Source organism: Apodemus sylvaticus, chromosome 12 (assembly GCF_947179515.1).
Source record: "Apodemus sylvaticus chromosome 12, mApoSyl1.1, whole genome shotgun sequence".
In the NCBI taxonomy this organism is placed as follows: Eukaryota; Metazoa; Chordata; class Mammalia; order Rodentia; family Muridae; genus Apodemus; species Apodemus sylvaticus.
Window position 1 is genome coordinate 73,638,342 of NC_067483.1, and position 54,675 is coordinate 73,693,016.

Here is a 54,675-nt window from a genome sequence, read left to right on the forward strand (position 1 = left end):
GGAGACAGCAGGTGTTGGTGAGGATGTGGAGAAAGAGGAACACTCCTCCACTGCTGGTGGGATTGCAAGATGGTGCAACCACTTTGGAAATCAGTCTGGCGGTTTCTCACAAAACTGGGCATGACACTTCCTGAGGACCCTGCTATTCCACTCCTGGGCATATTCCCAGAGGATTCTTCAGCATGCAATAAGGACACATGCTCCACTATGTTCATAGCATCCCTATTTGTAGTAGCCAGAAGCTGGAAAGAACCCAGGTGTCCTTCAATGGAGGAATGGATACAAAAAATGTGGTATATTTACACAATGGAGTACTATTCAGCCATTAGAAACAATGAATTCATGAAATTCTTAGACAAATGGATGGAGATAGAAAACATCATACTAAGTGAGGTAACACAGTCTCAAAAGATCAATCATGGTATGCACTCACTGATAAGTGGATATTAGCCTAGAAACTTTGAATACCCAAGACATAATCCACATATTAAATGATGTCCAAAAAGAATGGAGGAGTGGCCCCTGGTTCTGATAAGACTCAATGCAAGAGTACAGGGCAATACCAGAACAGGGAAGTGGGAAGGGGTAGATGGAGGAACAGGGGGAGGGAAGAGGGCTTATGGGACTTGCGGGGAGTCGGGACCCAGAAAAGGGGAAATCATTTGAAATGTAAATAAAAAAATATATCAATAAAGAAAAAAATGTAAAAAAAAATACTTAAAAGTCCAAAGGGGTTTTTTTTTTTTGAAAAGAAAAAAAGAACTTGAATTGTATTAATAATATGGTTTGGGGTTATTTTCTCTCAAAGACTAAGCTATTCTGTGAAAATAAATCACTGAGGCCTATGATTATTTGTATGTGTACGTGTGACTCGGAGTAAATGACATAAGTTCTTGTCTCTCATTTTGGCCTTTCATCCTGTTAACTGGTTTCTTTTGACAAAGACAGATCACTACAAAGACTACTTAAAATAAGAAACCATTATTTTTTAAAGGCTTCTTTTCTTAATTATTTGCAATGCAAATAGTCTGTAGGTCTCAGTGTAATATTTCCATTTCATAATGGGAAGAAGTTAATATTATTTTAAAATCTCTTGTAACAGATACTTAATATCTTTACTGTCAGTGGAAAGAATAGTGTATTCTCAAATGCTTTGAAATCACCAGTTTTGTTCTAGTACTGAGACCATAAGGACACACCCATCATACCACTAGAAAGTATAAGTCTTTGAAGAAAATAAAGAAAACAAACAAAACACAACAAGCAAGAGTGCCAAGATCTTCTCCAACCACAATTACTTTTAATCTATGAAATAGTTTCCTTACAAATTAAGTAGTTTTTAGGAGTGACATTTACTATTGATGTGATGTTTGTTAATATGACTGTAGTCAGAAAGGAAGTTGGGCTTGTTATTTTTCCAGAAATTGCACAAAGTACCATCATTAAGAAAAGGAGGAGAAAGATTTGTACCCATCTTTTTGGGGCATGTAAGGTGAGAGTGAGGTCTCACAGTTGGAGAATCTGTGGATGTTGTTGGAAGAACTTGAGATGCTCTCTAGTAAGCGGGTAATCCCTCTTCCTCGAACAGTGCTGTTAGGGCCCGAAATTTTCACCCCAGATGGATAATAACCTAAGTAGTAAAAAGATAATAAAAGTCATGGTGATTTTACATGTGTATTATAACGAGGCGCTTCAGGTAACTGTAGGCTGTGTATGTATGAAGTGGCATTTGTACCACTGTAGGACTCTCACTCAGCCACACTGAGCAAAAGGCAAGTGAGAGGGGAAAGAAAAATGTTTTCTTTTGTTTTAAAGGCAAGAAACACCAAGTGAAGTTCTTTAGTACCACTGGGCATTTAATTTAACTGGCTTTTGCAATTTTTCATCTCCCCAAAAGACATCATATATCACATCGAAACTATCAAACTGTAGTTACTACAAGAAAAACAGGGTTTCTTAGAAATGTCCTGCTCAAAAATCTGAGGAATGAATACTACATTCCATTAGGGACAAAAAAATTACACAAATTCAAAGTGTTTTAACTTGTTTTGAACAAAATACTCAATTCAACAAGCTCCTTATATCCTCATGGCCACCCAGAAATACCCTGGGATCTCTGTAAAGTTTAAGGCATAACCCATTCGTACAAACTAAAGGTACTCACCAGTAGATGTGTTTGATCTCTGTTCCTGATTGTAAGAGTTGAAATGACAGAATCCTGGACTCTCAACTCTTAGCTTCTGTAAAGGAACAGGAAAATACCAGAGAAAGTGCTTACTCTTATCAATTATTAGATGGCCTGCTTTAAATCCAGACTACTTAAAATGCAAACATAAATATTTCCACAGTCTTTATCCATGTTTTCTGTAAGGGAGGAGACAGGTTGAACTCTGGGGACCTCAGAGTCATAGGCTATTTTTTTTAAAAGATTAAAGCATATATATATGTATGTGTATTTGATAAGAGTGAACAGGGCTAACAGAAAAAGGTGCTTGTGCCAAGCTTGATGGCCTGAGTTTGATCCTGGAATCTAAATGGTAGGAGGAGAAAACCAACTCCTACCAGTTCTCTGATCTTTACATGCTTACACGGACACCCTCCCCCATTTCTCTCTCTCTCTCTCTCTCTCTCTCTCTCTCTCTCTCTCACACACACACACACACACACATACACACACACACACACACCAGGGAGGGGGGGCCGCGGGCAGCGTGCGAGAGGAGACAGAAATAGAAAGAATGATTTGGAAGAGAGAGCCCTGAAGATTCAAGAAAGTAAAATCTCAGCAACCATGTCTTTGTTCAGAGAAAGAACAAGATTCAATATACACATTTTAAATAGAAATAAAGAACATTTGTTCATTAACATCAGTAAAAGCAGAGAGTAAAGTAGAAGCAAATGGGTGCATGGGGGTAGGAATATAGAAAATCTTTGTGACTGCTTATGGTTTTTTGGAAAAGTAGAAGCATCAATATTAGCTAAGTGAGGGTCGGGGAAAGGTGACAGAAGTTGGAAGAGAATCGAGTAGAAAAAAACGATGATAGCCAGGCAATGCCAATGAGTTGATGAAGTTCATTATTGTGGTATGGAAATTTCCCTTCCCTTTCTTTCACCCTCCTCCCATATGCACGCGTGTGTGCATGCGTGCGTGTATGTGTGTGTGTGTGTGTAGAGACTTGTACATATCATGCAATTACATCCTATCCCTTATTTAAGTCTGGGACCAAACAGTCTTACTCAGCTGCCTGGGCTGCCCTTAAACTTGCTATGCATCCCAGCCTGGCCCTGAACTTGTCATCTTTTTTCCCTAGTCTCCGGAATGGCTGGGATTATAGTTATTTACTATCACACCTGGCAGCATAATAGTTCATTCTAGATTCACTTCAATTCACAAATTTAAGGAGTAGAGTAGGTGAGGAGTTAGATTTAATCAGGATTAGTCTGTCAATCAAGTATGATGAAGACAAGAGGATTAATGAAGTTTAGATAAAGCAGTAGAAAACAGAGAAAAGCTGAGGGAGTAAAAAGAAACCATGAACAAGAGGTCACAACTGTAGACATACAAATGGTGCCCTGGGGTTGTTCAATGCTCTATACGGGAGCATAAAATAGAGGAGCTGTAGGTCAGTGAACTACACCTCACAGCAGAGGTCATAGAACTGCTGGTATTGGGCAGCTTGAGGAGGATTGTGAAGTCAGAAACGAGGACATTTGAATCTGAGATTAAGAACAGTAGATGATCCTAGGTACAGGATACGATCACAGGAGTGCGGAGTTACATGGTATGAGATGGGAGGAGAGCAAGAAACTGAAACAACAGGGAGGGAGCTGGATGACTTAGTGGAAAGTGAAAATATTTTTTTTTGTATTGGAAAACTACTTGCTCCCTTGCTTCAATGTCACTTGAATGAGGGGTCCCAACTACAGTGCCTACTGATTGCCCAGTTGAGTTACCAGGTACTGTTGCCTGGATGGCATGAATTTCAAAACTTGGGAATTTTAGGAAAAGGTATGAGGAAGTTAAAAAAAATCGAAGACACTACCTTGACAACAAGGTTGGAAATGACAAGAGAGAAATTGCTTAGAATCAAATTAGAAGAAAGAAAGAAATAGATTTTCCCTCAAAGAAGTTAGATGCATCGTAAGTTTTGCGACAAGGGAAGTTCCTTACCTGGTACCGCCCTGCATCCAATACAACCATTTTGGGTGTCACACTGTTGCTGGCCTCATAGTCTTGTAGTGGCACATGAGCTCCAGTGAGCTGGATTCCAAACAGAGTGGCTAGAGAATTACTGATGCAGTACCTTTAAAAACAAAGATAGATCTCACTAGGATAACTTGATTTGGTTCACTCTAAAAGCATTCCCGTTAAATTTTCCAACAAAGAAAATTATGGTATTCTAATTTGAAGAAAAACCTAGAGACTTCAAGAGAAGATATGGGAACAGGCAGCATTCAAACCATGAATGCTATTACTGGTAAGCAATCTAATGGCTAGATAAAATTTCAGGCTTCCTACATAGTATGGGAATGAGGGTAAGGATCCGTAGAATTCGCCAATGTTTGAAGACAGAAGGCAGAAGAAAACCACCACAGTCCTCAGAGCTCAAAAGCATTTGCAGGGAAAGGTGCTGCCAGAGCACCCTGAGACTTGGGCTTGTCCTAGTGGCTTCTGTTGTCAACAACTTGATATAGCCTGCAGTCACCTGAGAAGAAAGCTACATCCAGGAATTGCCTAGTTACAGGTCTGTGGGTATTTATTTGTCTTTGTTGCTAATCAATCCAGAGAGCTACATACACCAGTTGGCAACACCAGCCATAGGCTTTAAGAAACCTAGTTAAACTAAGCCATCGGGTAGCACTCCTCATGGTTCCTGGTACCCTCAGTGATAGACTGTGACCTGTAAGTATAAGCCTTAAGTTGCTTTGGTTATAGTGTTTGTCACAGCACCAGAAAACAAACTGGAGCAAGGCTGTAGGTGCCTCCACTCAGTGACAAGAACATGGTTTGCAATTTTAGGGTACCACCACAAGAAAGTGACATCCTTAACGCTAGCAGAGAACTGTCTCTCCTTTAAGGGGCCCAAGAAGGAAAAACCCCAATACTTCTGAAGAGTCACCCAAATTGTTCAGTAAGCAGTGATGTGGACAGAACAGTAAAAATAACATGAAAAAAAATAAAAACAAACAAACAAACCCAAATCACCTTTGGTTTTTTTGGACTTCAGAGTAAGGAAGGTTAGCAGACACCCTGGCTGACAAACAAGAGCAAGCATCTCAAGCAGAAAGGACTCCCTGCAGAGCACACACAACTCCTCCACATACTTACGCGATTTTCTTGCAAACAGCTAAAGCACAGAAGAGAATATCATTTTCTTCATGCCACTTGCACCTGTATAAGAAAAAGGACTTTAATGTACTAATAAGTGGTCGAGGATAAAGTTTAGAGAAAACCTGCACTAACTGAAGTAGCTAAGCCAAATTAACTGTTTAAGGTTTTTTATATGCTAGATTTCCAACTCAAGTAGCTGAGATATTCTAATAAAAACTGATACTATTACTCAAAAAGTCTTACACCGTTTACATTTATTTATTGTTTGTGCTTATTTGAGTATGCTTGTATGGAGGTCAGAGGGCAACTTTTAGAGTCAGTTCTCTTTCTCTGCCCCATGAGTTTCCAGGGTCAAACTTTGATGGGCAACCCACTCAGGTATCTCGGTGGTCCTCAAAGATTAATTTAATACAGATATTATAGTAAAGTTGTATGTAACCTCCTCCAGTGAAAATTCTTACTGTGAAAACTACACATAATCATACAGTTAAATTTTACCTTAAAATGGGGGTTCTAGAGGCACAGTAAAAACTAAGGTTAACACAGTCACTAAACATGGATTGCACACATCTTGCCAATGATCTAGGCATGAAGGACACAGACCTGAATGAAATCATCTCAGAACACTTTCCTTGCATTGGTGAAGGAGGATCAAAAGACATGTAGGCATACTTAAAGAGAAGTTCTAAAGAGCTATGGCACTGATGTGACGCAGTAGCAACAGTGTGGAAGGGAGTGGCCAGCAAGACAGTAATGGAGACAAGAGGAAACGTTAGAGAGGAAATGACTGAAGTCAGACAAATGATTCAATTCAGAACTAGAAACACAAGAACAATGCACTTGTCAGAACTACAAACATAAGAACAATGCACTTGTGTTTTCTACCAAGTACCATCTACTAAGACTCAGAATGGTATTACTAACAATACAAAGCTTGCCTAAACTTAGCATGAATCTTCATATAAAACCATAACCAAGTTACCTGGCAGCTATAAAAAGTTATCTGTGCCAAGTGACAGTTAACTTAAGACAGACTATCTAAAATCAGTCTAAAACCTCCCCCTGTATGTCTAAAGACTAGTGATACAATAAATGTGATTCATAAAGCTCTAAATTAAAGATTTAAGAACTAAACTAAGTAGATAAAACTTTGTAGATAACCATATAGAATTAGTAAGTGTTAGTTTTGGTTATTAGTTTTGCTCCTTGTCTAGATTTCAAGTCACAAGGACCTACCAGACACATGCTTTCTATTATAGGCCAGATCTGAGATACACTCAAGGGGTGGGAGAAATGCTTCAGAGTTAAGAGCAAAATGCTCTTCCAGAGAACAAGTTCAGCTTCTGGCACTCATGCTAGACAGCTTACAACTGCCTAAAATTCCATCTCTAGGGTCTTCTGAGGCCCTCTGAATATACAAGTACCCAGGTGCACAAACCCATAATTAAAAAATAGCAAGTCAACATTAAATAATATACTCAAGTATTAAATAATATATAAAAACTTAAAATCTCAAACCCCAAACAAAAATTTATATAAATCTATGGTTACCCCATTTAAAGTAGTGCTGTTTAATCTGTTTTTACTCAATCCTTTTCCACTAAAACATAACAAAACTCCTAAAAACTTGAGTCTTCTGTAATTAAAAGTAAGGGAATGTAGGTGCCTATGGAGCACAGAGGGTACTCTCTGGGATTACAGTTACAGGTAGTGTGAGGCGCCCAACATGGGTTCTGGAAACTGAATTCTGGTCCAATGGAAGAGCAGTATACCTCATCTCTAGCCCCTCATACACTGTTATCAATTTACCTACTGTGTATTCTTTCAAGTTTCTGATGTTGCCTCACCCACATATACATAGCATAAAGTTATTTACATTCCTTTTTATTCTATAAGTCCAGATGACTGCTTCTGCCCCTATTTCAGATTACACTCTTCCTTCCAAGGAAAACTACTGTTAGAACTCTCACATCATCCTACAGTTCTCTATGGTCTAGTGAGACTCACTCACTGGCCTCTCTTACGGTCCATGTACACCCTTATTCCAGAATTACTGCTGAGCCTGCTTTCTAATGGAAATGTCTTCTATTCAGTCTATACCACTGCCCACAGAAATTCTGTTTCCAAAAAAAAAAAAAAACCTGACAAAATATTTACCCCATAAAGTATTTCATGGTTTTAAAACCCTTACAATGAAGTACTTTGAAATTAACTTGTCTCTAGTCTGATCAAACATTACTCTTTGAAAGCTTTGTAAGGTTTCTTAGAAGTAGCTTTATGGTGTGGAACAGAGACTGAGGGAAAGGCCATTCAGAGACTGCTCCAGCTAGGGATCCATCCATCCCATCTGACACTACTGTGGATGCCGACAAGTGCTTGCTGAAAGGAGCCTGAGAGGCTCTGTGAGTGCCTGACAAATACAGAGGTGGATGGTCTCAGTCAACCAATGAACTGAGCATGAGGTCCCAATGGAGGAGTTAGAGAAAGGACCCAAGGAGCTGAAGGAGCTTGCAGCCCCACAGAAGGAACAACAATATGAACCAACCAGTACCTCAGAGCTCCCAAGGACTAAACCACCAACCAGAGCACACATGGAGGGACCCATGGCTTCAGCCATATATGTAGCAGAGGATGACCTTGCTGGACATCAATGTGAAGAAAGGCCCTTGGTCCTGTGAAGTTGCCTCAGTGTAGAGGAATGCCAGGACAGGGAAGTGGGAGTGAGTGGGTTAGTGATCAGGGGAAAGGGGATGGCATAGGGGTTCTTGGGAGAAATGAGCAAAGGGGATAGCATTTGAAATGTAAATAAAGGAAATAGCTAGTAAAAAAGAAGCCCCTTTAGGTAAGAGTCTAGAATTTTCACATATCTCACTGCTGTTATTGGAAAGGAGATGGAGGTTAAGAATTATCTCATGCTTGACCACATGTCTCATGTATTATACAAGATCTGCTCAAATTTTTGTTAAAGCTCATTTAATTGAACTAAGGATGAAATTCTAAAGTGATGTCACAATATAAAATCTCACCTCTTAAAACTGCTATTGCCAAGGCCTTAAGCATACATGTATTTCTTGTTCCCAAAGTCTTTTAAAAATCAGTCAACTAGATAGACACAGTAAAGAAGAAATACAACAGACTTCTCTATAACAGACGGCTTAACAGTAGTGTAGGAATAAATGTGGAATGCTGGCTCAAGTCACTGCCTCTGGGACCCACAGAATAGGCACAGAAAGATCTACCTAAATATCTGCCTATCAGAACTTTCTGCAGCATATATGTGCACAGACAAACTAATAAAGGGATGATGCAGGCTAGGATGCTGTATTTCTGTTCAAAGAGCTGTCAATTCTTTAACACCATGCAATGGAATAAGCTGACTGCTCTTAAATTTAGGATTCTGCTTCCAACTTACCAAGCTCCTTTGTTGGTTTCCCCTTCTGCAAAGCTTGACTAGCTGCTGGTAGTTTTCACTAAACAAGATGGGCCATTTACTTGGTTTTGAAGCCTCATTTCTAAATATAAACATAATTAAGGAGAACCAGGCATTCAAAGAAAGCCTGCAGCACGAAAAAGGCCATAGAATTTATATGCCCAAACAATGAGATAAACAATGAGCTGGTGAAGAAACAGCTCGTGGTGGACTGTGAGGCTACTGCATGCAGCATGGTTTTACTCCTCACCAGTCTTCATCATGGACACTGACAATGACTAATTTGTGTAACATAGCAACTGTAGGCTGAAGTGCTAACACATCCAAACCCACAGCTCTGCCCAAGCTTTATCACAGTAATGACAAAGCCTATTAATAAAGGTTCTGCATCGAGTCTTCTTGCTCATCCTCTGTAAGTGATCTCATCTACACACTGTGGGCTCATCAGATGCTTCACCAGGCACCCAGAATATTCAAAACTTGACTCTTCATGCTTTGGCATTCAGTCCCATTCTCTCTCACTAGATTTTAAGCAGTCTACTTTTACCAGTCTAAAATCACCTACTTCTGTCTCTACTGTCACCATCTTAGTCCCAAGTCATTTATTGCCAGCTCACTCAATAATCATAGGCTACACATTTTATCTCCTTTCAATACATCTGTAAAAAAAAAAAAAACCTTAGAGAGCTAACCAGTTTTCTTTCCTACTTGGTAAAATTACTATTTCTAACAAGGATGTCTTCATTTTATCTTCCTTCTGCTTCAGTTTTTATTTCTCATATTACAATTAAATAGTCTTCTTGACCATTCATTTTATAGTTTCTCTTTCCACACACTTCTCAGTTGATTTTTTTAAAGATTTATTTTTATTTTATGTCTATGAGTACACTGTAGCTGTAGGTTGTGAGCCCTCATGTGGTTGCTAGGAATTGAATTTAGAATCTCTGCTCACTCCTGTTAACCTTGCTCCAGCCCAAAGATTTATTTATTATTATAAACAAGTACACTGTAGCTGTCTTCAGAAACACCAGAAGCGGGTGTCAGATCTCATTAAGGATGGTTGTGAGCCACCATGTGGTGTCTGGGATTTGAACTCAGGACCTTTGGGAGTGCAGTCAGTGCTCTCAACCGCTGAGCCATCTCTTTAGCCCCTCTGTTGATTTATTTAGCATTTATTACAACTAAAATGTTAATTTTCTTAAAATTACTTATTGTATGTATCTCTCCTATGTTAGCTCCAGGAAGGTAGGGGTACATTAGTTTTGCTATGTTCAGGAAAGATATGCAGTAAGTTTTGTTTTGTTTTTTTTTTTAATGGGGTTCTGGCTGGTTTGGACTCCCTACATATATTAGGATAGCCTTGTACTTGTAACAATCCTCCTGCCTCTGACTCTGCATGCTGGAGTTAGAGGTATATGTCACTAGGCCTGTGTCAGTATTCGCTGATTAAATAATGGCTGTGCTGCAAGCCACTGATTTTATATGTTAACCCAAAGACAATTTGACATGAAACATTAGAACAGGACAGTTAATAAAATTTAAACATTTGAGCCTCTAAAATAGCATGCCTCTTATTACCTTATTATTTAAGTACTAAACTGCATTAATATAAAACCTACCCATTTTCCCTAGACTTACCTACTCTTTTAGTAGGTATTTAAGAGCAATGTTTAAAATTAGTCCTCTTGACCTATATTAGCAGTTTATAACTAATCCATAGTTTATTAACCCTAAACTCCCTCAAAATCTTACTACTTTGGAAGTGCTCAGTGACAGGTATAGACACATGATTACAGCTTTCTTACTAAGCTGGCTGGAGTAATATGTCATCAGTCTCTCTGAACCAACCCTATAGCACAGGCCTCCAAAAATGTCTTATAGTAAAGCTATTTCAAATATTGTTGTACCTGTATTTACTAACAGAACTTAACATTTATTTCTTCTATTATCAAGACTGTAACTGATGCTGGAATTCATCTTACACAGAAGATAGTTCACAGTTGCCATTAAAGTATATGGAACCATAATTACCATGGTCTAAGCTTATACAATATATTTAACTTTTTGAAAAAAAATTTATTTTGGACAGTATTTAAGAATTTTAGAAAATATTTTGTCTCTGGAAACTTCTTATTGATCTCTTTTGGTCAGGTGAAAAAGGCTAGAAGAGAAATATGCACCAGAGATCAGCTGTTTGGAAAAGAATCCCAGACAACATTGGGAATCTTTTTAAAACAATGTGCTATTTTACCGACATAAGTGGCACAGAGGATAATACTGAAAATATAGATGCCAGATACTTATGGATGTAGTTTTAGAAATACTTTGGCCAGTAATGAAGTAACTGTATTGAGCCTTTTTCCTAACATCACTTACAACATTTTAGAGATCAACAAGAACAACAACAACGACTAAAAACAGTAAACAAGATTCTACACTAACAATATAGAGAACAGAACATGAAAAACCCTATTATAAAGAGAAAGCTTTATATTTCAATGGAGAAATTTATCAGTCTCTCATTTCATGTCTTTATCTCAACTGTGGAATTCAAGAAAGGCTGTAGGGATGAGAAAAAAAGGAAACAGGAGTACCAGAGACTAAATTTAAATAATCTCCACAAAGAGGAAGACCACTCTAGACAAAAGCTGACCTAGAGACTTGGAAGAGCAAAGCCCTTGTCTGTTAAGAAAGCACTTATGTCGGGGAGTCCTTAGACACTGGATGATGGTGATGAGGAGAGCAAGGATAAACATAAGATCCTGTATAAAATGGAAACTCTTGGCTACATTCCACCACCAGTCCTTTGTTAATGAACCTGTATGTTGGTTGCTACACTGACTGAAGAGGGAGCTCTTGAACTGAACTTGCATTCTATCAAAACAACTACCCAAGAGACAAAGAAAATAGCAGGCCTCATCCACAGAAAGATCAACACAAAAAGAAAATAAGAAAACACTTGTAACTTCCAAAAAACCATGGAAATTATAACATAACATTCCACATGGAATTAAGTGTTCTCACACAAGTGTGTGCAGACAAGGAAACATAATCTGAATAATAAAAAGTTCAGAACCATAAACAATTTAAAAATGAGAAAGAGTTGACTAGACTCAGAAATCAAAACAGGAAGAAATCGTAAGTAGATTACAAACTGCCCAAAGAAACAGATTTATCTTGAAAGAGAGACTAAGACAGAAAACTGCCATGAGAATAAATGATTAAAGGTAAAAAGATAAACTAAAGTGAAGGATACTATAGTAGCATATATTACAATTTTCCTTAAAAGAAATTAAGAGTGGAAGAAAAATTTCTACCCGAGAAAAAGCTCTAGAAACAGATGCCAATTTCTGCATACTGAAATGGTTTATGAGACACCTCATAAAATGGACCTTTAATAACAAACCAAGAGGAACTACTACTATGAAGGATGACAATAGTCTTTAAAGTCTCAAGGCTAAAAAAAAAAAACCCCACATAGTTAAAGCTAAGAAAATTATAAGCTTTGCAAAAGGAATATACAACACAATGGAGTTATATTTTCTTAGGAATTCATGGACACAAAGTGTGATTGTGGAAATCTTAATCATGACAAAAAACAAAAAGCAAAACCAAACCAAACCAAAACTAGGAAATATCTTTTAAGTCCCCCTTCTCTCTACTTATTATATATCAAGATTTCCCAAACTTAACGTACAGACACCTTTTAAAAGGAAATAGCTTAATGGACACATAGTAAAACACTAGTCCCAATAGATGCTATGTCAAAAAGACAAAGAGTTAACTGAAGAGTAAAAAAATCTTCAGACAAGGTACCCCATGTGTCTACTCCCAGAACTCAGGACAGTGAGGCAGAATGATCATAGTGAATAAGCACAGTCAGTCACTGTAGCTAAGATGTTCATGCCAAGGCCCAAGTGCCACCAAAGGTTCTCAGCTTAATGGTTCCTGGAAGGGGATAGATTTATATAGGAAGCAAGGTATAGGGTGTGGTGGTGCATACCTTTAATTTCAGCATTTAGAAGCAGAGGCAGGTGGATCTCAAGTTTAAGGCCAGTCTGTTCAACAAAACAAGTAAGAGACAGTATGATTTACATAGTAAGAACTTATGTTAAAAAGGAGGAAGGTAGTGCTATGTCCAGTTTTCTGAGGAACTGCCAAACTGATTTCCAGAGTGGTTTTACCAGCTTGCAATCCCACCAGCAATGGAGGAATGTTCCTCTTTCTCCACATCCTCTCCAGTATTTGTGGTCCCCTGAGTTTTTGATCTTGGCCATTCTGACTGGTGTGAGGTGGAATCTGAGGGTTGTTTTGATTTGCATTTCCCTGATGATTAAGGATGTTGAACATTTCTTTAGATGTTTCTCAGCCATCCGGTATTCCTCAGTTGAGAATTCTTTGTTTAGCTCTGTACCCCATTTTTAATAGTGTTATTTGGTTCTCTGGAGTCTAATTTCTTGAGTTCTTTGTATATATTGGATATTAGGCCTCTATTGGATGTAGGATTAGTAAAGATCTTTTCCCAATCTGTTGGTTGCCATTTTGTCCTATTGACATTGTCCGTTGCCTTACAGAAGCTTTGCAATTTTATGAGGTCGCATTCCTCAATTCTTGATCTTAGAGCATAAGCTATTGGTGTTCTGTTCAGGAAATTTTCCCCTGTGCCCATGTGTTCCAGGTTATTCCCCAATTTCTCTATTAGATTCAGTATATCTGGTTTTATGTGGAGGTCCTTAATCCACTTGGTCTTGAGCTTTGTACAGAGATAAGAATGGATCAATTTGCATCCTTCTACATGTTCACTGCCAGTTGACCCAGCACCATTTGTTAAAAACGCTGTCTTCTTTCCACTGAATGTTTTTAGCTCCTTTGTCAAAGATCAGGTTACTATAGGTGTGAGGGTTCATTTCTGGGTCCTCAATTCTATTCCATTGATCTACCTGCCTGTCACTGTGCCAATACCATGCAGTTTTTTTTTATCACTATTGCTCTGTAGTATAGCTTGAGGTCGGGGATGGTGATTCCTCCAGAAGTTCTTTTATTGTTGAGAACAGTTTTGGCTATCCTGGGTTTTTTGTTATTCTAGATAAATCTGGAAATTGCTCTAACTCAATCACCACCATAATTTTAAAAAGAAAGAGAGAGAGAGAGAGAGAGGAGGAAGGTGAGTGGAAGGCCTTTAGGTAGTTGAGGCTAGTGTGTGTCTGCTAGAACACCAGTCCCCGCCTCTTTAACTTCCTAGTATTGAGTAGCGCAGTTGGCTCTACCACACACACTCCCACTGCAAGGCACTGCAGGAACAGTTGGAAGGGTCCAACTGACCATGGACTTGAGCCTTCAAAATCTAAACATCCCTTGCTTTATATGGGCTGATTATCTTGGGTGGTAATTACAATAACAGAAAACTGATTAGCCAACAATCAGTATAGATCTTGTGGATAGATTCAAATCCTACAACCCCAAAGAGAATAGAATACTCTCATGTGTTCACAGGATAGTTCATAAAAATGATTAGTTATCAAAAAACCATAAACATAAATAATTACCATAGTGCTTTTTATATAACAATCAACATAGTTTGGTCTTAATGCAAAAATCTGTAATTAATGAAAAGAAATAGAATCCAGAAAGGCCTTTAACCTACTCATTTAAAAGGCTTACATTTACTTTATTAGATTTATTAGGGAATGAATTAAACAGTACCTATTTAAAATGACATTTCATTATCTGTAGAATGCACAAACACTGAACGTTTAGAAATAAAAATTTTAAGGCTTCTTTCCTTGTAGACATCTCAAAACATTTAAAAATCTATTTCATTCTATATAGTTCCCCAAAAGTATACAAATTACCAAATACACTGTTAGAATCATGAAGCTTAATTAAACCAGATTTTATGGAAGAAATAAAATTGACAAAGGAACTGCCCCTCATTAATGTACCACTATTATTAGACCTACAAACCCGTGTGAGAAACATGACACAACTCAACATTTTATTTAAATAGTCAGTTCTCCCCAAGTTAATTTCTAAACCTTTGTTGGGTTTCAGTTAAGTGAGTGACACTTTTGAATATGCGATGTTAGAAAAATGCTAATGCTTTAGAAATCCAAAGGCTAATGAAACCAACAAAATAAAGGTGGGACCAACATGGGATATAAACAAGCACTATTGTGAAAGGGTGAAAGAAACAACCCAAGTAACTTTGAGAAAACTCCCGTGACTCTATCCTCAGACTAAAGTCAACCAGAAATGAGTTCTGAACTGCCATGCTTCCACCAACACTGAAACTTCTGTCAGTGCATCCCAAGACTCAGTAAGACATATATACTCAACAGATTTCTCAATCTCAGCACCATCTGCCATCGAAAGGAACAAGAGTCTAGCAACAAACTGCTAATCCAAGGGATGAATGGAGCAATGAAACATGAAGCTGGATTGCACTAGAAAGCAAAAAGCATTCGAGTGACCAGATGCTATAAAAAAGGACAGAGACCATGGCCTGAAAGAACATCTTCAGGCCATGTATGGTATTAAGTGCTTAAAAACAAGCCCTGATGCAGAGTATGTAACTCACTGAATAAAACCAGATCACAAGTCTATACTCAACGTAAGAAAGTAAAAATTGAAGAAAAACCTTTATTATAGAATTCTCACTAAGAAATAATGAAGGGACAATAAAAGATCACTACTTCACAAGTATGGGGGGGACCCTTCCAACTAAATCACTACTAGATGCCAGAACTACTATTTGACAATTTAAGGAATTCCATTACTCTGCAAAAAATACTTTAAGTTACTTTGGTTTAGAGACTGAACCTTGGGCCTTATATTATCTAGGTAGCACTCTACTGCTGAGCTCATGTCAACCTATTAAGAGGTAGGTACATGAAAGTGGCTGACCAAAGGGGACTTCAAAAGTTCTAAGGCAATTGACTAAGTCATCAATCAGGAATGGGACAAACTGACGTTATGTACAAGTGTGACATGGGGAGAAGATGTAGCATTTTTTTTTTTTGTGGATGTGTAACCTTAACTTAGTCAATAAGGAAACATAAGCCAACTCAAACCGAGAAACATTTTATAAGATAATTGGACTTCATTTTACTTCAAAGAAATTTCAAGATCATAAAAGACTAAGGACCCCAGGAGTGGTAGTACTATATGCCTGTAATATCAGCACTTGGGAGGCTTAAATAGTAGGATCATGAATTCCAGGTCAGCCCTAGTAACACACAGGCACACACATGACCAAAATGTTCCAGATCAAAGTACTTGTAAGAGACATAAAGACGTGATCCAGAACTGGACTTGACTGGCAACCTATGAACTTTAGCTTTGATATAATAGTACTCTGTGTCAATGGCAATATTGTCTTTGGTTATATACTACTATAAGAGAAATGTTAATTCTTAGGGAATATTGGCATACTTAGTACAAAGAAGCAGAGGGCTTTTTAATTCACTCTCAAATAGCTTAGAAAAAGTGTGTATATATTTAGAGACAAATCATTATGAAAATGTGTTAATATGTTATAGAAACCAAGAGATAGTTTGTCTTTTAACTTTTCAGTAAATCTCGGCTTATTTCAAAATAAAAAATAAACATTTTTTTTGCAAATTTACTTATGTATCTTTGTATAAATTATACATATGATGAAAACAATTTAATAAAACTAAAGCCAAAATAAATCTAAAAGCATTCTTTCATAAGTAGAGAAATTCTAACTGGCAAAAACTAGTAGGTTATTTGGCAGTATTTTTTGTTTTTAGTATAAAATAACAATGTATTAAAAAAACAGCATCTAAAAATACGTTTTCCTAGGCTGCAGAGCTGGCACAGCAGTAAATAGCACCTATAGAGGCTCTGGGTTTGGTTCCAGCAACAGAGGATCTAACCTTTGTCTGGCCTCCTGGATTATCGGGAACTCATTTGGTGTGTGCACAGGCAAACGCTCATACACATAAAAAGAGTTTTAGACATTTACTAGACTTAACTAAAAAGTACTTCACAAAAGGAAAACAAACCAAACTACAAAACCAAAAACATAGTCAAAGCCTATTTTCTCAGAATGTAGTTCAGAAAAGGTATCAACATTAGCAAATTACAAAATCATTATCAATACCTCGTGTTGCTAGAATAGTCCCACATGGCCACATCTAGGAGGCTTCGAACCCAGGTCTTAGAGGGCTCCTTGAGGAATTTTTGCTGGTAGATCCCCACTACAAGGTCCTCTACAGTGAGAAGTTCTAGATCTTGCCGTATTTCTTCCATTATTGAATAGAAAAATACAATTAGTGACTTGGGCATTCAGAACACATATATCAAAGCAAAAGTACGTATTGCACTTCCCAAAATGATCCCAGTTCCACTCACCTGATGCCCGCTCCATACGCTTCAAACACCAGTTGACTCTGGCTCTATCATCAGACTGAAGAAGGAAAATAATTGTTATTTTTCACCTATTTTGGATTATTTTAATTAACAGTCCTTTCAAATTAAGGTGTCTGTATATAGACACTAACTGAAAGCTACTAAAAATAGCATACATTAAAAAACTGTTTTTACTAACTATACACACACAGTAACATATGTTAATATAGTTTATGAAAAGTCAAATGAGACTTAAGAGTAGGCCAATCCAATTCGTGACCACTGTCCTAGAGAATTTAGATAAAGCAAAGTCTTTCTAAATATCACAAAAGGAGTAAACATATATGACAGAGACAGCTTTGAGTAGAAAGTAATCTTATGTAGCATGTAATCTTCTATGAATACAGAATGGAGTACCCATTCATTGAACAAAAAGGATATTGCAGGTATTTCAAAAGGGATTTGAAAAAAATATTATACTCAGCTTTTGTAGCCTGCAAAATTTAGGAATTTAAAGGCTGTATTAATTTCACAGAAATTAATTCAGAACATTGTAAAACATACAACATCAAATTCTTTTAGTATCTTTTAACATCTTCTGGTGTCTAAAAGAGTAATCTTGAACTTCTTACTGAATATTACCTTGCAGTAAATAGGTGGCCAGTTCCCTGGGTTTGGATGAATAAATTTATAGAGGTTTTGTAACACAGTTGCTTGGTCATGCCCGAATTCAAAGTTTGAAATAGGAATCTTGTGACTAGAATCACCTGAGGGAAATAAAGAGGAGGAAGGTCAACAACAGAGCTGAGGAAGACAAGAGTGATCTGGAAGTGTGGGGATAGATTACAGTGGAGAGCAGTGGGTAATGCAAATGTAAGCTTCATGCCTGATTCTCATTAAATACTTTATACACTTTCAACAAAAAAATCTCATGGTTACTCTAGAAGGGGGGGGGGATACATAAATTAAGAAGAGACCATGGAGACTCTCAGAAATAATCAACAATGGAGTCATCAAACCCACTTTCCTGATGACCAAGTCTACAATGTTTGCATTGTTCCCATGATGCCTTTCAAAAATGTTTTGTTAAATAAGGGTGGAAAACTTCATAGTATAACTTTTTCATTTTCATTTGTGTATACATGTATATGTGTATTTGTGTGTATGGATGTTTGTAGAAATGTGGTGGGGGTACAACAGTACACACATGCATATGCATGTGGATACCTGAGATTGCTATCAGGAATCATACTTGTTCTCACTGAAGCAGGGTCTTTCACTCAAACCCAGAACTTGCTGGTATGGTTAGTCTCTGGGGATTCACTGTGTCTAAGGCGGGAATGACAGGTACCAGACATTTAGGTAAGATCTGTAGATCTAAACTACACCCCTCACATTTATTTGTGCCACAAGCACTTTAACCAGTGAGCAATTAATTTCTCTAGCCTCTTGTACTGGCTGGTTTTGTGTGTGAACTTGACATAGGCTGGAGTTATCACAAAGAAAGGAGCTTCAATTGGGGAAGTGCCTCCATGAGATCCAGCTGTGGGGCATTTTCTCAGTTGGTGATCAAAGGGGGGTGGGCCCCTTATGGGTGATGCCATCCCTGGGCTGGTGGTCCTGGGTTTTATAAGACAGCAAGTTGAGCAAGGCAGGGGAAGCAAGGCAGGGGAAGCAAGGCAGTAAGAAACATCCCTCCATGGCCTCTGCATTAGCTCCTGCTTCCTGACCTGCTTGAGTTCCAGTCCTGACTTCCTGTGGTGATGAACAGCAGTATGGAAAGTGTAAGGTGAATAAACCCTTTCCTCCCCAACTAGCTTCTTGGTCATGATGTTTGTGCAGCAATAGAAACCCTGATTAAGACACTCCTTTTTTTCCTATAAGAAATTGTTTACAATTTGTTATAAGCATATGCGCATGCCATAGCATACATTTGTAGTTCACAGAACAACTTAAGGCAGATGATGATTCCTTACCATGTGGATTCCAGGATTAAACTCAATTGTTCAGGCTTAGCAACAAGTGCCAGTATCTCATGAACTATATTACTGGCCCATCACTGCTTTTTTAAAAAAAGGTGTATGGGCTTGGAGAGGATAAGTGGTTAGTAGCACTGCCTGCTCTTCTAGAGGACCCAGGTTCTAATCCCATCATTAGTGGCTAATGACTATTTCTAACACCAGTTCAGGGGACCCAGCCTCCTCTTTCTGGTCTCAATGGCATGTACATAATGCACAAACATACATCAAGAAATCACTCATCCACATTAAAAATAGCAAATCTTTTAAAGACAGTATGAACTCTCTGCCTTCAGAAAAAAATAGATGTGATTCAGATGAACCCTTCCACAAAACAAAGAACAAAAAAAGAAAACAAAAAAAAAAAACAAACTATGACTCCAAAGATATTAGCAGTATAAACATGTACAGCAGTTAGGACTTACCTGATAAAAGATTAAGAAGTTAGAAGTTCCTAAAAGGCTACTTTTAGATCACTTGTTAATTCTAGAGGCAGCTAAATGGCCAAGCAACATTCTTAGCACTTATGATTGGAATTCCTAAGTCCACTAAGCGCATCCAAAAGTAAAATTAAATAAGTGAACATAGCTCCCTGAAGGCAGGCCTAAGTTACTCTGAAATTCCTTCTTTTCAAACTGTCTTTGTGAAAAAGCAGGTACACAGAGACAGAAAGGAGAATAAAAACCAAAATTCATGGAAAGGTACACAAAAGTTTCTTTGGTGTGAAAGTTACTAGGTTCAACAAATGGAATTCTATTTCAACATACTATAGAGAACAATGCAATGATGAGGAATTAGGAGTCTGGAATTTTGGAAAGATGAAATACAAAGAACTGAAGAAGAAAATATTTAAAACATGTGAATTTTCAGCAGACTCAGTAAAAAAATTATGTTGCTTTTGTCTACTTGTGTCAATAAAATGTTAAGCTTAGTGGTACTTATCTGTAATCTCAGAACTGGGAGGGTGAGGCATGAAGATCAGAAGTTCAAGGCCAAAACTCAAAAAGTTCCTCTTTTGAGGCCAGACTGGTTTAGAGATCCTATATAAAAATATTAGTAAAATGTATTGTTTTCTGACTTCCACTGCTTATGCTACAAATTTTATATATAATCCTTTGGTGGTAATCTGTCTACCTTCTCTCTTTTCATTAAAGAGCCGAGATGGATTACTTGGAAACTTTGAAGCATAATTTTAAATTATCTCAATCTCTGACCATGCATTGAGGTAAACTTAGATGCCCAGTGACTCCAGTTTTCTGCTAGACACAACCATAAACATTCATTGGATAATAGTAGTATGATCACACAAATACACACACATACACAGGGAATGAGGTGGGGGGACTGTCTAACATAATAACCAAGAAACTATGAAAACATATCAATAAACATACTTATGATTACTGAACACAAGACTGTAAAACAACTAGATTGCTTCTGTTCAAAGAAAAAACTATTAAATACCTTGGGCAGAATCAGAAACCAAAATTAAAAAAAATGAAAACATATCCCCACCTATTTCCATCATCTTTCATTATAGAAAGTCACCTTGGCAACCAAATAAGACATCAACAGCATCATAAATGTACAGACCCTAAGACAAAGCATGAGCAAACCAAACTCAACAATTAAGAGACCTATGGTTACCATGTTGGCTTTGCTTTAGAGTGAAAAACCAAGTTTTTTCGTTTGTTTTGTTTTGTTTCGCTTGGTTCTCAGTTGTAGCTTTGGTTATCCTGGAACTCACTCTGTAGACCAAGCTGGTCTTGAAATCAGGGGTCCTTCTGCTTCTGCCTGTGTCTGCATTGGGATTAAAGATGTGAGCCACCACTGCCCAGAATACAAAACAGTTTAACAGTTGGTAAGTCTAAGTTGGTAAGTAGTTAATATACACTGGAGCCTTCGAAAGAACATCCTTATTAAAATATTCATCTGTAATCAAACTGAAAACAGAAGGAATTCTTCACTCTGATAATGTGACACAGAAAAAATAAGGGAAGTCAGGGAAGAAGAAACTACAAGGAATTACTTGTTGGTGAAAGCACTACAAACTAGAGATCACAGACTTCATACTAAGGCAAAACAAAGTAAAAAATCAGAAGACAATTCAAAACACAAGACAACAAAAAGTGAAATAGTGATGCAGGCACTTGGGAGACAAGGGGATGGTCCTAGATAACCTGTTCTAAATAAGAAATTCTAGACTAGTCAAGATCTTAAAAAAAAAAAAAAAGATCGTCAACAATAACCTTATTAAGGAAATTATAGACTTGAAGAAACAAGTAATTCCATGTTCACTGATGGAAAGGCAGTATTATGAATACATCTATTTTCCCCAAAATGACCTAAATACTTACAGATGATCCCAATCTATCAACAAGGTAGGTGTGTGTGTGTGTGTGAAAAACATGGGCCAAAAATAGCTATGATAGTTTACAAGGTCAGGGGAGCTATATACTTAATTAAGAATAGTCAAGCTAACTACCTCAAAAAACCAAATCCAATCAGACCAAGAAAAAACAAACAAGCAGACGTATGATCTAATCTAACAAGCACTACATAGTCGGGAAAATTAGGTTGTTCACTAAATGATGTCAAACAACTGGCTGTCTACAGGAGAAAACAATGAAATGAAATTAAATTGCCATTTCTCAATTCTAGGTGGAGTAAGCATCAGATACAAAAAATAAAATTTGCAAAGTTTAGAGCAGATGACTAACCTTCAGGTGGCAAAGAGCTATTTAGATTCATAGTTGGTAAAAACTGAGTGACTTGCTAACTAAAACCCAACACTTGTGCTAGTTAACACTGTGTGCCCTGGTGCACACAGGGATAGAGATGTAGTTCATGCTAAAAGTACTTGCTTATTAGCATGTGCAAGACCTACGGCTCAGCACTAGTACTGAAACTTAAAGAGAAGCCTCACAGAGAGTGAAAATGCAAGGCTCAAGCTGAGAAAAGGCATTCCACACAATTTAACAAACAGAAAAGTTCTCTAATAAACACATACGATGTAAGAAAAATAAGTAAATGAGCAAAAGATAATGTGCATAAAAATAAGTACAAAATGCTAATACATATTTATAAAAACAAAATTAAATATAAACTAAAATGTACATATACATAGTAAAATTATTCAGAAAATATGATTAACACAAAATTTGTAACACTTCTCTTATAAAGACCTTTGTGGGGGAGGGAAGACTGCCAATGGAACTTGTACTGTTTTCAGCTGACTGAGAGGTACATTGCAGTTAACAGTCTACAATATAAGCCAGTGTTGTATTTTTTGAATGAAGATGCATTTGAAAAGCTGATGGACCTTTCATATAGAAAGCTGCAATATGGACTCAAAGCTTTGCTTCTTTTAAAGCAGAACTTCTCTAAAGAAAACTCATTAACTGTTCATTAACAGTGAAATGAACAAAAGTTGCTCTTCTCATTCAAGTGAGGAAGGAGAGTCAAGACCGTAGTCCCCAGCTCATAGAGAACCTGAAGCACCTCTTTGTGAGGTACCTAAGTGGGAAGGAGCTGTCACTGGAAAGAATACTAAAGCGCCTTTCAATTCTGAGATATTTTACTACTCCAACATGGTAACCTACAATGCCAATGAAGCAGTCTTCATTTCACTTACACTACCTGAAGACCAGGCAGCCATGTCTCTGAACTATTTGTTTAGGAAGGAGGTACATGTGGTCCCTGTGGATCAAGCTCAGGCCATCAGCTTTGGCGGCAAGCACTTTTACGCACTGAGTCATCTCATTAGCTATGCGACATCTATGTGCATGTTTGTTGGCCTCTATTTAAACAGAGCACCTATCAATATATAAATGGCTTGGTAGATTATTCTGTGAAGTCCAGTCTTCTCCGAATCAGCACACTACATTAGCATAGGCACTTTTAGGTACCATGTCAACACAGCTGTCACTCTAACCATCATTTATCTTATTTAATTGGCACATTTCCCAGGGTTATTTAATTGGCAACTTAAGACAGGCTTAAATTGGCAAGCTCCAAACATTTTAAGTTTGTCTGAATGAGAACACTGTGCTGTTTCAATTATCTGGAATAATAAATTAAGAAGTCATTCCCAGCTGTGGATACAGCTCAGAGTAGGACCTGCCGAGGTTGAACCTTAGCATGAGGAAAAAAGAAAATGTTCCTGGCCTTTAGTGATATAGACAAGAGAGGCAGCTTTTAGAAAGGAAGGAGTCTGTTAATTTGCTTAATGTGAAAATATGGCAAAACATGCAATTAAATTAAATGTTTAAAAGTCTGATCATAAAAATAGCAAAGAAATGCTAACAGTGAGACTCTCAATAAATGAGTGGACACACAGCAGGAAGGCAATGCATTCATTCAGATGAAGAACCAACTGAAATCATGTTATCAAGTTAAAATATGAAAATGAAACCAGAAACTAGATTTCACAAAAAATAATGTGATTTTTGTTGAGTTTTAAGTCTTGCTCTGTGGCACAGGCTGGCAATGAAATCTCTATATCTTATGCTAGCCTCAAGTTGTAGAAGTCCTCCTGCCTTAAGTCTTTCAAGTTCTGGAATTACAAGTATAAGCTACTGTACCTGGCTTCATTCATGGGTCTTAAAGACTTATTTTCATTTAGTCTTTGTGTGTGTCTATGAACACTGAGTGCAGGTACCTATAGAGGCCTGAAGAGGCATTGGATCCCCTGAATTAGACAGCTGTGAGCATCTTGATGTGGATACTGGAAACTGAACCCCATCTTCTAGAAAGTACTCTTAACTGCTGAGCCACCTCTCTCTAGCTCCTCCATTTGTTTTTAACTACCATCTACTTATCCTAGCACAATGACCTCAAATAATGTAACTTGTGAGGGAGATTTTAAAATGTTTCTGAGTGATAAGCTTCTTTTCCTATTTCAAAATATATGAGGCATAACAAAAAAATCTCAAACTCCTTAGTCCAGTTTTCAACTTTGGTTCTAGGGCAGATCTATACCTTTTTTTGTTTGTTTTTTAAATATTATGACCAGAAAACGCAAAATATAATGGGATAATACAAAATATTTTTACTAAAAACAGAATTATAGAGTCAGAAACAGCTCAACAGGTAGGTAAAAGCATTAGCCTTATAATCCTGACAACTTGAGTTCAGTTCCTAAAACCCACATTATTAAAAAAAAAAAAAAAAAAAACCTGGGGCCATTTGCATCAGGGAGCAGGGAGCCTCCACAGCCTTCTGTGATAGCCTGCTAGGAGAGAGTGATCTCCCAGCAGTGCTTTCACTTCTGAGCACAGAGGTGAGATCTCCACCTTCTCTCTGGAGGGGACCAGCTAGGAGCACACAGGGCACAAGATCAGTGGAGCAGCTGGGACAGAAGTCTTCCTGCCAACATTTGCACCGGGGAGTCAGAAGACTCAGCAGCCTTCTGTGCATAGCCCGACTGGAGGGAGAGATCTCCCAACAGTGCTTTCACTTCTGAGCTCAGAAGAGTAAGGACATAGGCTTATAGGCCCACAGGAGGAACAAACTCCAGCCAGAGACAACAATACCAACTATCACCAGAGATAACCAGATGGTGAAAGGCCAGCACAAGAACCCTACCAACAGAAACATCAGAACTCAGTTCTCCCACCACAGCAAGTCCCAGATAAACCAAAACACTGGAAAAGCAAGAGTTGGATTTAAAATTGTATCTCATGATGCTGATAGAGGGCTTCAAGAAAGACTTAGATAACTCAAAGAAATACAGGAGAACATCGGTCAACAGGTAAAATTCCTTAAAGAGGAAACACAAAAATCCCTTAAAGAAAGACAGGAGAACATGGATCGAAAGGCAGAAGCCCTTAAAGAAGAAACACAAAAATCCCTTAAAGAATTTCAGGAAAACACAATCAAGTGAAGGAACTGAACAAAACCATCCAGTATCTAAAAGTGGAAGTAGAAACAATAAAGAAATCATAAAGCGAGACATCTCTGGAGATAGAAAACCTTGGAAAGGATTCAGGAGTTAACAACAGAATACAAGAGATAGATGAGATAGAAGAAAGGATTTCCGGTGCCGAAGATACCATAGAAAACATTGACTCAACAGTCAAAGAAAATGAAAATGCATAAAGCTGGTAACCCAAAACATCTAGGAACTCCAGGACACAATGAGAAGACCAAACCTAGGTATAGAAGAGAGCAAGGATTTACATCTTAAAGGCCCAGGAAATATCTTCAACAAAATTGTAGAAGAAAACTTCCCTAACCTAGAGAAAGAAATGTTCATGAACATACAAGCAGCCTTCAGAACTCCAAACAGACTGGACCAGAACAGAAAGTCCTCCTGTCACATAATAATCAAAACACCAAATTCACTAAACAAAGAAAGAATATTAAAACAGTAAGGGAAAAAGGGCAAGTAACTTATAAAGGTAGACCTATCAGAATTACACCAGACTTCTCACCAGAGAAGATGAAAGCTAGAAGATCCCGGGCAGATCTCATACAGACCCTAAGAGAACACAAATGCCAGCCCAGGTTACTATACCCAGCAAACTCTCAATCATCATAGATGGAGAAACCAAGATATTCTATGATAAAACCAAATTTACACAGCATCTCTCCACAAATCCAGCCCTACAAAAGATAATAGGTGAAAAATGCCAACACAAGGAGGGAAACTACACCCTAGAAAAAGCAAGAAAGTAATCTTCCAACAAACCCAAAAGAAGATACCCACACAAATATAAAAATAACATAAAAAATAACAGGAAGCAAGAATCACTATTGCTTAATATCTCTTAACAATGGACTCAATTCCCCAATAAAAAGACATAGACTAGTGAAATATTTCTCATGTAAATCTTTAATTTGATCAGAAAATGTAATTCCCCTTTTAATTTAGTAATGCTTTTTTATGTCTACCATTTTATCTGCATTATTTTTCATGATAATCTTCAATTTTACTATGTCTTTCTATATATTTCTTCTATTTTATCAGGAATGTTTTCAATGTAAATCTGATTTTATCACAAATGTTTCTAATTCCACCTTCAATTAATTTAGAGTTTTTATATCTATCATTTTATATGTAAAAAATTTCCACAAAATAGTCAATTTTAACATGTTTGTCTATATATTTCTTGAATTTTACCAGAAATATTTTCCATGTAAATCTTCAATTTTATCTGAAAATGTTTACAATTCCACCTTCAATTAACTTAGAATTATCTTTATGCCTATCATTTTTCTGTATAATTTCCATGATAATCTTTAATTTTAACATGTTTTTCTATGTATTTCTTCAATTTTATCAGAAATATTTTCCATGTAAATCTTCAAGTTTATCAGAAAATGCTTATAATTCCACTTTTAATGAACTTAGGAATACTTTTTTGCCTACCATTATTATATCTATATAAAAAATTCCATGATAATCTTTTATTCTAATATGCTTTTCTACATTTTTCTACAATTTTATCAGAAATATTTTCCAAGTAAATCTTCAATTCTATCATAAAATGTTCCTATTCCGTATTTCAATTAATTTAGCAATGTTTTACATGTCTACCATTTTACTCTTTAATTTTCCATAAAAATTGTCAATTTTAATGTGTTTATCTGAAATATTTTCCATGTAAATCTTTAATTTTATCACAAAGTGTTTTTCCTTCCCTTTTCAAAAAAAAAAAAAAGATTAAAAAAAAAAAAAAACCCAAACAAAAAAAACGCTGGATGTGGCAGTGGGCATCTGTACTCTTACCACACCTATCTCATGATGGGAGACAGAGGCAACTGAGCAGCTTATGATCCAGCCAGCCTGCTTCACAAGGTGGGGCAACAAACTGAGTCCCCAGAGCTGTCCTCTGACCTACCCATGTGCATGGAGCACATGTGTGCTCATGTGTATGTACACACATTAGAAAAGTTACAATATGCCAGTAGGCTTGACAAACATCTATTTCTAATACTATAGGCTAGCTGACCATATTTTAAAGTTAAACTGTACAAGCAGGAATTAAATGGTTCCTTAAACAATATATTGCCCGATTCTCTCAATTTAATGTAAAACTAATGATTTTCATTTTAGTCAAATAGGAAACTGCTTAAAATCTTGTTTCTAGTAAGAGCTGAGCTCCAATGTTAAGATAAATTTAGTCAGTCAAACTTTTTTGTTACAAAATACTTAAAAACTTGATTTTTTTCACCCAAAACTCAAAACTGTTCCACTCTGAACTTTTTAAAGTACAGATTCTAAAAAAATGTTTTAAAATAGACATTGCTCATTAAGTAGGTCTTAGTCTGGATCACCTGAAACTTCTCATGACTTTCCTAAGAGCCTGACTCCTATACCAACAGCTGACCTTGGAAACCTGTGTTTATTAACATTAGGAAAATAAAATCATATTACCTTGGAAAGAAGAGAGCTCACGCATAAATACAAGTCAGGAAAACGTTGAAAGTTTTGGGATGGAAGTCCAACTCTGGGGCAGTGACTGCCCAGCATGTGTGAGGCCTCAGTTCAGTCCCCAATACCAGGGGTGTGCATGTGGGGGTTAAAGGTTTTAAAGATAATTCATCCTATCATTCCTTGCAGCTTACATTTTCTAAGTTAAAGGACTAAGTCTTAACAGAGCTGTACACTCTCAGTCCCTCTTATCCGAATTCCTTTATACTTACTTGCAGCCTGGCAATGGAATCGAAATCCTCGTGGAATTTCACCTATAACACAAAGTGCTTTGTTGAGAAACAGAAATCTAAAGTTCTCTTGTGCTGCAGTAATGCTTCATATGATGACCAAGTTTCAGTGTGGGTTATTTTTATTACCTTAAAACATAAAATTAAAACTCATATTGACCACCGGGCAGTGGTGGCGCATGCCTGAAATCCCAGCACTTGGGAGGCAGAGGCAGGCGGATTTCTGAGTTCAAGGCCAGCCTGGTCTACATAATGAGTTCCAGGACAGCCAGGGCAACACAGAGAAACCCTGCCTTGCAAAAAACAACAAACAAACAAACAAAAAACCCTCATATTGCCCTTTCCTTGTTTTTGCTCTGTTTTGTCTTGGTGGTAGTTGTTTAAATCAAACATATATGATAATTAACATAATTTTTATGTAATTTCAAGCTACTTTTCACAGCAAGTTGTTCCTTGCAGGACAATTATACTGGGGAAAGAAAATTCATGGCAAAGAACTTCTATAGCTAGGATACAATGGACAGCTGAGGGTGGTGGGAGATGATACTGCAAGCATACATAACATTTTCAGATTGTTGTAATTTTATCCTATCAGTGTTTCACAACACCCCCCCCCCCACACACACACAGTCTAAACACTGTATGGCTTGCCCTAAGCAGCAATGTCCACAAGCATAAGATGATTAACTCTGCTGTCCTCTGAGAATGAACAAATCCAAAATAAGCTCTTTCCTCTCTTGATACATTTCCCCTCTTGACTTTAAAGGTATTACCTGCTCTCTGTCCTTTGGGAAATGACTAGATCCTACTCTTTGTAACTATCTTGCTTTTCAGTTGTTTCTTGAGACAGGGTATCACTGTGTAGGCTAAATCTTCTTGCGCTAGTTAGCCTCTGAAAGAGTGCGCTGAGGTTACAGGTTTGAGTCTCCCCTGTGCCACTGTTTTGCTTTTAGTAGAACTGAATAGTGGAAAGGAGATGACTAAGGATGTTTAGAGTACTGGTCTACCTCCATACCTGTTCAATAGTTACTAATATTTTACAAATGAGCTAGCTGGTTTGGAAAGGTATTTTCAAGGTGATAGGTAGTATCAACTTCAGACTACACAAACTACTGAGGTGAAGGATGGGATAGTGGAAAGAAAAAGGAGGGACAAAACAGAAAAATCCCAGGGTGTTAAGGCCATGTGTAAACCAACAACAGATTGTGCATTTTTAAGGTATTTTATCGTCTGAATTCTAATGTCCACTTAAGAGGAAAAGCTTCAATAACCAAAATAGTTGGAACTTAAATATTATGTCTATGCACTCTTTAAGAACTCACCAGGTCTTAAGAAAACTACTACCATGAAGCCAGTTTTTTTAAAAATCATATACTTTTAAAATCTATCAAATGCTGGCTGCTTACCTGGATGGATAAAGCTGTGGAAATCTGCCATAATACCTTCCTGGAGGGAGTACTTAACACAGCCAATTTCACAAGGGAGGAAGCGCTGTTCACAATGAGGAGGTAGCTCACCATGGCTAAAAATGTTCAGAAAATAAAAAATGCCTCCAAGGAGAGCTGAAAAACAAAACAAACAGAAACCCAAGACTTTTAGAACTGCTTTTGTGCAGGTATGTGATCTGTGTTAGTGAATTATAAAACAGAAAACTCAATTATAACAGGTAAGTTAAAAAAATTGCAATCACATTTATCAAGATTTTAAGTAGTAACCATTCTTTATATAAAGAATAAAATTATTCAGTCTTGCAACAGCTTTTACATGATTCAGCTATAGATTAGCATTAATTTCAGCAAGGACATAAGCTGTGACATATGCAACAAATAGGTTTGGAAAATAAAGTCCAACAGAACAAATGAAGTAGAACTGTAGCTATGGAAATTTAGTTCTCTGCCTTTGTACTTTCTGCCACTATACAGAAGACCACCTATAATACAAGAGAAATATGTGGGACTGGCACTGGTCACTTAAACTCAATGTTAAAACTTTGCATTAAACAAAGGCAGAACACAAGAAAACCAGTCAGAAGGCACAGAAAAGGCCCTTAGCTACATTCTCCTCTAAGGTAGTACAATAATTTATCCTTGCTTCATGCCTGCCCACCTCAGGATATTTTAAAATTCCTTATTCTTAATTGACAATAATAGCACATCCTTATGGCTTACCATAGGGCTTCAATGAATTATTAAATTGTGGAATGATTAAAAATCAAACCAGTTAACATATCCAACAATTCATAACCTTGCATTTTTGTATTCCAACATTTAGTATCTACTCTTACTAGTCTGGGAAATAGGTCAAAAGCCTTATTATCCTTCTTGTCTTCCTCTATAATCAAAGTGTGGGAGCTCAAAGAAGTCTAATGTTTAATAATACATGAAGTGGTAGAAACCAAGAGATTTTTGTTACAAAAAACTTTCCAGTATTATTTCAACAAATGCAAATTAGTTCATCCGGCATTACATTAGTGCTAGAATATTTAAACCTGTGATTTTGAGGTGTAGGATCAAATGAACAGAACACATTTGGGGGTGGGATGCACTTGCATGGGTGTCCCTGAGTGAGGCTATCAGACACCCATCTCTAGTGTCTTTCTCTAGGAGTTGTCCTTGTTTCTTTGGGACGGATCTCTCATGGGGATTTGAGGTTTACTAATTAGGCCAGGCTGGGAGCTACCCTGTCCACCTCCCAGCACAGGGACTATAAACTAGCACTACCACCACTTTTTATATGGGTGCTGGTCCTTACCACTGCATGGCAAACACCATTTCCATCTTCCCACACCATACAGAACTTTCTTCTTCTTTTTTTTTTTTTAAATTGCCCAATATGCCATTCAAATTTGAGCGAAGTATTTTAGGAATACTCTACCTTGATCACTTTTTATAGATAAATTTGACATATCAGGGGGAGAAACACTTGGTTTTGGTACAAGCATGCCTGGCCTCCTCAGTGGTGTAGATACAAGTTTCTGAAAGTAAGAGAATCACCAATCAAACACTTTTAAACACAGCCATTACTAGATACTTTACTTTCTGTACTTAAATTTAACAAGGTAACCTCAAAATAGCCCTAAACTTAATGAACCTCAAAGTAGCCTGTGGACTACATCAGCATTCCCTCAAGGGCAATGAAAACATCATCAGTAAATACCAGCAGACCACAGCAATCTAAGAGAAGATCGGTGTGGCGAATTACAGCAGAAAGTCGTTTGCTCACTCTCCATTGTCTCATTTCCCAGAGTCTCTAACTACCAAACACCAGGCTGGTGTGCAAAAGAATAGTATTTAAAGAAAACAACAAATTCTAAAGCCTATAATGTTGTTTGTGGTTTTCATTTAAAAGTGAAAACCACAAAAGGGTGTGCCTCCAACTATCACAAAAAACACACACTATATACTTAAGTTTTGTGGAGAATTTTTTCTTCACATTTTTATTCTTTTTCTCTCTTTTTGTGTACAAACAGGTGCTTGGCTGCATGTATGTGTGTCACATGTGTGCAGCACCAGTGGAAGCCAGAGGAGGGCATTAGAATCCACGGGAACTGAGTTACAGATGGTTGTGAGTCACCATGTAGGTGCACTGACTTGAAATTGGGTCTTTTGGAAGGAGATATGTTTTATGGAAAATTCTGGTAAGAAAAATCAAAGTTCAGAAGCACAAAACCTCAAAAATCCACCTGACTTAAGTCATCAACTTAAAACGCTAAATCTACCATATTTAAAAATAACTTGCCACTATTTTGAATTTCAATCCAATGTCACCAATTTAAGAATGAAATTTCAGTATGCACAAATAGAGAAAAACAACATAAGGGAGAAGAAAAAGACTTCATTAATGACCTTGTAGTTACCAACTTAATTTACTATCCCACCACTCCGGAATTTGCTTTTTGTTGTTGTTGTTGTTGTTGTTGTTTTTCTCTATTTGTCTGGAGGATCTACACATGTTAAAACCCAGGTCTTCACGTCTTGTTATTTCAGTATTTAAAGCACTGTTAACAGCTTGCTTCTAGGAATCATTTAAATAAAACCCAGCTCCCTTTAAAGGTACGCTGACTTTTTAAAGCCATCTAACTGTGAAGAGTTGCAAGGCGCTCTGGGAGGCCTTCAGTGCAAGCCCTGACCACCAAACCCGCCTTTCCCCCGGGTTTCGGTACTGTGTGGAAGCTTCCCGAAGGTTCCTCGGACTCCACCGCGGCTGGAGTCCAAGGAGGGCAGGCGAGAGGTGGCTGCCCTTACCTGCTTCTCTGAAGGCCCAGAATCCTTTCCCTGGGCTGCTCTCCACTCTCGAGCCATTTCTGAGTATTTCTCCTTCTCATCCTCCCTCAGGAGCTTTGGGAGAAGAGGGAGACAAGAGAGGCAAGCGGTGAGGCGTCCGTTCCACGCCCCGGTTCTGGAAGGTTCTGTCGGTTGGTCCGGCCCTCGGGCCGCGTCCCCTCCACGGGCACCCGCAGCCCAGGTTCCCACCACACCCTCCCCGCTGCCCAACTGCCCCGCAGCCTCACCGCCCAGTCGGCCGAGCAGTAGGGGATGGCGTCTGCCACGCGGGCCACCGGCAGGCCTCGCCGGCGCAGTTCGGGAATCTTCTCCTGTACGAAGAAATAGTAGGCATTGCGGCTGGCCCTGCGGTTGGGCATGGCGTCGTCGGGCCTCGACGCCCTCCAGAGACACAGCAAGCAGCCGGCGCCCTCGCCGGGCTCCCGCCCTTAGTAACCGAGCTCGGAGCCTGCGCACGCTTCAGCCAGGCGCTTGGCCAATCAGGGCGCAGCGCGCAGCCGCATTGGCCCCCGCTGGGGGGGAAAACAGCCTGAAACTGGAAGAATCCACCTCGTGCGTGGGGGGGTGGAGGGGGCGGGGAGGGAGGAGGAGCGAGGCGCAGGTGGGGAGAGCACTGTGATTGGCTGGCTCATTTGCCCAGTAGGCGGGGATTGTCACGTGGTAGGCCTGGTACCTTTTTTTTTCTTTTGTATATTGTTGCGTGATGTCCCTGCTTAGCAGGAAGAGGACTCATGGGTGCTTTCGGTTCCTGGGTGTTTCACAGCCAGAACTAGCAAGCTTGTGCAAAACATTGAGAGGGAAAAGGTGGGGACAGTTGGGTGTTTTCAAGACAACAACGACAACAACAAAACCAACATATTTGAAAACTTCTGTTATTACCATTTGGGGAGCTGAGGATAGACCCAGAGCCTCTAACACGCTAGGCGAGCAAACCCTCTACCACAGAATTATGTTCTCAGCTCCTTCCCCCAATTTTTCAAGTGTAATTTACAGTTAGTCATAAAACACAAGAGGCCGAGATTTTTAAGAACATCCTTGAATAAAGTTTTATAGGCTTTCTCATAAGGTCTGGGTAATTTGGGGGAGGGGTCAGTTTGATTAGTAGGTGGCATTTTTGAAGTTATTGTAAAATGTTTTTCTCATCTACTTAGTTATTGCTGACTCGAGGTTGAGCCCGTGATTTAGTAATACTGAGTTCTCATACTTGTTTAAATTGTGCTTCTTGATCTCGCGTGGGTTTTCTCATTGTACTTCCCAATGAAATTCCTTTGTGTATTCAACTTAATAAGTTTTTGTATACATATTTTTTAAGGCAGTTGAAAATTCATTTAAGAATTTCTATCTTTTCAGATAACTGATAGGTTTTTCTCTCCCTCAGTGACACGGATATAGGCCAGATTAGGCCAGATTAAAGGTAGATAATGGCAGGTTTATTAGGAGGCAGCTCTCGGTGGGTTCATCAGATCTTACAGGTAAAGGTCAGTGAAGTCACACATCCAGGCAAAAACAAGTTTTTTTTTGTTTGTTTGTTTGTTTTTGTTTTTTTAAAATAGGTCTTGGGCATAGGGTGATGCTGGTGCTGTGCTCTTACATGGTAAAAAAACTGAGCCCCTGGGCAGGTACTTATGGGTAGGTTGCTGGAACACAGAGGAGTGAGGTGTTTTCTCTCTGTAGGTGGAGTTGGTGGAAGGAGGATAGATGGGGTTTCCCAGCTTGCAAAGGGGCTGAGCAGGGGTTCCAACCCAACAATAACCTCATTTTTAGTTGTTTGCTAGTAATGTTGCTAATTTTTTTTCTGGTATTGAACCAGTCTAACATGTATAGTATACACTCTCCTTGATCACCAAACATTGCTGACCCCCCCTTTTTTTTTAAGTTATTCTTTCTTAGTAGATAATAGATTATTTTTGTGGTGCTTTCTTTAGGATCAGAGGAAGTTTTGAGTGAGTAGCATCCCCAAGAATGTGCTTTGTTGACGTGGGCAGAGCCATGTCCCAAGATCTACAGGGGAGAAACTGGCAACGTTGTTACCTAGATGGGCCAGGGGCAAGAGAAATGATAAAGCTTTCCTGAAGCGAATGAGAATGAATGTTTATGAATGTTAGATCGCTCAGTGTGAGCAATTACTGTAGCTCTGGCGTGGATGTTTACAGTCTGAGACTGCTCACCTTCACAGACCTCCTAATGGAGACTTCCTAACTCCCCTACTTCGGTACCTGACAGACACATTGAGATTCCAGATTGCCGAGGTTCCAGATTGTTGAGATTCTAGGTATCATCAGCAATTTAGAAAGCTCCCACCTGATCCCAACATCACTGCGTGTCTGTGTATGACTATCTCTTTATTCCGTCTCTGACCTTGGTTAGGGAGGGTTCCAAGACCCAAGCCATATATGATTGGACAGCATTCCTTACTAAATATTGCTATCAGGGTTGTTACTGCCTCATAAATGAATGTCCCATTTCTCTTAGGATTGAATAAGAGATGATAATTTACTGAGTTATTGGTTGTTAGATTTTTTTTTGTTTAAGCTCTGACACCGATAACCGTTGGAGGGCAGCAGGGGTTGGGGAGCTGTACCCTGTTAGTATCTGGCAAGTATTATTTGCAGTTTTCTTCAGCCATTTCTTTTTGAAACCCATCTTACATTTGAGACTGCAAGTATACTGTATAAAATTTGGTGAGGAGATAAGGCTACTGAAACTTGTATAAATATGGATGAGACAACATCTTGACAGGATCTTCTTAGACTTTGCTGCTTGACTCAGCAATTCCACTCTTTCTGGAGGAATGGACTTACACGAAACGAAGGTTTCTAGATGGATTTATAGCAGCTCCGTTCATAAAATGACCCACGCGGAACAACCCAAAGTCATCAACAGTTGAATTGGTAAATTGTGGTATAGAATATGGCAGACCACTGGGGAGTCCGAAGAAGTGAGCTAATCTTGACACTACATGAATTCTGAAATGTGGCTATGTGCAAGAAAGCATATATAAAATATGCATTCTCTGTGAAACAGTGGATGCAACTCTTGAGTCAGGTAAGACCATAATTAGAGACAGCAGATCAGCAGTAGCAGCTCGAGGCCGGAAGGCAGGGAAGGAATGGACAACCTTGGAAATGGCAAACTATTTGTGGTTTGTAGTGGTTACAGGCAGGGTGTGTCGTTTATCAAATTATGTTTTTCAGACATGCATTTTCAAAAGTTATCATTTTATGTGTATTGGTGTATTTCCTGCATGTATGTGTATGCACTACATGTATGACTTCAGAAGGCATTGGATCCCCTGGAACTGGAGTTAAGAAATGGTTGTAAACTGCCATGTAAGTGCTGGGAACTGAACTTAGGACCTTTGGGAAGAATAATTAGAATTGCTAACCCCCAAATCATTTCTCCAGCCCCCCAAAATGCATGCATTTCATTCTGTGTAAAATACGATCTAATAAAATTGATTTCAAAGACTGTCATAAAAGTAAATGTAACACTTGTTTATAATTTTAAAAATACATACAATCTCCTTTTTCTTTGTAATACTATTTAAGCAGTACAAGCCTTTTCTTTCTTTTTTTTTCTTTCAAGAAGATTTATTTATGCAATGTATGTGAGTGTTCTGTTCTCTGTGAAGAGGGAATTGGATTCCATTACAGATGGTTGTGAGCCACCATGTGGTTGCTGGGGACTGAACGCAGGTCCTATGGAAGAATAGCCAGTGCTCTTAACCACTGAGCCATCCCTCCAGCCCTCTTGCCCCATGCCCCAAGCCTTTTCTTAGTATTTGCTAAACTGTCTCATTGATCATTTTAATCACCCAAGTTTTGCTTGGTTGAGAAACTGTACCGTTTTTCTTTTCACCCCTTCCTGCTTTAAATGTATTCGCCCTTTCTACTTCAGCCTGCTTTGCATTTCTTTTTCTAGTTTCTGGAATAAAATATCTTATTCTTTTGGGTGTCTATTTTTGTAGGTTTGCCTCTCCTGTTAACTGCTTTGGTTGGATAGATCAGTGTTCCTGCTTTCCGTTTTTTCTCTGCTGACTTCAAAGTTGTCCGTTTGTTTTTCTTCATTCCGTAGACAGGGTGTTGGGGTTGAGAGGACAACTCTCAGGAGTCAGTTCACCACGTGGGATCTGGAGATCACTATCCAAGCATCTCTACCTGCTGAGCCATCTCGCCAGCCCCTCCTGGGAGACAGCGTTACAGGCCTCTTTCTTGTGCCCAGTTGTTGAATGGAGCTGTTAACAAAGCAGCCTCACATTTGGTGACCCAGTGGACAGCCACCATGATACTTGCACTGCAGAGCGCTTCCCAGGTGACTTGTGGAAACCATACTCCAGCTGCAACTGCGACTGCTACTGAAGCCACAATATCTGCTTCAGGATATCTGCTTCGGGAGGTCTCGCTCCAGTACAGCCGCACCAGCTTACATTAGTAACAGGAACATCAATCAATCTTGACAAGGCATCTCTTCCTGTAGCTGTTCTCACTTAGGATGAGGTTATATGTGACTCAGGAAAAAAAAAAGCTGGCGAGTTGGTGTTTAGGTAAGGTTTGTGATTTGTGCTTAGGTAAAGCTTAGGCGGGGCTAGAAGCACATGTGAGGTTGTAATTGGTAGAATCACAATCTTCACACAGGCATGTTGCACTTGTCACTGGTGATATTAGCAGAATGATTTCCACACTTTTGAAGTTCAATTTGGAGAATTTTCTCCCCAGGGCTGCAGCATTGAGCTCAATACCACATCTGTGAATGGCCTTCGGCTGACGTGTAGTCCATATTATTGGTATAATGGGCTGAACCATCAGACTTAACAATAGCAACCGCAGAAAAGAGGCAGTTAAGGAGCCCAGACAGCCACTGTGAGCTGAGAGCCCTGGTATCCAAGCTCTGAGATACATTATCAGAGAGTTCCAGACAGTGGCTAAGAGCTGCAGTTACAGTAAGCTAATACCAGGAAGAATGTAAGAAATATTGTGGTAAAGTCTATGGAAGATGACAGTGCACTAAAGGTTAAAGAATCAAGGTGTGACCCCCTCCCCTGGCGTCTTGGTCCTCTAAACTCAGAAAAGTGCTCACTATGAACACACCCCACAACAAGCCTTTGCCACTGAAAGCTTGAAGCCATAGCCCTCTGGCTCAAGGCTTAGAGCCATCACTCTAGGCTTTAGAAGCCTAGTTTCTAGTAAACCTCCAGAACTCAGGGCCGGTAACATGAAGAGCCCTGCTCCCTGCTCCTTGTTTAGACAAAGCAAAGAACCAATAGCTAAGCACTTGTGACAGTTTCAGGGTGGTGTGTGTGTGTGTGTGTTTAAACCAATGTTGATAAAGAACCAGCATACAACAAACTGAACACATCTGAGACATAGAGTTTGACGAGTTTTGACATTTGTACACCCGAGAGTCTGTGCCTGCAAACAAGATCAAGAACATGTCAGCCCCATTTTCTCATGGCTGCCTCACACTGCACGAAGCTCCCACAGTTCTCTATTCATTCTTCCTTCTGTCTTTTTCTGTCTCATAGTGTGTACTTTTCTTCCGGTGCTATGCCCGCATGTTCACTTGTATTTTCTACATCTGATGTCAGTCCTACCAGCATATTTCCTCACCAGATTATTCTGTTTTTATCAGCAGGAGTTAACTGAATCTCTTAAAAATATCCTCTATTTCTCTACTCAACCGAGCCTTCTTTACTTTCCTCCAAACAGAACTGAGCTTTAATATATAGAAATTAAAGTAACAACTAATTGTCCTTGTCTATACATTTTGTCACCTGAGTCATTTCTGGGTCTTTCTCAACAGGTGAATCATCATCATCATCACCATCATCACCATCATCACCATCATCATCATCATCATCATTACCATCATCACCATCATCATCATCATCACCACATCATCATCATCATCACCATCATCATCATCATCACCATCATCACCATCATCACCACATCATCATCATCATCATCATTATTTTGAGTTAATGTTCTATGTCTTTGTTTGGTACTATCTGATTGGAGGCTAGTCATTTTACTTTGTTAAATGATGCATATTTTTATAGTCGTGTGCTTTGCTCTAGGACATGGTTTATTTCTTGGAAGCAGCTAAATGCTCCTTTTGCACCTTGCTCCTCTGCTTTGTTATTTGAGGGCAGAGCAAGCGCTAAGACTGATTTTGCCCTCTCCTGACGTGACGCCTTTTCTGAGGACTCCACCTGATGGGCCCTTGCATGAATTTGGAGGCTTTTCCATTTTGGCTGACAAGAACACAGACTATTTCCAGCCCTGTGTGAATTCCAAGGATTGTTCCTTCTAATCCTTTCAAGTTGTTCTTTCCCTGGCACCGTGTAGTTTCCTCCCACACTGACGCTGATCAGTATTCAGCTACAGCTTCAAGGGAGATCCTCACCACAGCTCCAGAGTGCTTTTGGCTCTCTCCTCATTCTGCTTCCTCTTTCCCGGTACGCTGCTGGCAAACTCTTCTTGTTCTGGCCCACCTGGACACTGGGCTCCTTTTTCTCAAGCCAAGGAGACTCTAGGGCCCTGAGTGTCTGCCCTTCTTAACACTGCTGCAACTGTAGCCCGAGAGCTGGTTCTTTCTTCCTTTCCGGCTCCCTGATGGTCAGTGTCTGCAGTCATTACTCCACATACCAGGGTTTTCGTGGCTTCAGACTACTGGATAATCCTGATCTCTGTTACTCCACCTTGATCCAAATGACTTTCTCTTTTTTTTAACACTTAAAAAAAAATAACATTGCACTCTACTACTAAATTTTTAGCTAGGTGGCCAGGACAGATTATTCTGAAGAGTAGTGACATTTAAATGAGAAAAATTAGAAAGGAACAGAGAGAAAAGAATTCCAGACAAAGGGAGTGGGACACACAAAGGCTCAGTTGAAAGCAATCTGGTCATCTCCTCAGTACAGTCGAAAGCTTGCTTGCCAGTGGGATTGTGATTCTATTCAGGTAGAGAATGGTGTTTGTTGAGGTTGGAATAATGAATGGGGATTTAGGTGTGGCCTTTATGAGGGATTCAAACTATAATCTCAATAAAATGGCCATGTAGAAGTTTTATATTATTTTAATTGATAGAATGCATATATTTATTGTATACCCACATGCTATTTTGATTTATGTACACACTATGGAATAGCTAAAATTGAGCTAATATACCTTGTATACTTATTTTTTGTGGTGAGAACTCCTTAAATCTTTCTTTAAAACTGAGTTTGTTTGTTTGTTTGGGGGCAGGGATGGCATGTGCCACGGTGTGTAAGGGAAATCAGAGGACGGCTTATGGAAATCTATTCTCTCCTTTTACTATGTGGGTTCTGAGGGTCAAATGTAGGTCTTTAGGCTTGGCGGCAAAACCTTTACCTGCTGAACCATCTCTAGACCAGAAATCTATTATTATTTAAATGCTTTTAAAAATGTCATGATATGATTGATAGTTTAAGGTCAGTGTTACTGCCAGTTGGACAATAGCTCAAAGCAGTAAGGATGAAGGCATGTGAGGTAACTCCTTAGTTAAAGATGCTAAGAAGCCTGACAACATGATTTCACCTCTCAGAACACAGAGTGGTAGAAAAAGAATTGTCTCTCACAGGTTGTCTTCTCATCTCCACATGTGCACCATGCCCCCGCCCCACAACAAATATTTATAAAAAAACAGATCTGTTAAGAGGTTCCTCCAAGAGTTAAGGGGTAAGAACTGTGGGTATATCTGTGGTAGAGTGCTTGCCAGCATTCTTGGAGTCCTTAGGATCACACAGTAAGGAAAGGGAGTCTACATGAGTACTACAGGAGGTGAGAGGATCACAGCCCAAAGTCTACAACCTATCGAGACCAGGACTCAAAATACAAAACCTGAAAAGGGCTGGAGAATGCAGCTTAATGGTAAAGTTCTTGCCTGGCATGCTCAAAGCCTTAGGATCATAGGATTCAATCCCCAGTACCTGGAGGACTTAAGAAAGCCTAGGTGTAAGTGAACCTAGATGGTGGCCTAGGACAGAAATGACCTGGCCCAGATGGAAAGCGAGGAATGGCTAGCATTGTAGTGCAGGGAAAAACAGAACTTCTCAGTCGCATGTGAACACAAGCGAAATGGAGTCACCGAAAGGTGCATGTGAGTTACCAAGTGTCACGTGGTGCTTTTTCTATGTTCCAGAGGACCTGGGGGGAGAGGGAGAAAACGCTGGTGCCAAGGAGGGTCCACATGCTCGTATCTCTTTCCTTCATTCTTTGATACATTCCTCCACCCAATTCTTAAATCAAGTCCTAAATAAACACAACAACTTTATCTACTTTTCCAACCAGATCAAATTACGCTATTCAGAATAGAGGGTGGCTGACTTTGACTGAGGTAGACTGGAGATTAAGGGTACCATTATGGATATGTTAATGCCTAGTCTATGTTTGAGTGAAGATATTAAGTGGCCCAAGAGTCCATGAAAGTTTGGAGTTCCGGCCTTGAGATAGATTTTAGAAGTAAGTCACATAAAGATGGTATTTAAGTTCATGAAAATGGGTGAGCTAACCCAAGGAGTAAAGGACCCAAGATGAAGTACTTAGGAACACAGCATTTAGAAGCCATAAAAAGAAGACCAAATAAAGGTGACTAAGAAAGAGTACAGAGGAAGTAGAGAGAACGTGAGAACCGAGAGATGGGTAATGCCAGCAGGTGGCAGTTCATTTACTCAATACAGGTTTAAGAAGATCCCCTGAGTGCCTAGTTCTGTTAAAGGCAGAAGGATAGGTTGGATAAAAACAACCTACAGGTTATAATGAGGAAAACAGGCAATAAAGAAACACTTATGTTTCTAATTAGATGTCAGAACATTATATTGGACATGTTTTGTTGGTCACATGGATTTTGCCTCCTTACATTGTTCCATAATATTTCTGTCAATTCCTGCTCATGGTGTCCCATGGCCTACTTTGGATGATTTGTTCCTTTCTGGCCTCTTAAAATTTACTCCCCCATGAAGAAGGCCTCTATCTATTTTTTCTTTCCTTAACTCATCCTGTATTCTGTGGTGAGAAACACAATTTGCCAAAACACAAGGCTGATGTTCCTTTGCTTAGAAGTTCTTGTGAGTTCCTTTGCCTTGAAGTCCGGACCTGGAAACCCAGTTTCCATTGTCTGATCTCAGCATTATTGCCATGTTGCGCATTGGAACACATCCTCTGGGAAGCAAGCCCCACTTTCTCTTCTGTTTGCTACTTATTTTTCTGTACCTCTGGCTTCCTTTTTGCTCTAAGAGATTCAATTCTGGTGATGCTTAAGATTTAGATCAGGGGTTATCTTTCAAGGAAAACATTTCTGAGTCACACAGATGACCCATTCCCCCTGTCTTTATTTCCACATCATACCTGATACATTCTCTAACATGGTCCCTGTCACACCATTGTATTTGCCTCCCTCCTCACACACATGGCTGGGATGCATCTGTAAGTTCTTTGATGGACTGTGACTCATTCATTCATCTTTGAATTCCTCTTAATCTTTACTCACTAAGAATGATTTCATGGCGGGAGAAGAAGGTAAAAGGCAGGTGAGTATACGAGAGCAGGAGCAGATGGTAATGAATATTGACTCTCTTTGTGTGTAAGGCATCTGGAATTGGCAAAGAGGGGCACAGTGCATACACTTGTGTGTGACATCTACACTTCACAATTCCAACAGGAAGGCCAAGGCGGATGCTCTCTAATACTGTCACTGAGAGTTCACCTGCCCTTTGCTCATTTGATCTACTCCCTTTCATGATCTTCAGTGTCCTTTGTGTCCCACCTCATCATCCCTGTGTGTGGGGAACAGAGGGAGCCCCAAGGGAATGTACACTGTTGACACTGGCTTACAGGGACAGCAAAGCTTTCCTCTGGTCCATGTGTGTACATTAAACGGTATGCACAGAAAACATCCCTCATAGCTTTGTCTCCATGGATATCTACAGCCTAAAGACCACTCCCCCATAGAGACTGCTCCTACCAAGTCCAGATCTTGTAGCCCAATCTCCCTTGTCTGATCTCAGCTTACCTTAAGCATTATTGTCCCTCTGCTCATGTGAACACACTCTAGGGGAAGCAAACTCCATTCTCATTTGCTTGAACTGAACTAGACTTCTTGATCCAGCACTAAGCCATAAGCCCTGGCTTCTTGTTTGTAGTTAAGAATGCAGCCTCTGTGCTCAACTGTATATAAGCACACCGAGCGTCCAGTGTGCTAAGGTTTCTCTATCAGACAGGCCAATTCAGCCCAACCAAGCTTTCTGCCCACGTGTGTCTGTGTGCTATCTTTTTCCCATTCTCTCACTGCCCTAGTGAGGTCTGACCTCGAAGCTATGCTGAATGAGGCATCTACCCATGTTCTGGGAGTGAGGTCAACAGATGATATGTTTTTGTAGCTTGTGTCTATCCCTTGGGTTCTTTCTGTCTATGACTGGGACCAGGGAAGGTCTCTGAAAAAATGCTCAGTCCTCTGAGCAAGAACCTTTCACCCTGTCAAGAGCTAGTGCCCGAGGCACTTTGGGCTTGTGACATCCAACAGGCCATATCCCCTTTCTTATTTCTCTTTTGGGCTGTCAGACAAGGCTCCATCACTGGGATTAGAATTGCTCTGTTCCCCATTTTGAGAGCTGCCAATGTTATTCAGGTTTCCGAAAGATGCTAATAATTGGAACAGAAACAGAAACACAAGCCAAAATCCGAATGAGGGCTCATAACAGAGAAATCGCCTTACTTCATCTCTGGCCCTGTAAATTACAAACAGTTTATGGGTTGAAGTATTCGTCTGTAAGTGTTCCCAGGGATTCAAATCCTCATAATTAACTTGATTAGTGGATCACAATTGAGACACAATGAGAGCAGGTGTACATTTGGGAGCGTTGTATCTGGCTAAAAATACAGGCCTGACAAAGCACCTGCCACCCCTTCTGCCTTCCTCCTTCCTCCGGGGAAGTCCCAGACACTGAATAAATGTGGGGAGGGGCATATGTTCAGTCAAAACCTTTCCCACATTGTAGAAATAACAGCTTAGAAAATTATAAAGAAGGTACAAATGAATTAAAATATCACCTAGAGATTATCTTTTGTTGTTTCATCTTTTAAAGCATATCTTCCCCCATATTTGAGATCATGCTGGATTTGTTGTTTTGTTTTTTGCACATTATCCTTCATACATCCTTCAGAGAAAGGCATTCAGAGAGCGAATTCAGGAAGAGGGGGTTCTAACCCCACTTAGAGTACAAAGGTACCATTTAAGCCAGCATCCGGTATCATCCAAAGGGGGAGTCTGAGATAGCAGGCTCTAAGGTTAAACATAACACAAATGCGTGAACTACAGCGTGATCACCCAGTCTTTGGCTTATGATATAAGGACCACTCTCCTTGGCAGTAAACATGGAGGAAATCATGAACTTCATAGTTACAATACTAGTCTTTTTTATTAGATATTTTCTTTTTTTTATTCGATATATTTTTTTATTTACATTTCAAATGATTTCCCCTTTTCTGGCCCCCCACTCCCCGAAAGTCACATAAGCCCCCTTCCCTCCTCCTTTTCTCCCACCCACCTCTTGCCACTTCCCTGTTCTGGTTTTGCCCTATACTGCTACACTGAGTCTTTCCAGAACCAGGGGCCACTCCTCCATTCTTGTACCTCATTTGATGTGTGGATTATGTTTTGGGTATTCCAGTTTTCCAGGCTAATATCCACTTATTAGTGAGTGAATACCATGATTGATCTTTTGAGACTGGGTTACCTCACTTAGTATGATGTTCTCTAGCTCCATCCATTTGCCTAAGAATTTCATGAATTGATTGTTTCTAATGGCTGAATAGTACTCCATTGTGTATATATACACCACATTTTTTGCATCCATTCTTCTGTTGAGGGATACCTGGGTTCTTTCCAGCTTCTGGCTATTATAAATAGGGCTGCTATGAACATAGTGGAGCATATATCCTTATTACATGCTGGGGAATCCTCTGGGTATATACCCAGGAGTGGTATAGCAGGATCTTTCGGAAGTGACGTGCTCAGTTTTCTGAGGAACCGCCAGACTGATTTCCAGAGTGGTTGTACCAATTTGCAACCCCACCAGCAGTGGAGGAGTGTTCCTCTTTCTCCACATCCTCGCCAACACCTGCTGTCTCCTGAGTTTTTTTTTTATTTTTTTTTAATTTTTTTTATTTGATGTATTCTTTATTTACATTTCAAATGATTTCCCCTTTTCTGGGTCCCCACTCCCCTCAAGTCCCATAAGCCCTCTTCCCTTCCCCTGTTCCTCCATCTACTCCTTCCCACTTCCCTGTTCTGGTATTCCCTTATACTGTTGCATTGAGTCTTTCCAGAACCAGGGGCCACTCCTCCATTCTTTTTGGACATCATTTAATATGTGGATTATTTCTTGGGTATTCCAAGTTTCTAGGTTAATATCCACTTATCAGTGAGTGCATACCATGATTGATCTTTTGAGACTGGGTTACCTCACTTAGTATGATGTTCTTCAGCTCCATCCTTTTGTCTACAAATTTCATGAATTCATTGTTTCTAATGGCTGACTAGTACTCCATTGTGTAAATACACCACATTTTTTGTATCCATTCCTCCGTTGAGGGACACCTGGGTTCTTTCCAGCTTCTGGCTACTACAAATAGGGCTGCTACGAACATAGTGGAGCATGTGTCCTTATTACATACTGGGGAATCCTCTGGGTATATGCCCAGGAGTGGTATAGCAGGGTCCTCCGGAAGTGCCATGCCCAGTTTTCTGAGGAAACTTCCAGACTGAGTTTTTAATCTTAGCCATTCTGACTGGTGTAAGGTGAAATCTCAGGGTTGTTTTGATTTGCATTTCCCTGATGACTAATGAAGTTGAGCATTTTTTAAGATGTTTCTCCACCATCCGAAGTTCTTCAGGTGAGAATTCTTTGTTTAACTCTGTACCCCATTTTTAATAGGGTTATTTGGTTTTCTGGGGTCTAACTTCTTGAGTTCTTTGTATATATTGGATATTAGCCCTCTATCTGATGTAGGGTTGGTGAAAATCTTTTCTCAATTTGTTGGTTGCCGATTTGTCCTTTTGATGGTGTCCTTTGCTTTACAGAAACTTTGTAATTTTATGAGGTCCCATTTGTCAATTCTTGATCTTAGCGCATACACTATTGGTGTTCTGTTCAGGAACTTTCCCCCTGTACCGATGTCCTCAAGGGTCTTCCCCAGTTTCTTTTCTATTAGCTTCAGAGTGTCTGGCTTTATGTGTAGGTTCTTGATCCATTTGGAGTTGAGCTTAGTACAAGGAGACAAGGATGGATCAATTCGCATTCTTCTGCATGCTGACCTCCAGTTGAACCAGCACCATTTGTTGAAAAGGCTATCTTTTTTCCATTGGATGTTTTCAGCCCCTTTGTTGAGGATCAAGTGGCTATAGGTGTGTGGGTTCATTTCTGGATCTTCAATCCTGTTCCATTGATCCGCCTGCCTGCCACTGTACCAACACCATGCAGTTTTTAACACTATTGCTTGGTAGTATTGCTTGAGGTCAGGGATACTGATTCCCCCAGAAGTTCTTTTGTTGTTGAGAATAGTTTTACCTATCCTGGGTTTTTTGTTATTCCACATGAATTTGAGAATTGCTCTTTCTAACTCTATGAAGAATTGAGTTGGGATTTTGATGGGTATTGCATTGAATCTGTATATTGCTTTTGGCAAAATGGCCATTTTAACTATATTAATCCTGCCGATCCACGAGCATGGGAGGTTTTTCCATTTTTTGAGGTCTTCTTCTATTTCCTTCTTCAGAGTCTTGAAGTTCTTGTCATACAGATCTTTCACATGTTTGGTAAGAGTCAACCCAAGGTACTTTATACTGTTTGTGGCTATTGTGAAGGGTGTCATTTCCCTAATTTCTTTCTAAGCCTGCTTATCCTTTGAGTATAGGAAGGCTACTGATTTGCTTGAGTTGATTTTATAACCTGCCACTTTGCTGAAGTTGTTTATCAGCTGCAGGAGTTCTGTAATGGAGTTTTTTGGGTCACTTAGGTAGACTATCATATCATCTGCAAATAATGATAGTTTGACTTCTTCCTTTCCAATTTGTATCCCTTTGACCTCCTTATGTTGTCTAATTGCCCGAGCTAGTACCTCAAGTACAATATTGCAAAGATAAGGAGAAAGGGGGCAGCCCTGTTTAGTACCTGATTTTAGTGGGATTGCTTCAAGTTTCTCTCCATTTAGTTTGATGCTGGCTACTAGTTTGCTGTATATTGCTTTTACTATGTTTAGGTATGGGCCTTGAATTCCTGTTCTTTCCAAGACTTTAAGCATGAAAGAATGCTGAATTTTGTCAAATGCTTTTTCAGCATCCAATGAAATCATCAAGTGGTTTTTTTTCTTTGAGTTTGTTTATGTAGTGGATTGCATTGGTGGATTTCCGTATATTGAACCAACCCTGCATCCCTGGAAGAAAGTATACTTGATCATGGTGGATGATTGTTTTTATGTGTTCTTGGATTTGGTTGGCAAGAATTTTATTGAGTATTTTTGCATCTATGTTCATAAGGGAAATTGGTCTGAAGTTCTCTTTCTTTGTTGGATCTTTGTGTGGTTTTGGTATCAACATAATTGTGGCTTCGTAGAAGGAATTGGGTAGTGTTCCTTCTGTTTCTATTTTGTGGAATAGTTTGAAGAGTATTGGTGTTAGGTCTTCTTTGAAGGTCTTATAGAATTTTGCACTGAAGCCATCTGGTCCTGTGCTTTTTTTTTGGTTGGAAGGTTTTCTATGATCCCTTCTATTTCTTTAGGGGTTATGGTACTGTTTAGATTATCTATTTGGTCCTGATTTAATTTTGGTATTTGGTATCTGTCTAGGAAATTGCCCATTTCCTCCAGATTCTCCAGTTGTGTTGAGTATAGGCTTTTGTAATAGGATCTGATGATTTTTTGAATTTCCTCAGTTTCTGTTGTTATATCCCCCTTTTCATTTCTAATTTTGTTAATTTGGATACTTTCTCTGTGCCCTTTGGTCAGTCTGGCTAAGGGTTTATCTATCTTGTTGATTTTCTCAAAGAACCAGCTCCTGGATTCGTTGATTCTTTGTATGCTTCTCTTTGTTTCCACTTGACTGATTTCAGCCCTGAGTTTGATGATTTCCTGTCTTCTACTCCTCCTGGGTGAATTGGCTTCTTTTTGTTCCAGGGCTTTCAGGTGTGTCATTAAGCTGCTAGTGTATGCATTCTCCATTTTTCTTTTTGGAGGCATTCAGGGCTATGAGTTTTCCTCTTAGCACTGCTTTCATTGTGTCCCAAAGATTTGGGGATGTTGTGCCTTCATTTTCATTGAATTCTAAAAAGTCTCTGATTTCTTTCTTTATTTCTTCTTTGGCCAAGGTGTCATTGAGTAGAGTATTGTTCAGCCTGCATGTGTATGTGGGCTTTCTGTTGTTTTTGTTGCTATTGAGGACCTCTCTTACTCCATAGTGATCTGATAGGAGGCATGGGATTAGTTTGATCTTTTTATATTTGTTGAGATCTGTCTTGTGACCAATTATATGGTCGATTTTGGAGAAGGTACCATGAGGAGGTGTTGAGAAAAAGGTATATTCTTTTGCTTTAGGGTGCAATGTTCTATAAATATCAATCAAGTCCAATTGGTCCAAAGCTTCAGTTAGTTTTATTGTGTCCCTGTTTAGTTTCTGTTTTCCTGATCGGTCCATTGAGGAGAGTGGAGTGTTGAAGTCTCCCACAATTATTGTGTTAGGTACAAAGTGTGCTTTGAGCTTTAGTAAAGTTTCTTTTACGAACGAGGGTGCCCTGGCATTTGGCACATAGATGTTCAGAATTGAGAGTTGTTCTTGGTGGATTTTTCCTTTGACCAGCAAGAAGTGTCCTTCCATGTCTCTTTTGATGACTTTAGGTTGAAAGTCAATTTTATCTGATATTAGAATGGCTACTCTGGCTTGTTTCCTGAGACCATTGGCTTGTAAAATTGTCTTCCAGCCTTTTACTCGAAGGTAGTGTTTGTCTTTGACACTGAGGTATGTTTCCTGTATGTAGCAAAATGTAGGGTCCTGTTTCCTTATTCAGTCTGTTAGTCTATGTCTTTTTATTGGGGAGTTGAGTCCATTGACGTTAAGAGATATTAAGGAATAGTGATTATTACTTCCTGTCATTTTCGATGTTATTTTTATATTTGAGTGGTTATCTTCTTTTGGGTTTGATGAAAGAAGGTAACTATCTTGCTCTTTCCAGGGTGTCATTTCCCTCCTCGTATTGGAGTTTTCCTCCTCTTATTCTTTGTAGAGCTGGGTTTGTAGAAAGATATTGTGTAAATTTGGTTTTGTAATGGAATATCTTGGTTTCTCCATCTATGGTGATTGAGAGTTTTGCTGGGTATAGTAGTCTTGGCTGACATTTGTGTTTTCTTAGAGTCTGCATGAGATATGCCCAGGATCTTCTAGCTTTCATGGTCTCTGGTGAGAAGTCTGGTGTGATTCTGATAGGTCTTCCTTTAAATGTTACTTGGCCTTTTTCTCTTGCTGCCTTTAATTTTCTTTCTTTGTTTAGTACATTGGGGTTTTGATTATTATGTGACCGGAGGTATTTCTGCTCAGGTCCAGTCTGTTTGGAGTTCTATAGGCTTCTTGTATATTCATGGGCATTTCTCTCTTTAAGTTGGGAAAGTTTTCTTCCATAATTTTGTTGAAGATATTTGCTGGCCCTTTCAGCTGTAAATCTTCACTCTCATCTATACCTATAATCCTTAGGTTTGGTCTTCTCATTGTGTCCTGGATTTCCTGGATGTTCTGGGATACAAGCTTTTTGCATTTTGCATTTTTTTGACTGTTGAGTCAATGGTTTCTATGGTATCTTCGGCATCTGAGATTCTTTCTTCCATCTCTTGTATTCTGTTGTTGATATTTGCATCTATGGCCCCTGATTTCTTCTCAAGGTTTTCTATCTCCAAAGTTGTCTCCCTTTGTGATTTCTTAGTTGTTTCTACTTCTGATTTTAGATCCTGGATGGTTTTGCTTAGCTCCTTCACTTGCTTGTTTGTGTTTTCCTTTAATTCTTTAAGAGATTTTTATGTTTCCTCTTTCATGACTTCTGCCATTTGACTCACTTTCTCCTGCATTTCTTTAAGTTTTTTTCTTTGTTTCTTCTTTATTGGCTTCTATCTCTTGAGCCTTATTCTCCTGAATTTCTTTAAGTGATTTTTGTGTTTCCATTATACAGCTTTCTAACTTATTCATGTTCTCCTGTATTTCTTTAAGAGATTCACTTATGTCCTTCTTGTGTTCTTCTAGCAGCATCATGAACAGTGATTTTAAATCCAAATCTTGTTTTTCTGGTGTGTTTGTGTAACCAGGACTTGCTGATGTTGGAGAGTTTGGTTCAGATGCTGCCATATTGCCTAGATTTCTGTTAGTAGCATTCCTGCGTTTGCCCTTTGCCATCTTGTTATTTCTGGCGTTAGTTGGTCTTGTCTCTGGCTGGTGTTTGTGCCTCTTGTGAGGCTGTAGGGCTATTTCTGCAACACTGGATGTCTGGGTTTCCCCTGTTACAGATTGCTGATGTGCTGTCCTCCTCTTGGGTTCCCTTGGAGCCCTAGTGTATCTTGCCCCAGATTGTCTGTGTGAACCAGGCTGTGCCTGTTTGCTCCTTCAGTGAGTGCTGATCGTGTATTCTGCGGGACCTTTTCTGAGTGCTGGTCACTCTACTGGGCAGCCGATCTCCCAACTGGGCTGGTGCACACAAGGCTAGCCTAGCTGCTGAGGCCCTGAGTCTAGGCAAAAGCCTGGCAGGCTAAGGCCTGAGAAAAGTTCCCCTTGGGCTATGACTGTTAATTGGTTCTGTCAGGTGGCCAGGATGGCGGAGTGTGTTCGTGCTCCCTGAAAGTGCAGGGAGAGTCTGCTAGGCTAACAACCTCCTGGCCGGGTTGGCACACAGAGGGCCCACTGAGCAGCCCAGGGCCTGTTGGGGCCTAGAGCCCCCCCCCCCTTCCCCCGCTATGTTAGCCTCGGGCTATGACTCTTAGCTGACTTTGCCTGCTAGAACTCTCTGGCATTCCATAGTCAAAATGGCGGCGCCCTGCGCTGGGTAAACAACCTCCTGGCTAGATGGCACCCTGATGCCCCCACCCCCCACCCCACGAACAGCCCAGGGCCTGGGTGCAGGCCAATGCACCCAGATCCCCGCGATGTTAGCCTCTGGTTATATCCGCGTACCTCAGTCTGCCTGATTTCTCTGGCGCCCGAGATCCAAGATGGCGGAGAGACTCTTGTAACTGACTGGTGGGAGGCAGAGTTCTGATGTAGCTTCTGTGGGGTGAAAGGCGCTGTAAATCTGCCACCGCTTGCAGTCCAGCTGGCCAGTGAAGGTCAGTGGTAGCGGGCGCAAGGCCTGCCTGGACCCTGTCACCTTGGTTCCACTGCTGATAGCCCTTCTGCTGGACCAGCTGCTGCTGCCGCTGCCACTGCCACCCCCAGATATTTTCTTTATTTACATTTCAAATGCTATTCCCTATCCTGGTTTCCTCTCTGAAAGCCCCCATCCCATCCCCTATACCACTGCTCACCAACCCACCCATTCTCCCTTCCCTGTCCTGGCATTCCCCTACACTGGGGCATCGAGCTTTCACAGGACCAAGGGCTTCTCCTCCCATTGATGAACAACAAGGCCGTCCTCTGCTACATATGCCGCTGAAGCCATGGGTCCCTCCATGGGTACTCTTTGGTTGGTGGTTTAGTTCCTGGGAGCTTTGGGATACTGGTTGGTTCATATTGTTGTTCCTCCTGTAGAGCTGCAAACCCCTTTAGCTCCTTGGGTCCTTCCTTTCTCTAGCTCTTCCATTGGGACCCTGTGCTCAGTTCAATGGTTGGCTGAGAACATCCACCTCTGTATTTGTCAGGCACTGGCAGAGCCTCTCAGGAGACAGCTATAACAGGCTCCTGTCAGCAAGCACTTGTTGGCATCCACAATAGTGTCTGGGTTTGGAGTCCGTATATGAGATGGATCCCCAGGTGGGGCAGTCTCTGGATGGCCTTTCCTTTGGTCTGTCCTCTACACTTTGTCTCTGTATCTCCTCCCATGGGTATTTTGTTTCCCCTTCTAAAAAGGACCAAAGTATTCACATTTTGGTCTTCCTTCTTGAGTTTCATGTGGTCTGTGGATTGTGTCTTGGGAATTCTTAGCTTCTGGCCTAATATCTACTTCTCAGTGAGTGCATACCATGTGTGTTCTTTTATGACTGGGTTACCTCACTCAGGATATTTTCTAGTTCCATCCATTTGCCTAAAAATTCCATGAATTCATTATTTTTAATAGCTGAGTAGTAGAATACTAGTCTTTAAGACTTAAAGAAAGAAAGAAAGAAAGAAAGAAAGAAAGAAAGAAAGAAAGAAAGAAAGGAAGTACCCTCATTTACAAATTTCCAGGAGAGTCCTTTTTTATTTTTTAACTCAGAATTCATTGGGGATGGTTTTGTCAGTATGAGGATGGGGAGGATAACAAACCCAATATACTTGAAGGAGGAAGTGAACACACACACACACACACACACACACACACTTTTTTTTTTAAATGGCATCTGCTTTAAAGTCCCACCTCATCTATTCCTCAGGAACAAAGATCAGAAAGTGGCAGAAATATGATTTTTATCTGTGTGCTTTAAAAAGAGCCACGTTAAGCAGGATTCATGGGCATGCATGCCTGTGTGTCTGCACGGAACTCATGTTTTAAAGAGGATTCGGCTGCATTATATTTATAACTGTGTGTTGCTCCCAGCTCCCAGCTCCCAGCTCCCAGCACGTCTCCTTGTGGTGGCTCACGTCTCTATTCTCTGTGTCCTGATTTCTGTTCTAAAGCATGCAGCTTTGAAGAAAGTAGACCGTTTGTGCATCCTTTCTCCCCACTAAACCCAGTGCTAGTCGTGACTTTCTGAGACTCCTATTCTGGTCCAGTGTGGCATCGTGCCCTGACATGTTGGGCTCATTGCAGGAGAAAGTGTGACATGTTGGGGGGCAGACCTCTCCCTTTGTCATGATCAACCAATCTCTACCCAGAGTCCTGCTGTTTGGCTAGTGTAAATGGACAGTGAGAATTTAGCCACATCATGGACTTATTTGCAAATATTAACAGCTTTGTAGGAAAAGAAAAAATATTACTTCTCAAAAACTAAACGTTATTGAAAGTACTTGAGGGAGGGATTAAAATGCAGATTTCCAGGTTGCATGGTAGTTTTGATTTCATTATTTTCAATTGACCTGGGAATCTCCTTTTAAGCAGATATTGTACAGAAATTCTGCTGCTCCGGGTCCAAAAGAAGAAGAAAAAGGCAACAAGATACTGGGTGCCCTGCATTTTACTATCTACTGCCAATAGGACAAAACCAATTCTGTTGTCAGCGTCCTTCTGGCTCTATCCTTTGGGCTGCACATTTTGGATCACCCAGGGGTAGCCTTAGTGTTTTCGTATTGACCTTAGTGATGTGTGTACAGGAACATAGTGGTGTGCATAGGAACACAGTGGTGTGGATAGCAGTATAGTGATGTGCATAGGAGCATAGTGGTGTGGATAGCAGCATAGTGGTGTGGATAGGAGCATAGTGGTGTGCATAGGAGCATAGTGGTGTGGATAGCAGCATAGTGGTGTGGATAGCAGCATAGTGGTGTGGACAGCATAGTGGTATAGATAGGAGCATAGGGGTGTGCATAGAAGCATAGTGGTGTAGATAGCAGCATAGTGGTGTGGATAGCAGCATAGTGGTGTGGATAGCAGCATAGTGGTGTGGATAGCAGCATAGTGGTGTGGATAGCAGCATAGTGGTGTGGATAGCAGCATAGTGGTGTGGACAGCATAGTGGTGTGGATAGCAGCATAGTGGTGTGCATAGGAGCATAGTGGTGTGGATAGCAGCATAGTGGTGTGCATAGGAGCAGAGAGGTGTGCATAGCAGCATAGTGGTGTGGATAGGAGCATAGTGGTGTACATAGGAGCATAGTGGTGTGCATAGAAGCAGAGTGATGTGCATAGGAGGAGAGTGGTGTGCATAGGAGGAGAGTGGTGTGCATAGGAGCAGAGTGGTATGTATAGGAGCAGAGTGGTGTGCATAGGAGCAGAGTGGTATGTATGGGAGCAGAGTGGTGTGCATAGGAGCAGAGTGGTGTGTATGGGAGCAGAGTGGTGTGCATAGGAGCAGAGTGGTGTGCATAGGAGCAGAGTGGTGTGCATAGGAGCAGAATGGTGTGCATAGGAGCAGAATGGTGTGCATGGGAGCAGAGTAATGTGTATAGGAGCAGAGTGGTGTGCATAGGAGCAGAGTGGTGTGCATAGGAGCAGAGTGGTGTGCATGGGAGCAGAGTGTTGTGCATAGGAGCAGAGAGGTATGCATAGCAGCATAGTGATGTGGATAGGAGCATAGTGGTGTGCATAGGAGCATAGTGGTGTGCATAGGAGCAGAGTGATGTGCATAGGAGCAGAGTGGTGTGCATAGGAGCAGAGTGGTGTGCATAGGAGCAGAGTGGTGTGTATAGGAGCAGAGTGGTGTGCATAGGAGCAGAGTGGTGTGCATGGGAGCAGAGTGGTGTGTATGGGAGCAGAGTGGTGTGCATAGGAGCAGAGTGGTGTTCATAGGAGCAGAGTGGTGTGCATAGGAGCAGAGTGGTGTGCATGGGAGCAGAGTGGTGTGTATAAGAGCAGAGTGGTGTGTATAAGAGCAGAGTGGTGTGCATGGGAGCAGAGTGTTGTGCATAGGAGCAGAGTGGTGTGTATGGGAGCAGAGTGGTGTGCATAGGAGCAGAGTGGTGTCCATAGGAGCAGAGTGGTGTGCATAGGAGCAGAGTGGTGTGCATGGGAGCAGAGTGGTGTGCATAGGAGCAGAGTGGTGTGTATGGGAGCAGAGTGGTGTGCATAGGAGCAGAGTGTTGTGCATAGGAGCAGAGTGGTGTGCATAGGAGCAGAGTGTTGTGCATAGGAGCAGAGTGGTGTGTATGGGAGCAGAGTGGTGTGCATGGGAGGAGCAGAGTAATGTGTATAGGAGCAGAGTGTTGTACATAGGAGCAGAGTGGTGTGCATGGGAGCAGAGTGGTGTGCATAGGAGCAGAGTGCTGTGCATTTAGGAGGGGCACATAGTTCACTTTAGAATGTAGACAGGGTCCTACCCACTCAGGAACATATGGGATAGACCACTACTTCTCTCTAGTTGTAAAGTAAACATGCGGTATGATAACATGCAGAACTGAAAAGAGTTCCTGGGATGACAGGCAGGACACCTTCATTCTATAATTCACTGTGACATAGTTAACTTCTGCAAGACTCCTGATTCCTGTTGACACACACATAACACTCATTCAAAGGTCACTGCTGTGAATGTTCACTTTTTAAATCAGCCCATCGCCCATATTTCCCCACTGTATAAACTTTCTCATATGTCTAAGTTTTGCACAAAACTCTCAACCAGACATTGTTGCACCAACATAGGCATGCAGTAAATAGCAGAGCATAATGCAAATACATCGCGATTTCAACGCTTTGATGTAGACATACTTTTTATAGTGGAGAGCAGACATTTTGACTCCAGAT

At 40.0% G+C, this 54,675-nt stretch overlaps 1 protein-coding gene across 2 annotated transcripts; it reads right to left on the reverse strand.

The window, feature by feature from the left end:
• Window positions 1-1,442: 1,442 nt before the first annotated feature.
• On the reverse strand, window positions 1,443-32,462 carry Mael (maelstrom spermatogenic transposon silencer). Of its 2 annotated transcripts, XM_052201157.1 has the most exons (12): window positions 32,331-32,462; window positions 32,065-32,157; window positions 30,695-30,794; window positions 29,227-29,382; window positions 27,803-27,844; window positions 17,778-17,902; window positions 17,139-17,193; window positions 16,888-17,029; window positions 5,330-5,392; window positions 4,172-4,304; window positions 2,165-2,240; window positions 1,443-1,630 (listed from the first exon to the last, which is right to left on the reverse strand). In XM_052201157.1, the coding sequence occupies exons 1-12, from the start codon at window positions 32,460-32,462 to the stop codon at window positions 1,443-1,445; spliced, it is 1,305 nt and encodes a 434-aa protein (XP_052057117.1). The 2 variants fall into 2 exon arrangements, with proteins under 2 accessions (XP_052057117.1, XP_052057118.1); XM_052201158.1 differs by lacking the exon at window positions 32,065-32,157.
• Between the last annotated feature and the right edge of the window lie 22,213 nt (window positions 32,463-54,675).

Excerpts from the sequence above, each read along its gene's own strand:
- Mael (XM_052201157.1), bottom strand. The coding sequence starts at position 32,462 with ATGCCCAACCGCAGGGCCAGCCGCAATGCCTACTATTTCTTCGTACAG. Across the intron at positions 32,158-32,330 it reads ACTGCTCGGCCGACTGGGCG|CTCCTGAGGGAGGATGAGAA; the intron begins GTGAGGCTGCGG and ends CTTCTCCCAAAG. Across the intron at positions 2,241-4,171 it reads TGGATGCAGGGCGGTACCAG|AAGCTAAGAGTTGAGAGTCC; the intron begins GTAAGGAACTTC and ends GTTCCTTTACAG.